This window comes from Juglans regia, chromosome 16 (assembly GCF_001411555.2).
Source record: "Juglans regia cultivar Chandler chromosome 16, Walnut 2.0, whole genome shotgun sequence".
Taxonomy (NCBI): domain Eukaryota; kingdom Viridiplantae; phylum Streptophyta; class Magnoliopsida; order Fagales; family Juglandaceae; genus Juglans; species Juglans regia.
Genome location: NC_049916.1, coordinates 16,263,031 through 16,323,978, shown reverse-complemented (window position 1 = coordinate 16,323,978; position 60,948 = coordinate 16,263,031). Strand labels below are relative to the sequence as shown.

At 37.2% G+C, this 60,948-nt stretch overlaps 3 protein-coding genes across 6 annotated transcripts; all 3 read left to right on the top strand.

The window, feature by feature from the left end:
* The first annotated feature begins 8,168 nt into the window (after window positions 1-8,168).
* On the top strand, window positions 8,169-26,977 carry LOC108991510 (coilin-like). Of its 4 annotated transcripts, none has more exons than XM_035686432.1 (13): window positions 8,169-8,554; window positions 9,184-9,248; window positions 9,377-9,598; window positions 10,788-11,021; window positions 11,151-11,220; window positions 17,941-18,018; window positions 18,226-18,385; window positions 23,217-23,248; window positions 24,805-25,002; window positions 25,283-25,354; window positions 25,434-25,559; window positions 26,179-26,251; window positions 26,433-26,977. In XM_035686432.1, the coding sequence occupies exons 1-13, from the start codon at window positions 8,366-8,368 to the stop codon at window positions 26,567-26,569; spliced, it is 1,656 nt and encodes a 551-aa protein (XP_035542325.1). In that variant the 5' UTR covers window positions 8,169-8,365; the 3' UTR covers window positions 26,570-26,977. The 4 variants fall into 4 exon arrangements, with proteins under 4 accessions (XP_035542325.1, XP_035542324.1, XP_035542323.1 ...); XM_035686431.1 differs by having other exon boundaries at window positions 23,208-23,248; XM_035686430.1 differs by having other exon boundaries at window positions 18,214-18,385.
* Window positions 26,978-27,157: 180 nt separating this feature from the next.
* Window positions 27,158-28,303, top strand: LOC108991507 (NDR1/HIN1-like protein 26). Its single transcript, XM_018965775.2, has one exon. It carries the CDS (start codon window positions 27,221-27,223, stop codon window positions 28,076-28,078), a length of 858 nt encoding a protein of 285 aa, XP_018821320.1. The 5' UTR covers window positions 27,158-27,220; the 3' UTR covers window positions 28,079-28,303.
* Window positions 28,304-58,019: 29,716 nt separating this feature from the next.
* LOC108991514 (cytochrome P450 71B10-like) lies at window positions 58,020-60,440 on the top strand. The gene is made up of 2 exons (XM_018965790.2): window positions 58,020-58,994; window positions 59,705-60,440. The coding sequence occupies exons 1-2, from the start codon at window positions 58,083-58,085 to the stop codon at window positions 60,317-60,319; spliced, it is 1,527 nt and encodes a 508-aa protein (XP_018821335.1). The 5' UTR covers window positions 58,020-58,082; the 3' UTR covers window positions 60,320-60,440.
* The last annotated feature ends 508 nt before the right edge of the window (window positions 60,441-60,948 follow it).

Below are 60,948 nucleotides of genomic sequence, written 5' to 3'. Positions count from 1 at the left end.
ACTTTTGGATTGAATATTGCTAGTTTTAGTTTTTGGTATGGCAGTGGGAATTTGATATTATTCTTTTGATTATATGCTGAGTACTGACAGTTTTGTATTTGCTCTATGTTAACCAAAGTGACATGTATTGTGAGCTGGTTTTAAGTTCGAAAATGGTATGTATAGTGGGTTAGTTTTAAGTTTCAAAATGACGTATATTGTGGACTGGTTTGTATATGGTTATGTTAGCCAAAATAACATGTATTACTTGTGTATGATTATGTTATAAGTACTGGAATTAGTTGTTATTATTTGGTTTATTTCTCTAATTTATGTGCTAGTTTGGATTGTTATTAATTGTGTATGCTTTTTTGTTTATGTGTTGGTTTGGATTGTTATTATTTGCTTGAATTGGTGCAACAAGTGGTGCTAAGGTGTGAAAATGTTGTGAAATCTTGGATATAAATCATTGGCTTCAATTGGTGCAATGAGTGGTGCCACGTGTGTGAAAATATTTAAAAATATTTGGATTGTTATAATCTATTGGGAAGATTTTTTATGTTGAATAGTTTTTTAATTGTTATTATTTTAAGTTGAAATTTGTGTATGTTGTGATTGTTGGGTAGAAGAAGGGTTGACAAAATGTGTTTGTTAGATTAAAAATTATAGATATAATTGTTAGATAATTAGGTTGACAAAAAAGATAGTTGAAAAATAATAATTTAATTAAAAATTAAATTATTAATTAACATATGGTCAGTATAATTACAAAATATAAAAAAAAATATTATTATTATTTTGGCTAATAGATGGATAATCCAATGTGTGGTTATATTTTGAATGGTAAAGATAAAAGACAAAACATGTGATTTAAGTCAAATTTTACCTTTGCCCATACCATTGCTAATGCTCTAATACAAAGATCAGAAAAATGGACCGAACAATAAAATTGAAAGTTCTAGTTTCGGTGATGAATCGATCCAGTATCGATTCTCCAATTCTTAAAAATCGGTGAATACCAATTCGATTATAAAATATGTTCAAAACATGACCAAACCAGACCGATTACACCCATAAATATAAGTAACTAATTATTAATGCTAATTTATAAAATTTTATTATATTTTAATAATGGAGTTTATTTTATTTGAAAAGAAAAGTTAATTAAGAGACTTGTTAATAAGATGGAATTTGTTTAAAAAATAAATGAACGAATCACAAACATAAAATATGACTCTTGATTGATAAAATATATCTCAAATCCTTTTTAGATAAAAGTTAAATAAAAGTAAATAAATAGTCTTATGATGTGATTCCACATTTACACATATTCAAAACAACGTATTACTTTTTTAATGCAAAAAGAGTTGGCAGAAATATACCTTATTTGTTCTATCGTACATTGTGTATTTTTAATTAAATCATTGACATGAATCTTGAGGACCTTAATTAGGATTGTATTTTTTTTTTCTTCCACCGCTTGAGGGATTGTAACTCCCACACAATTCAATATTTCTTACATGTCTTAAGGCTTAATATTTTAAGCAGTTAAGACTTGAAGATTTGTTGCGATAACAACATGCAAGGCATTAGACATGCACAATACCAAATCTTATCACAACTATTTTTGCCAAATCAAGTGGCTCAACATGTTCGAGATGTAATATTAGAACCAACATGTTTGAATGTAACAACAATGGAATAAAATAAATCAATGTGACTTGTAAACTGAGGAAAAAAGAAGAAGACAATAAGTGTGGTTGATTGGTATCCCGTTAAGAACTTAAACTAGATTATCAATAAGTCCCATAAGCTATTCCTAAAGCTAGATAAGTTCAACATAACAAAAGAATGAAGAGCCATTTATGTTGACATGACATCTCCTGTGTTCTCCATTAAAGACACTACAACAAAAATGGTATTTTAGGATTTTTTTTAAACAAAATAAAAATCATCCTAAAAAATAATTGTTAGGGATGAAATTTAAATTTTGTTTCTAAATACTGACGATAGTCGTTTGTTGTTCAAACAATAAATATTATGTTCAAACGAGTTATTTAGGAATGAAAAATGTCATTGTTAATAGATTTTTTGTTCAAATGGGTAAATAAAATGTTCGATCATGAAATGAATAAACGTTCAAATGGATATTAGTTACGATCGAATGAAAAAATGGGTGGATAAGTTACTAATTTAAGCGGGAAATCGACTTACCCTTTCAACGATTTATATAATTGTTCGAACGTCAAGCAAATTGTTTTTTTATAGAATTGAAAATGGAACCACTATACTTTGAATACTATATATTTCTTTTGTTTGAACGCTTTAAACTGAGAACTTGTTCAAACGGAAAAAATATAGTTCGAACAGAAAATATGGCGAAATCAATGATTTTTTTGCGAGAGTGGAAAATCCATTTGAATTGGATTATATTTTATTTATTTATTTTAATGTCAAAATAATACCTAAATCAATTAGGGATAAATATTTAATTTATATTAAAAATAGCAGCTAGAGACTATATAAAATTAAGATTGATAAATAATTTAGAGAAGGAAAAGAATGACGTAAAAAAGCTCAGTTGTTATTAAAAAATAAGAACATATAAATGAGAAAGAATGGATAATTAATAATATTTAAGCAACGAATCATAATTAAATTAATTTTTAAAAAAATATTTATTGTCCGTATAAAAAGTTATGAAAGTGCAAATAAAATGTATACACTAAGCCCCCAAGTCACAGACCATCGACTCGACTCCTATTATGCGTGCCTCGATCTATATTAGTCGAGTTATGATTGTCTGCACATCTTGACCTAACTCTGTGTTAACATTTCATATCTCTATATGCACTGCATCCATCACCTCTACTGTCTGTACGCGGATCTCTACAAGCACTATATCTACAATCTCCTCATGAATAATAGTGCATGTTCCCCCTATGTAGAGGCTTCATCTGATACCTCATGGTCTGTCGGGTGTACATCTCTAGGAATGTCGACTGTCTCAATAATGGGAGCATGAGACTTCATGTTGGAGTGTCCCTTGCTGCGTGACAAGGCAGAGGAGTTGATCGACCCAATTAGCTCTCGGACACGTTTAACAACATTTGCCTAGACCCCTGTTGCTAGCAAAAATCGAGTGATCAGAATTCCAAATAACAATATATTTGTCATAATATAGTTCATATTTGATTGAATCCTAGTAAATATATAACTCGCTAGGTCGATAGGCTCTTTACAAGCAATGTGTATCATAAACTATGCCGCATGCCAACGTCAGTCTTGTGCTGCCAATTATCAATGTTATTGGCAATGATTAAATTCTTTATCTTGAAAACTCAAGATTTATCAGCTTGTTTGATACTTTTGGTTCTATAATAGAGATGAACATCTAGATTCATAGTCAACTATCGAACCTCATGATCAGTCAGGCCATCTAGTCCATCTACATTACTACTCTCATCCTCAATCGTCACCCCATCACCCCATTACCTGTAGTTGTAGACTCCTTAAAAACTACGTTTGGATATGTAATGGGCAGTTGAGGGATACCAAAAAATGAATTAAAGAAAAAAGATGTTAATTAGTAACAGGAAACATGCTAACAATATGTGACTCAATAATCAAGAAGTAAAGTGACTCATTGGTATGAGGCACAGACAATCTCACAAGTGTCAGCATTCTTTGAATGCGCGATCCCCTCGAAAGTCGAACCCCCTATTTTAGGGGGCACATCCCCCCGAACTGCTTACCAGAAGACGTACTTGAAGGCTTATTTGACTGCCTGGGAAGCATCAAGTAGGGATGAAAGTACTTTGAATTGTGAGAGTGTTCGTACCCCATACCCATGAGGCACTTTACTAATTTTGAAGTCAATTCACAAGCTATTATCATAAGTGACCATTGAGACTTCAAGTGACATCCTTCATCAGTAGAATCTACTGATGGAATGTTCGTACCGAAATCATCATCGCATGTTGTGGTAATCTCTGATATATTGCGCTATGAAGACAAGAATGCAATGGTTGTCCTAAGAAGTTGTTGGATTCATAAGGGCTAGTGACGCTTGGGTACCAACTATGATGAGTAGACGATCGTGCTTACAATGAGAGAGCTACAATAGGAATAGCTTATGAAGACAGACGCAAGGGATCGTCCCTCCCAACAAATATTCTAAAAGTCTCCAAACTAACTTGACACTCTAGTAACACTATTATCTCTAGAACTTCTTCGTGGGAGGGTTGACTTGCCTTGCCACACTTCCTACCCCTACAAGTCACGAATCACTTGAATTTTTCAAAAATAATACAAGTAGTAGTAGTTATAAAATAATTATTAGTAGAAACTTCAACAAAATCATTATACGAAATAAAACAATGATATATACAATCTTGCATTATTAATATAATCACTAATTATTTTATGTGTACATCGTTTAATCGAACCATAATTTGTTCGCTCGAAATTTCAAATATTCACTTAGCATTCGAATGGGACACAAGTGGCGGAAGACAATGTTCGAATGCATGTTTGAAAGTATAATCTGACCGCCTGTTCGAACGGTTACCTAAGCGTTTGATGAGTAAGTAACCACCGTTCTTATAGTCGTAGTACTTGGTTAGTAGTTTTTATCCCATATAATTTACCACTATGGAAGTGTATGAATGATCCATATATCATGTTGAGTCTGCTTATTCTTGGTTTGAGATCACCTAGAAATGAGATTTTACGTACATTTATAGCCATTGATTGTCTAGTTGAAAGACTTATGAGAAAATGGGTTCCATACATTTGATGCATCAACAAGCGAGTCATTTAAGATGCATATTGCAATGTTATGGGCAATAAATTATTTTTCTGCATGTATAAACATATTAGGTTGAAGTAGTAACGGGAAAATGACATGTCTAACTTGTAACAAACACACTCAATATGAACGACTTACGTATGAGAGGGAATTATGCTTCATAGATGACATGAAAATACTATAATGTTTGATAACACAGTTGAATGGGGGCATCCTCCACCATATTTGTCAGGACATGATGTAGTTGCACAATTGCTGGGGTCAGCCCGCCCCTGCCCTCGCTAAGGGTCTTCTTATTAGGGACCTCAGTCTAGTCCCTAAACACTATGTTGTCCTCGCCTTGGTTTTCCTTATGATGACCGAATGCCTTAGCCTTCTTGCTTGATCTTTGATCAATAATGGCATGTATGATGTCAATAATGGGTTCCTAGGTTGATGAAGGTATGATGTTTAGTGGTGGTATTGATGATGATGATGAGTTCGAGTTATCTAAGGGGTGATTTGGTGTGTTTGATGCAATGTGGAATGGCTTGAAGGTTGCCCTTGATGTTGGGACCACTTAGATGATGTTTAGGGTTGGTATGATGAATATAGGCTATGGTTTGGATGGTGGCTAAGGGGAATTACAAATTTGGTAGGAGTTGACTTAGGATTGAAGTGTATGATGAGATACTAGAGTTTGGAAGGATGTGGATGACTGAGGTTAGGACTCCTAGATTGATGGAGTCTATTTGGGAAAGATAAGAATTCGGTTAAGGTAAAAAATATGAAGATGAATGGTGTTTAAATGAGTTTAAGATTGTTCCTTGTATTTAGGGATTTAGAAATAGAAGATAAGATTTGGATATGATAAGATGATGATAGTCTTTGATTGACTTGAGTGATTCTAGGGAATGAGAGATTTGAGGGATTGAGTGATTTTAGGGAAGTTCTTAGAATTAAAGGGTTGGTTAGGGTAAGATAAGGAAGATAGCATTTGAATATGGCAAGGGGATGGAAGTCTTTAGTTGACTTGAAAGATTCTAGAAATGAAGAGATTTTAGGGACTGAGTGGTTTGAGTGATAGAGTGATTTTAGAGATTGGATTTAGAGGATGGGATGAAGAGTCCTAAAAGGTAGGAACTACCTTGTTGGACTCTAGGGTTTCGGCTAGGGTTTAGTTGGGTGAAGGGATGCTAGGGTTATGATTCCTAAAGTGTAGGAATTGCAAAGGAAGGCTAGGGTTTTCAATTAAGGTAAGAGATGGGTATGGAATGATGGAGACAATGAGAATTTCGACTAGGACTAATGTGGATGAGGGAAGATTAATTTTGGTATGTGAAGCTTATGAGAAATATGGCATTGGAAAGATGGTAAGCGTGATATGTGTTTGTGAGATGAGAAAATGCAAGATAATGTATGATAATGAGAATATTTATGAACATGTAGGAATTTGTATGAATAAAGGATGAATGAACTTAACAAAGGAATATGAAAACTCTCTTTTTGGTTTATATGGATATTTTGAGAAACTAAAGAAAATGAAGAATATGGCTTAGGATATGTTTGACATGCGAGGACATGCAAAGAAAATATATGAACAAGTAGAAAAGATAAGAACAATGTATTTTTGGATTTTTGAATATAGAATGGAAAACATAAACAAGAGATTGATAAAATGAATCAACACATATTCACGAATTGCAAGGTGATGAAACATAAAATCTATAAAAAGAAAGATAAGTGATTCAACACATATTCACGAATTGTAAGGTGATGAATTAAAGATAGATACATGGACAACACCTATTCACTAATTGCAATGTGTTAATCATCTCTTTGAGATTCAGGAATTTCACCCAAAAGAGCCCAAGTGCAAAAGCACTGAAAGTGTTCTTCAAGAACACACTAAACCATTCTATAAAGGAAAAATGTCAAATGATCAAAAGATGTAAACTAAGATGCTAAAGGTTCTATTTATGGAGGTTACAAAGTGGAAACCTTAATAGGTCCATTAATAAATAAAATAAGTAAATAATTAAATAAATAAGTGATAGTGGCGTGAGGCCCTTGGTGGCCTAAGCTAGCCCATGACATGGGCCATGGGCATGCTGTGCATGTGGCTGGCATGGCCCAGGCATAGGCCTGGGCTTGGAGCTGCCTGATGGCATGGCTGCTGGGCTTGCCTGCTGCTATTGTAGGTGTGTTGTCTTGGCCCAAGTAGGTGGCCCGGGCGAGGGTTGCTGTTGCTGGGTGACCTGGGCTAGGCACATGGGGCTGCTGCCCTGCTGGCATGGCTGTGCATGTTGGGCGTGCGCGCGCAGGGCATGTCCTGACATGGCCTTGGCATGTTGATGGCCAAGCCATGTGCTGCTGGTGCGCGCAGAGGCATGTCACTAGCCTCACCCTGGCTGTCAAGGCCATGGCCCCCTACTGCGTGCTACTGAGCGTCATGGACATGTCATGGTAGGGGCCATGGCATGCTTGCTGGGGTGTCCTGGTCGTGCCATGGTAGGGGCTATGGCATGACTGCGGGACTGTCAGGTGGGTCCTGCCATGGCATATTTGTGGGCTAGTCCTGGGCGTGCCATGGTAGGGGCCATGGCATGCCTGTGGGCATGCTGATGTTGCTACGCAGGCTGATGGGCACTGGGGCTGCCTGCTGGCCATGCTGATGGGCGTTGGGCTGCACTTGGGCGCTTTGATGGGTGCTGGGCTTCTACTGGGCGTGCCATGACATGTCAGTGACAGTGTCAGGGCATGGCTTATGGGGTTGTCAGGGTATGTCGTGGGGCCGTCAGGGTATGTCGTGGGGCTGTCAGGGTATATCAGCTTATGTCAACGACAGCGCCGAGGCAAGGCCTGTGGGGCTATCAAGGTATGTTAGCGACAGTGTCAATGAGTTGTCATGGCATGTCAGCGGCTGTGTCAAGGGGATGAGCCATGACACGATCAAGAGGGAAAACGTGTGCCATTTTCTAATTGACTCGTACCATTCTTGCAATCTTCCTAAGGCATATACTAGACCCTTAGGGAAGTCCTCCAAAGTTGGGCTTGCCCCCGAAAGTGGTCGGCTCTCGGCTACCCATGCATGCTTAGAACCTTGTCCTAGGACGATTTTTGTTGGGATCTTGACACTTCCATGCAGGGCAGGGTAGCGGGGGGCAGGCCCTGTTGCTCACCCCTAGATTAATCTATATAATAGGTTCCGTTTGGATAGTAAAAGTATTTCATCTCATTATTACAATATTTTTAAATTTTTACATAAAATATAATAATTAATTTAATATTTTAAAATTTTAAAATAATAATAATATTAAAAAATAATATTTTAATAATGTTTTGTTTAATATTTAACTTTTTGTCTAAAACCGTCGCAACCTATCACACAAGAGACGATCCCATACCCGAATTGCCACCCAAAGTGAGTTGCTATGTGGTTTCAAGCAGTGCATGAAACGGAAACCACTGCGGGTTTAAGAAACCGAGGAGGGCCTGGCTGGCCTGCACTGCAGCAGTACACTACACTGCTCTCAAATCTGCTCCCTTACTATTTCAATTTTCACTTGCTCGCTTGATCGCTCTCGGTGTGCTTCGATGGAGAGCTTGAGGGTTCGTTTGGATTTCGAGCCCCGGAACGTTATGAACAAATCACAGTTGAAGGAGGGACTCAGGCGAAGTTGGCTTCTCCTCAAACCGGAAATGAAGACCATATCCGACCTCGCCGCTTATCTCCTCCGTGCATTCGACCTCCACGACTCTTGCCCAAGTGGCCTCATCCTCTCCGTAAGACAAACTCTCTCTCTCTCTCTCTCTCTCTCTCTCTCTCTCTCTACTTTCTTTGTGCCCTAATTTCCAGCTCAAAACAATGTCATGCCGCTAATTTTAATTTTTTCTTCTCGAAAATTGCATTATGAAAATATTTTTATTGGGACAAAGTTCAGGAAGCCCAGAAAGGATGAAAAAGTTTAAGGATTTCTCTTTTGGTGTCGTTTAGTCATGAAATTTTAATTGTTGATTTTCTATCTAAAAATTGGAAATGCTGCACCCTGACTGAGTCTCACTTACGAGATTTTATTGTTTGGTATCATTTTTTGTGTTTGGCCGTTTTTTTCTTTCCCTTAATTTTCTCGTTAACCAGTCAAAGCACTGCGATAATAATACTTTGTAGCTATTGTCAGTTTTTGTTTAACTAGTGGGGCAATTAATATCATGAAAAAAGTGCTTGCTATTACTTGCGTTATTTGTGCTATACTGCTTTACCTGTGCATCATTGAAACAATACAATGCTAAACATGAACATGTTCAATACTGGAACTCCGTTTTTGTTATTGCTTTTAGTCGCCTTTTCTGCCTCTAATGCTCTTTCCGTTCTTTGATACTCTCAATTTACACTATCGTGATCTTTCTTCCAGATGGATGGCTTTGTATTACCGTCTTTTGAGTCAACATGCATTTTGAAGGATAGAGATATCGTCTGGTCAGTCTATGACTGGAACCTTTTGCTTTTTGTTTTTTTTTTTTCCCTTTATTTTTGTCTTAACATTTACTGATGTCCTTGCGTAAGGTGTTAGTCTTACTTTGGGTTTTTTCCTTTCTCCTAAACAGTGTGAAAAGGAAGGGGGATACAGTAGTGAATACTATCCAGGCAGGTGAAGGGTTTGCCTCTCTTGAGGTAGAAGAAAATGTGGAGAAGCGACCTGTGCTTAAAGGTGTGAAACTTTTGTCAAATGAGGAATTTGAAAAGGAACAATTTGAAAATGATGCCAGTGTACGCGAATACATGGTTTCCAGGAAAAGAAAGGCCTCCAAGAAACTTCAGAGCTCAAAGTATATTTGGCATCCCATTTGTGAATTAATCATTATCATTATCTTGCTGCCTGTGCTGTGGATTAAAATAACCACAGCAGAAAAAAAAAAAAAAAGATAGTATAGTTGGCATCCCATCTGTGAATTAATCATTATCTTGCTGCCTGCGCTGTGGTTTAAAATAACCCTGATATGACACTTCCTTCAAGATATTGGCTGGTTTTTTTTTTCTTGTTTTGTTTTTCGTTTCGTTTTGTTTTTTCTGGCTATGCTTGAATTAAAACTTTTTCAGAAATTCTTAGAAAGTTTTTTTACATGCAATATACGTCTTTTAAATGCCAAAAACAATTTTCATTTCTCAGAGTCTGTTTCCATCAAGTGTACACACACTTGTACAAAACTTTTTTTTTTCTTTTTTTTTTTTCTAAATTCCAATAAAACACAGGACATAAAATTCTTTTCTCAAGTATTTTCAGTGCTCCACTACCATTAAAAACCTCAGTAAAAACATATATAAAAAATTTTCAAAAATACAAATATTTTTCCACTGGCGCCATCAGTTTCACACTTTCACTGAACTCCCAAAAAAATAAAACATTTAAAAAAATTTCTCAGTGATTTCAGAAAATTTCTTGAAAATCTGCAATCCAATCATAAGCCTATTCGTTCATCCGTTTGAATGACATGTGGTTATTGTAACAGCGTAATAGACATCAATCTTGGTAGTGACACATTCAGTATTAAGTATAAATGTGTTAACAATGTAATTTATAATCTCATCTGATTTGCAGAAATCCACTGGGAGCAATGTTATGAAGATGGGTTTAGATGTTGGTTTTTATCTGATCTTATGTGCTTTATCATGGACTCAATTAAAAGCATGAGTATGATCTTATATATTGCATCGATTTGTTCAATAAAAATAGTTTTGCTCTGACTGTTCCCTCTCACAGATTGTTTGGACGGTGAAATTTTTTTTCTTATGGTTTTGAAAGTTACGAGTATCCTTTTATTTCCTTCCTGAGTATGTGGTTCTTTTAATTTTTCCAAAAGTTCCATCCTTTATGTTTAAGGTATTCATTTCTTGCTGGTCCTGTTTGCACATGGTTTTTGGGATATTCATTATTTTTTGATAAGTAGTGAAGGTTTTTTGAGATATTCATAAGCAATGTCCAGGTTTGTATCTCAATATTTTATTTCTAAATCACAGGAGGAAGAAAAATAAGGTTGCTACTACTGTAAAATGTCCAGTTCTTGCTGAAGTTGATCAGAAAGATGTCCATGCAGAGGAGAATCAAAGCCTTCATCATCGTGTAGTCCTCCCAAAAAAGAGTCTCAAACAGAATAAGTTATCGAAATTACCTGGTGAGCAGGATAAATTGAGTGCCCTCGAAAGTGATGATAGAAGTAATGACACTACCAAATCTGCACCTAGTGCAAAGAGGTATTTTGTATTAATGACAAATTAAGTGTGATGGAATGCAAAAAGGAAGAAAATCCTAGATTTTATTGCCATACCTGCATATAGTTGCTTCAATTAATCTCTCATGCTCTCTCCTGCATATCTGCTTAGATTTTGCCAGCTTCAAGAAAACGGCGGAAGAAGTGTAGAAGTATCCTGTAAGCCTGGTGAATCCAAAAAGGTGGCTGAAGAACATTGTTTGCTATGTAGTTTGCTTCCAATTATCTTTAATATTTTTTTATATATGTGGGTAACTTTTGCATGTAGCAGTAATTAGGTCAATTTTTTCACGTGCAAATCATACTTTTGCCGTAGTTACATAGTTGGAGGTGGCAATGAGAATGAGTCAACAAAAGGAGGGATAGGAATAATCAAAGGGTATATAGACGTAATTAGACTTCTTAAACCTGCCCCATTGATGGTTAGGCAAGGTAGGAAAACACGAGTAAGCCGTTAAGTTTCCATCCCTAATAAAAAACTATACATTCTATGTCTAATTCAAGAGGAATGTTGGTTGCATTTTGTTTATTTATTTTGCTGCCAATTTAGTAGGGATTTGTTTGATCTGATCAGAAATTTCTACCTCACAAAGCTTTTATACTATCCTTCAAGTGAAAATTATCTTTGCTTTTGTTCTTAGTCATTTTCTCTATGGAATGTAGTTTGCTGCTAGTACGTGTCTTCCTCTTTGGGATGTGATATTCATACTGGATGTTTGGTGATTCCCAATTATATTATAATTGTACAGTGATAAAGTCAAACTTTTATAAGATTACTTAACAAAATAAGAAGAAATACAAAAATATGTAGCAGCACCATAGTAGAAATCCATTTTAGCCATTGCAATCCATCTCCTGTAGTTAAGGATATGGGCCATTCATGTCTAATCCATGAGCCCAAAACTTTTTTTTTTGATAGGTAAACAAGAATTATTATTTCAATAAAGGCCACAAAGTGCCAGTTACAAATGCCTTTATGCCTTATCTACGTAGGCACGTTAGAAACTAAGAAATCATGAAAGTTCATGCCATTGAAGTCTACAGCAATAGCCCAAGTACAAAGAGTCCTAAAAAAGAAAACTTTAAGCTCCGCCAAAGATCTCTCTTTGTCTTCAAATGTTCGCTCATTGCGTTCCTTCCACAAGCACCACATGATACAATTCAGAATCATTTTCCAAACCGCTTTGATCTGTTGCACACCTCTAATAGAGGTCCAGCTTGCCAACATTTCCGCCACAGATTCTGGCATCACCCACGCTAGATCCATTCTATTCAGCACCTCATACCAGAGAGACCTGGCAACCTCACAATGTAAAAGTAGATGATTCACCGACTCACCCTCACTTTTACACATGCAGCACCAATCTATAATGATTATCTTCCTCTTTCTCAGATTATCTGTAGTGAGAATCTTACCTAAGGATGCTGTCCATACAAAAAAGGAAGCTTTGGGTGGAGTCTTGTTCTTCCAAAGCCTTCTCCAAGGAAATTGTGACTCAGGTTCTTGTGTGAGAACCTTATAAAAGGATCTAACTGTGAATACCCCTCTCCCCACTGGAGTCCACCACAACCCATCTTCCTGCTGGATATTCGGACGACAAGAATACAACAGACTATACAAGTCTACAAAACTCTCCACCTCCCAGTCTTGTGCTGCCCGGATGAAGTTGATATTCTAGTGTGTACTCCCATCCACCCTTCCCATAAGCTCTGCCACTGTAGCATCTTTATCACTTGCAATTAGGAAAAGTAGAGGAAACAAATCTTGAAGGGCGTTGTTACCACACCAAACATCCTTCCAAAATCTGATCCTGGACCCTGTACCCAGCTGAAGCCGAGTATGATGATGAAATGCCTCCCACCCTCTTCTTATATGTTTCCATAGCCCCACTCTATTGGTGCCTCTAACTTCTCTAGTACACCAACCCTCCCCTAATCCACCATACTTTATCTCGATCACTACTTTCCATAAGGCATCCGGTTCTTTAGTATAACGCCACAACCATTTCCCAAGCAGCGCCCGATTGAACAATCTCAAGTTTTTGATACCCAATCCGCCACTAGAAATAGGACGGCAGACTTTTTCCCACTTGACTAAATGAAATTTAAATTCCTCTCCTAAACCACCCCACAGAAAATCTCTTTGTAGCTTCTCAATTCTACTAGCCACACTAGCCGGTATAGGGAATAAGGATAAGAAGTATGTGGGTAGGTTAGAAAGTGTACTCTTAATCAACGTGATCCGGCCCCCTTTTGACAAGTACATTCTCTTCCAACCTGCCAATCTCCTTTCTATTTTTTCAATCACCGTATCCCATATCGAGCAAGTCCTCGAGTTTATACCCAACGGTAATCCCAGGTACATCATAGGAAGAGACGCTATCTTACAACCCAATATCCCTGCTAACTCTTGGACATTCTGGACTTCCCCAATCGGCACCACCTCGGATTTATCATAGTTCACTTTTAAGCCAGATACAGCTTCGAAACAAAGAAGCAACGCCTTCACAGCCCGCAACTGATCAGAATTGGCCTCACACATAATAAGCGTATCGTCTGCAAACAACAAATGAGAGATAGTAGTAATACCCCTACTCAAGGATCCAACTTGAAAACCACTTACAAAACCATTATTTACCAAAGCCGAGATCATCCTGCTTAGTGCCTCCATCACAAGGACAAAAAGTAGGGGAGAAAGCGGATCCCCTTGTCTCAAGCCCCGAGAGCTCGCAAAAAAACCTTCTGGGCTGCCATTGATCAATACAGAGAATCTTGCTGTGGAAATATACCAGCTAATCCATGACCTCCACCTCTCCCCAAAACCACACCTATCCAGTAGATATAGAAGAAAATCCCAATTAACATGATCATATGCCTTCTCCATATCTAACTTACACAAAATTCCTGAACTCCGATCCTTCAATTTACTGTCTAAACATTCATTAGCAATAAGAACTGCATCAAGAATCTGTCTACCCTTTACAAAAGCATTTTGAGGCTTGGTAACAATCTTCCCCAACACCACACTCAACCGATTAGCTAGTACTTTAGAAATAATCTTATAAACTCCATTCACTAGACTAATAGGCCGATAATCCGCAATCTCACTTGCCCCCACCTTTTTAGGTATTAAAGCAAGGAGAGTGGTGTTAAGGCTTTTCTCAAATTTTTCAACCGAGTACAACTCCTGAAACACCTTCATAAGATCATCTTTTATCACCTCCCAACAATCTTGGAAAAACCCCATAGAGAAACCATCTGGTCCTGGGGCCTTGTCTTTCACCATCTTCCTTACCACCTCATACACCTCGACCTCCTCAAAAACCCTCTCCATCCTAGCTACATCCCCCCTCTCAATGGTGTCAAAAACCAACCCATCAAGAGTAGGCCTCCATCCCACTGGCTCGGTAAGGAGCTTCTCAAAGACATCAGTAACATGATCTTTGATAACTTCCTCATCCCTACACTCCATCCCCTCAATTTTCAAAACCTCTATATTATTGTTTCTTCTATGCGAGTTTGCAATGCTATGGAAAAACTTCGTACTCCGATCCCCTTCCCTTAACCATAATGCTCTTGACTTTTGACGCCAAGACATTTCTTCTTGCAAAATAATTCTCTCAAGATCTGCGACCAACACAGTTCTTTGTAATTGTTCCTCCTCAGAAAGTGGCCTCACCTCTTGAAGTCTATCTAACTCCTGAATCTCCAACCACTTGATATTCTTGTTCTCCCTTATGTCTCCAAACGACTGTTTATTCCACTCCTTCAGGTCTCTCTTTAATGCCTTCAGCTTGTTCGCAAAAATGAAACTAGGCGTTCCATTGAACTGATAAGAAATCCACCATTGTTTAACCCTCTCCACAAAACCCTCTGATTTCAGCCACATGTTCTCGAACTTGAAGTATCGTCTCCCACTATGAATACCTCCACAGTCTAGTAAAATAAGCCAATGATCATAATTTAAACGTACCAACCGCTTTTGACACACCTCAGGAAAATGACTTTCCCACTTAGGGGAAATAAGAAAGCGATCCAAGCGAGACCAAGTCTGGTTGTTTGACCATGTGGCATGGCCCCCTGCGAGAGGAAGGTCTATCAAATTCAAGTCAAAAATACACTCTGAGAACGCCACACTTGCAGGCCTCACTCTTATTCTTCTGAAGCTTTCACTTGGAAATCTCACAACATTGAAATCACCCCCAATACACCACGGAAGATCCCACTAACTATGTACCCCTGCTAGTTCATCCCACAAAAAACCTCTGTCAGCATCTAGATTTGGACCATAGACACCTGCAAAAGCCCATAAGAAATTATCGAACACACTTTTAAAGGAGCACGTTACCGTATATATCCCTATATATTCCTCCACTTTTTCCACCACCCTCCTATCCCACATTACCACAATTCCTCCTGATGCCCTTATAGAGGCCAAGTAAACCCAATCCACATGAGTCCCACTCCATAAACTTCGCACCATCTTTCTATCAATCATTTTTAGCTTCGTCTCCTGTAAACACACAATGTCTGCTTTCCACTCACGAAGCAAGTGTCGAACCCGGTGGCGCTTATCTACCTCGTTAAGCCCACGCACATTCCAAGACACAATCTTAGGCTTCATTTGGGAACAGCCAGCCCCTTCCCTTTTACCCTATTCCTACTGGAACTTCCCTCTGAATTAATCGACCACGCCAATTTTTTCAGTTCCCGATTCTTCTTCGAATCCCCTTTCCTTTTTTGTTGATGTCCAGCTTCCATAGCCGCTAACAATGCTATGAACTGCTCTTCATACCCTTCACAATTAATCCCCACGTAATGTTGAATCTCTTTCACCTTATTAATGACCTAGTCTGAGGCTTGAGTTGGATAGCAGTAGTTTAATGGAGTAGGATTACCCCTCCTATCAATCTGAAAATTCTGGAACTTTTCACCCACCGGAATCCCTTCCAACCCCACCTGATCACACGCTTGAGAGAAGAAAAAATCATCCTCCACCGAATTCAGAATCTGGTCGCACGACTCAGGGAGAAACAACTCGTTCTCCACCGAGTGCATAAGATCAACCGAATCATCCTCCTCCTCAGCCACCTCAAAATCATCATACCCTTTGACAGAAACGTTCGCCGGAGCAAGGCCTTCATCCCCTCCAACCATTGGCGTCGTTTGAGCTTCCTTTAGGGGAGAGAAACGCGATCCGAACTTCACCAGCGCATTTTGTGCACAACACGACGGCGGATCATCAACGGCGACCCCCATCTCCTCTGTCGGCGCCGTCTGTGCCACCTTCACCTGATCTTCCGTCGCCGGCACACTTTCCGGCACAAAATTGAGGCTCTGAAACTCGACAGGTTTGGTGCTCACGGGTTTGGGGCTCACGAAAACTCGTGAACCTTCCGTGGACTTTGGGTTTGCCCCGAACCCAGATCCATCGCATGGGCCTGCCGGCCCAGGCCCAGCCCCATCACTTGGGTCGCGCTCGACGAGGCCTTCTCCCTGGCCTTAGATGGCCCAGCCCCATCAGGTTGGCTTAAGCCCGACGAAACCTTAGAACTTGCCTTAGGAAACCCACCCTTCTGCCTCCACAAGCCCCGGCCCTTACCCACTTGAAACCCATCACCCGTAGCCTTCCCTTTGCCTTTTAAATTCGCCATTTCATCCCTTTCCTTAAACAGAACGACAGCCTCTAATACTTCGGACATGTCCTTCTGCAGCATGCGTAACTGCCCTTGCACCTCCTGCAACGTCCTACGTACGTCCCATACCTCCTGACATGTCGCACAACTACTACCATGTGAGTTGCTCATCACGCCATACTGCTTCGACAGAGCTTCACGTCGCCCACCTCCCCTGACAAAGCCCCTCCCATCACTGTCTCCCTTCCTCACCACTTTCGGCAACGTCGAAGCGAGCACCTCCTTGTACGTCCTAGCTTGGTGTCTCATCCCCCCCTTGACAGCATCCCACTGTCCTCCACCCCGAAGCACCTTTCTCGGCTCAAGCTGCACCTCCCGCATCTTCCTCCACCCCCAACCATTCTCCCCTTCTGGAATGCACAAGACATTTCTTCTCCCCCCCGGTTATACTCAACAACTTCAATATATCTATCTCGATGATTAGAGCATCGCTGGGCAGTAATACTACAGTATCCTTCTCTAGTTGCTGAATAAACCTCCTTTCTTCCACCTTCCATACTCTCCTCTAACACCTTCCCAAGCCACTGCACTGAAGATGGGCCAAACAGAACCACATGTTCTGACTTCCAGTTTCTTTCGATAACTCTCAGCATGCCACCCCCAGCCTTAGACAAGATAAAACATTTAGATTCAATCACCACCTCTACAGGATAAACCATCCTTAAAACACCCCAATAACTCAAAAACCAGTTTTCATGGCACCATCACTCCAGTCTGAACAGAACACTCTAAACTGGACTACATACTAATCACCACAAGGAAACACCACCATTAACGGCCCAAAAACTCTAGAAACAAGAATATGTAAACCAAACAAAGGAAAGTGTACGGAGAGAATTTAGGAGAGAGTTACATGAATTGCCCATAAACCTTGTTTACTAATAAACCTTGTTTATTCTTGGAGTATTCTTGGAGTAATAAACCTTGTTTACTAATAAAAAAAAACAATATGATGCAAGACTAATCAGAAAGAACTCTTAAACAATATGAGCCCAAAACTGTGCCGCTATACCCAATGCAAGGAACCATACGATGCCAGGAACTTGGAATTTTAACACTTACCTTTTGGTAGGCTTTATATTACAACGATCTTAAATCAGTTAACTCATGATGCGCCGTTTGCGCCTTTTAGTGAAGTCTTATTACGTATCAAAAAGGTCAAATCTAAGCTCTAACTCTTGCAAAACCTTCTTTTGTTTTGGTCAGTTCCCTAGTAGAAGTGCTCGGCGTAAAAAGGCAAAAAGGCTGTGGTTGAGGGAACAAGTCAATATTGAGAAGAAAAAGGTACATTGGTTGTAGAAATAGTGATTACATGTACAAAGTTGTTTTTTATGATTTGTGCAAGTTTGGGCATGTTTTGATCTGCATGGAAAGCCAATAAATGCAGTGATTCAAGGGTTGGAATCATTAGCCAGTATTGGATATTTGTATTATATAATTCATTCGTAACTTCTTTGTATATCATAATTGATTGTATAGCTACTTCATCAGGGGCAAATGCTCACAAAGGACAATGAGCAATCACCTGTCAAGGATAATCAGAAAGTCTTTGAAGAACTTCAAGAACCGGATGAAAATGATGATGAAGAGGATGAGGTTGTCCCAGTTGTAATTAGACCAGGACACATTCGATTTGAGCGTCTTGGTAAAGGTCTGTGTGTGTGTGTGTATCTTTGTCAGCTGAGGTGGATAGCTGTATGTTTCTGGCATTTCATTTCAGAGTGACTTTATTTAATTTTTGATAAGTAATAGATAAATTTTATAAATAAGAATGGAATAGGCATAGCTCGTGTACACAAGAAGTATACAAAATAACACCTAAATACATTCTACGAACGGTAAATTAAAGACAAAAAGTCATGCACATTGTTCCCATTTAGTACAATAGCTGAAAACCAAAGCAGTACCCAAGCATTATCAACCCTTCTAAAGATGTCATCCCACGGTGCCCTTGCCACCTCATAGTGCAATAAGAGATGATCCACTGATTCTCCACTTTTTTTACACATATAGCACCAATTCATCATAACACATCCCCGCTTCCTCAAATTATCCGTGGTTAAAATCTTCCCAAGAGCAACAGTCCATACAAAGAAAGTTACTTTAGAAGGTACACGAGACCTCCAAACATTATTCCAAGGGAAGGGAGTGTTAGTTTGTGATGCCAATATTTTGTAATAAACCCCGACTATACATTTCTTACTATCATTGAGCCTCCATTGCATTCTATCTCGTTGTGCTGTGAGGTGTCCCTTGGAGTATATCAATCTGAAAAAATCTGCCACCGTGGACAATTCCCAATCATGAAAGTCCCTATTAAAAATGATATGCCATTGGTAAGAGCCGTGAGAAGATACCCGTACATCCGCAAGCATCCCTATTAGTAGCAATACGATAGAGGGTTGGGAAAACTCTATCTAGAGCTCAATCTCCGCACTACACATTATATGCCAAAACCTGATTCTAGTACCCTCTTCGGCCACAAAACGTATATGTTTTTCAAAGCATGGCCATTCCTTCCTTATAAATTTCCATAATCCCACACCATAACCCCCCTCACTCCATTGAAGCACCAACCCCGGCCAAAAAAAAAAAAAAGCACTTATGTGTTTAGCGTCAATAATCTCCTTCCACAACGACGCCCCCTCCAAGTGGTATCTTCATAACCATTTCCCCAATAAAATTGTATTGAATGTTCTCAAATTGCATACTCCCAAGCCCCATTTGAGACTAGGGAGCATACAGTAGGCCAATTAACAAGATGGTATTTCTTTTCCTCCCCCATCCCCTCCCCATAAGCACGCTTGGAAGAGTTTCCCAATCTTATTCGTCACCCCTGCCGGCAAAGGAAGCAAAGATAAGAAATAGGTGAGGAGATTAGTTAGGGTACTCTTTATTAAAGTGAGACGACCTCCTTTCGATAAATACACCATTTTCCAACCCGCCAACCTCTTCTCTACCTTCTCCACTATCCCATCTCAAATAGCTCTAGCTTTAAACCTTGCACCCAACAGAAGGCCCAAATATTTCATAGGCAACAAAAACACCTTACAATCCAGAAGGCTTGCTAAGCTATTGATGTTAGGCACCACGTCCACCGCAACCATCTCAGGCTTACCAAGATTCACCTTAAGTCCTGACACTGTTTCAAAACATAATAACAGTGCTCGAAGCGATTGAATCTGGCTATAATTCGCTTCACAAAAAAGTAATGTATCATTTGCAAATAGAAGATGTGAGATGATAATAGTCGTTAGTGCCATTACCCACCTGGAACCCAGATAGGAACCCTCCTCCAACCGCAACCTTCACCATCCGACCAAGTGCCTCCATAACTATGACAAACAAAAGAGGATATAAGGGATCTCCTTGCCTCAAACCATGAGAACTGTAAAAAAAACCAACAGGAGTGCCGTTGACTAGTACTGAGAAGCAGGCAGTGGAGACACAATGTCGAATCCATGAGATCCACCTGTTGCCAAAGCCACACCTCTCGAGCAAATATAATAGAAACTTCAAATTCACATGATCATAAGCCTTTTCCATGTCAAGCTTGCAAAGGATGCCTGGAACTCCCTCTCACATTTTGTGATCCAAACACTCATTTGCAATAAGAACCGAGTCAAGGATTTGTCTCCCACGAATAAATGCGTTTTGAGACTTGGAAATAATTTGTTCTAAAACAGGACTTAATTGACTAGCAAGAACCTTTGAGATGATCTTGTATACCCCCCTCACTAGGCTTATAGGACGAAAATCCTCAATTGTCATAGTCCCATGTTTCTTTGGAATGAGAGCAATGAACGTCGCATTAAGGCATTTTTCAAACTTTTTAAAAGAGTGAAATTCATGGAAAACCTGCAACATATATCCTTTCACAATGTCCCAACATTTTTGAAAAAATCCCATCGAAAAACCATCCGGATCTGGCGCTTTGTCCTTGGCCATACCGGTAATGACCTTATAAATTTCATTTTCGTCAAAAGGTCTCTCCAAGTAGCTTGCACTCTGTGAATCAATTACCTCAAACAACAAATCATCAAGCTTCGGCCTCCAGAAGGTTTTCGTAATATTGCACAATATGATTTTCGAACTCGGAGGGAGAAGAAATCACTTGAGTATCTGTGTGAAGTGCCTCGATAGCATTGCTATGCCGATGTGAATTAACCACTTTATGAAAAAACTTCATACATTTATCACCTTCTTTTAGCCAAAGGGCCCTGAATTTTTGTCTCCATGAAGTCTCCTCCGCCAACAATACCCTCTCCAAATTAGTCACAACCGAACTCTTCCTCAATAATACCTCCTCCGAGGTGTCTCCCATCAATACCTTCGAACTGATACGATGCCACCAAGCACGCACACTCTTTTCAAAACCGTCAGTTGCTAGCCACATATTTTCAAATTTGAAGTACCGGCAACCCCCATGAATGCCTCTACAATCTAGCAGAATAGGGAAGCGATCGGAGCTAACTCAAGGCAACCTCTTTTGACATAACTCCGGATAATGAGCCTCCCATGAAGGAGAGACAAACAGAGAGACTTTATGTAACACCCTTCCAGTAGGTTAGGAGTGTTATGTACTTTTGTAACTGTGCACGGTAAAGAGACCCAACATAATAAAAATACCCAATTTATCGAAAATAAATTCCCAAAAAAATAAAAATAAGAATATTATCTCATAGCAAGAAAATGTAAAACTGATCTTTTTGTGGAAAAAAATACACTTATTAACCAAGTCTGAAGGTCCCTTAACACATGATCTATGCCTTGCCGTAAACTTGTCAACTCTTCTTTACCTGAATATTTTAGAAATAAAAAACAAAAAAAAAACTAAAATGAATCAAATAGTTAATAAGTAGTACATTATACAGTAAACATAGAGTTTTCTTGAAAAGCGTGCATACATAATACTTATATTTATACTAATATAAACATGTAACATGTAGTTTGCGTAACTCATTAAACTTGTCTTTCCCTTTCTTTCATGGCCAGCATACCTTAACCCCCCTGGTGTGCAGGGATGTACACCAGTTCCACTGCCTGTGGCCATAAGGAGAACTACTTAACTTATCATAACATACTATGGTGGATCACACTTAGATCCGTGGCTTGCACATCCACCCATAACTTTATTGGTACCATGCATCTCTTGTGGCCATTCATAAAGCTTCTTTCATAACTTGTCTTTTATCTTTCTTATCATGAAGCATGTAGAACACATAATGATATAGCTCATCGTAATCATAAATGAAAACATATCATGATGCATGTAAAAACATAATAACATGACATTCAAAAATCACTTTTATCATAACTGTGTAAAATGGGGCTTTCAATGATACATACATAATATTTTAAAAACATCCTTTACCATACACGCAGGGGTATGATTATGCTACTTACCTCTTTGCTTCTAGCGGTAACAAATGCTTCAATAATCACCTGCTTGAAGTTGCTGAAAAAGGGGTTGGGCTTGATAGGGTGAGGCTGGCTTTTAAATCTCCTGGAATTGCAGCAACTTACCTAGGGTTTTCTTTAAAAAATAAAGCAAGGACCTCAAGAAAACAAGGCTGATTGATATTTGCAGCAGCTATCTAGGGTTAGGGATTGGTCTTCTTGAAGGGATTGGTTTTCTTGAAGAACACACATGGGATTGCTATAAAAACTTTCCTGACTCACTGCTTTTTCTAGTTTTCAGGTCATACAGTCCTTTTAATGAGACCTGGAACACCTACTAATAGGGCTATACGAATTTAACCCAGTTTGTTTAGAAAAGGGGTTCTAAGAATCCTAATGGCTTGGTGTTCTAGGGGAAATATGTTGCTATTCTTTGGATCCATGTAGGGTCGTTTGGAAACATTTTCCATCTCATCTTATCTCATCCCATCTCGTCTAATTACTAGAGTCATTCCCCAAGCATCCCCTAGAGTCATAAATGGGGCTGATGCCTACTTCAGATCTGGAACAGCTCAAATCCTATCTCAAAAGAGTCCTAGCAGGCTGTAACAGACTCCTATTGGTGCAAGAATTCTTCTATAACTACCTAAGTGTGGACAGCTTTCATCTAGAGTTTTTCTTGGCACCTAATCTAGTTCTAACTTATCCAAAAAGTGCTGGTTTCTAATTATCACGAACTTAATGGTCAAAAATCAAATGGGCTTTTGCTAGAAAATACTTGGGCTTATCCACCCATATATGGGCCTAATGGGTCAAACCTACTCCATTTTGAATCTAGGTCCATAATTTCATATCCAATCTATCTCCTCAGTAATAGATCCTCAAATAATACATACGGGATGGGCCCAATAAAATAATCTTCCTTCTAGCTTTAACAAAATTGGGCCCATGGTCCAAACTTATAAAGCCTATAAACTTTGGGTCTGGATGTTACACTTTAAATGTCACATCCTACTGCAATAGTAAATAAAGGCCAGGTTAATGCAAAGCATCTGATATTGTTTCTGTTCTAGTGGATGCAGATCAGGCTGTCAAGAAAAATGAAAGTCCAATGGTATGTCCTATTGTATCAAATTTTATACTGCTTGTCATTTCTACTGCTGCCCTGCCTTTTGATATGCTTTCTTGTTAAGTCCCCGTTAAAATTAAATTATTCCATCTCTTCATGGTTCATTTTTTTTTTTTTTTGTAGATATGCCTTGGCATTATTTTATTGTTTTTGTTTTTTTTTGGGGGATGGGGGTGCTGGAGGGGGAGAATTTTTTGTTCTATGGTCAGAGATAATTTTACTTGCAAAGCTGCAACTTCAAATTTCAAATTCCAAACTGTATGGGTGAGAGCCATAGGGGTGCGACATTACCAAAATCATATATGTTATTTAGTTAAGCTATGTCCTGAATTATTTTAATTTGAAATTTCCTGAAAACATTTTGGGTGAAGTTATGCCTATATACAAGGACAACTCCAAAGATACTTATATTTGGAATGAAATAGGTTATTACAAGATAAACCTATTTCAAGATGGTCCAAGAATGCATATGAATGCATACTCAAGTTCACATTGGTATGATGCCTTAAAGTGGCATTCTGGTTTTTGTCTTCATCCCCCAGCACAACGAGTGGTTTTTTTTATTGACATTACAGTGCCTGTAAGATATACAAAGACCCAGAAATTCATAAAAACATGATGGTTGTAAGGCAACGTGGACTTTGCTTCTTTTTGAAGGAGTGGCAAAGTTACATAGATGATTTCACGAAGTTAGACAATTACATGGATAGGGTCATTTAGGAGTGGTTTGGATTTAGATATGAGTTGAGATGATTTGTGAATAGTAGAATAAAAGTGAATTGTTTATTATATTTTGTGTGAGAATTTAGAAAAGTTGTTTTGGGATTTGAAAAAGTTGAATTGTTTATTATATATTGTGTGAGAATTTGAGAAAGTTGTAATGATGAGATGAGATGAGTTGAGGTGGGTTTTGAATTCAAACGAGGCAGTCAATGTTTTGTTCTAAGGCATACAAGAACTGCATTATAATATATATTGAAAATTTTCTATGGTCTGTTTCTTTCCTAATAAAGTGACAGGAACCAGTCAGAAATTACTTCATGTCTTGAGTTCTTGACCTTTTGTCTTTATATTCACGAAGTCCCATCTCATCCCATCTCATCTCAACATCCAACCACCATTCAAAAACAAACACTTTTCAATTTCAAATTTATCATCTAATCATTATAATTTCCCAAACTCCCAACCAAAACACAAAAAATAATTCAACTTTTTCAAATTCCAAAATAAAAATAATATTAAAAAAGTACATTTTAATAATATTTTAACTTTATAATATTTTTATTTAACTTTTTCTCTCTCCTTTCGCAAAATCCCATAAAATATATTTAACTCAAATCATTTCACTACTATTCACAAACTATCTCGCTACTATTCATATATTTCTCATCTCATCTCATTTGTATAACCAAACGAGGCCTAATTATTCACGTAGTGTTTCTGACTCCTATATTGCAGAGTTCGATCTAATATTTGAATTATTAATGACATATAATTGTTACTTATAAAAAAAAATATAATTGTCTCGGATCATTCTTCAGGAGAGCTTGCGGTGGAATGGAATAACTAGCAAAAAGAAGGGTCAAAAATGGGGTATCGAGAAAGTTGCTTCTTACAAAAGGAATGATCTTGTGAGTTTAAATAAAAAGATTTCTGAAATGCAAGCTGCTGGAGAAGCAACAACTGCAAACAATCCTATGGATTTGGATAAGCTTAAGCCATATACTAGCTCGCCTAAGGTTTGTTTCTTCTGTACTTCAATTGTATTTGCTTGCATGGGTCTTTTTTGAGAGAGAGAGAGAGACAGAGAGGGCGGGCAGGGGAGAAGTTGAGTGGGAGGGATAGGGAATGAGTAGGGTGGTGACAGTGTGCTTTCTATTTTTAGATCCCTTTATTGATTAAGCTTCCCTTAGATATGTGGGTTTTTTCTGTGGAAAACATATTATTGTGCCTCATCCTACCTTGAAGTTTCTTTCTCTTTTTATGGATAAGAAGCATTGTGTTTTTAGTATATTGCAGGAAGGTGATGTAGTTGCATATCGTTTGATTGAGTTATCATCGTCATGGACCCCTGAGGTTTCTTCCTTGCGAGTACGACTCTTTCTGCTATTGAATAACTGTTGTAAGTCAATTTGAACATGGATCTAATCTGTCATTCTTTCACCTGCAGGTAGGAAAAATATCACGCTATATCCCTGAATCCAATAGGATTATGCTGGTAACAGTTCCAGAATATCCAATCGATTTCGAGAAGATAACAGATACATCCCTTTATGGGGAAAATGGGTCTTTAAAGGTGCTCAGGCTATTCAGTTTTATGTTAGTTTAATTGTGCCCCCCTTCATTTTTGACAAGCATGAATGTGAATTACGAATTTACGTGTTCAGGTGACTTGAACCCCAACAGGCACAAATGGCAATTACAAATCTTCTATATTTCATGAATTTAGAAAGATAAGCTTCATTTTAAGCAGTAGGTTGGAGGATGACAGACTTAAACCATTCTCATTTTGTAGGTCATTAAATTGATTGAGGCTAATGCTTTTTGTAGGCTTCAATCTACTGTTATAGCCATTCAACTTGGGTTGATCTGGCCTTGAGTTGATGTTGAAAAATCAGAAGTTCTGGTTATAACTACTTCTCTATTACACTGTTTAGCAGTGGAATCGCTCAGCTGATTGGTTATCTCCTAGTCTTTACATTTTTTATACAATATTTAGACTTGACCAGTACAATGTTCTGGTAATTATCCAAGGCTTTACTTTTTTTGTTTTTTTTTGTTTTGTACTTGTATATATGGCTCAATTTTGGTTCTTGGGATTCTTGGTTCGGTAACATAACTGAAGAATTTTAATTAAGCAAGAAAATGGTGATTATTCTTGTTTGCAAAAGCTGACAATTGAAGTTCTTCTACAGATAAGTTATTCAATGCTTATTGATGTCCGCATCGTGAAGCATGGCAACTTGGGTACAACAAAAACAGTCACTGGTGAGTATAATGAAGTTTTCTTGGGTAATCGAACCCCTGTATCAGGTGTCAGGGTCAGCAATAACAACAAAGAGACCCCTGGCCGAACCCCTACCCTTGCTCTGGGTACCTCCTGTAGGTTGTTATCATACCATTTAGGTACTTGCACGGAAAGCTCTCATTTTGGTTTGTATCTTTGCAGGAAATGGAGAAATAGATGCATGGGATGAAATCAGTCAGGCTTTAAATGCAAAGAAGGCTCAGCTCTCTCAGGAGGGTGGTTGGAGTAAGGAAGAGACTTCGGGCAAAATGGACAATGAGAAATGCTGCTGGCATTAGGACACACACATATGCTGTTTCCTGTCAATGAGATTCAGCAATTTTGGTAGAAAGTAAAAAAAAGAATATCGTGATTAGTTTTGTGTATTTATGGGCTATGGATGGCTAAGGGCTTTGATATAAAAGTGTTCAGTTTTACCGTTAGTCGGAGAGAACTTTGTGGAAACTTCTTTTGCAATGGTCTCCACCTTTCTCAGAGTTAGCCCAGTCAATTGAGTGCGACGATGGTATTGATCTAGAGCGTGTACAAAACAAAAGTGGATAAGGCAGAAGGTTAGTGGATTTTGATGGTGTTGTTATTTTTGTTTTCAAAGCGATTGTAAATATATTTGCATGTGAGATCTTGGTTTCAAGCAGCAGCTTTACACCGTATTCTCTCAATTAAATGTCCAAGCAATTAAATAGTAGTAAAATATTCTCTTTTCTCACTACCTCTAGAAAAGAAAAGGTTTCAGCTCTAGTTTCTAAGATAACTTTGTCTCCGATACTTGGCTTGGTGTCTGATTCTTTGCCTATACACGAATAATCCTTTAAGTTCTCATGAAGTTATCCTCTCCTTCCCCATTCATTAGCGTCCAATAACAACAAATCAATAATTTCTTGTTTTTCTTGTCTTGCTCCATTCATTGCCCATCACGTATCCACACAACCATGTATCGTCAGCAGCGACCTGAAAGCAACCCTCATTTTCCCGGACCCCATCTGCCTTATGACCAAAATTCCCAGCCTCAAGGCAAACGTACCAAAATTCCACACAAGTTAGACCCACAAGATCAAGAAAAACGTCCGTTACCCCGTCAGAATGTGCAAGACCAATCCTCCCAGCCATTTGGTTCACCGCCATTAGATCTGCAGAATCAGGATCATCGGCAAACCCAGCCACATGGTCGACAGCAACAGGGTGATCATTCACAAGGCCCTCGGATACCACGTGACCGCCGAACCAATCCATTAACATGGCTTGGTGCAGTCTTTTGTGCAATTCTCTGGGTTGTCATAATTGTAGGAGGCCTCATTGTCTTGATAATCTACCTTGTTTTTCGTCCACGAAGCCCTGGTTTTGATATTTCTAGTGTCACATTAAATGCAGCCTATCTTGACATGGGCCATCTGCTCAATGCTGATGTTACTCTGCTGGTGAACTTCACAAATCCGAACAAGAAAGTACGTATCGACTATAGTTACATGTATATCAATCTATACTATGAAACTACACTTATTTCTACCCAATATATTGAACCCTTCTCTGCGGCAAAGGCCGAGTCCAAGTTTGCATATATTCATATGGTGACTAGTCAGGTCCGGCTTCCAAAGGCAGAAAGTTTAAGGCTTCAAAAGCAGATTGAAAGCAATGGGATCATGCTTCAAGTCAAGGGAATTTTTAGAGCACGATCTAATTTGGGAAGCATCTTAAGGTACTCTTATTGGTTGCATGGTGAATGCACTATTCTTACTGCTGGTCCTCCTGATGGGGTTTTGATCAAAAGAAAATGCAAAACAAAACATTAATCGAGGATGCATATTGGATTGATGGGACGCAAACCCAAGTCAGGGCACTCTCGATCGAGTTGATAAGCAGTGTGTGTTATTCTCCATTGTTTTCCCTCTTTTGATCACTAATATTAAGATTTGATATTTTTGTAAAATTTTCGTGCACCTAATATCTTTTCATCAATTGGGTTGCGGCCTGGTATTAAGCTTTCTATTACCTCATTTATCCTAAAATCTTCTGTCTACCCATCTTCCCAATAATCACTTGATTAATATGGACATATCAACAGTTAATGCTACTTTAGGGATCTCTAAATCTGTATTTTCCTTGCATTCCCCATCTGATATTTCCAACAATCTTAGTATCTAGTCGATCAAACTTAAATGCTAATATTCATTTCAAGGCTTAATACGATTGGAGTTTTTAAATTCTAGGTAATATTGTACATTTTGATGGGGATAATTGCTAGGTCTACAAAGAGAAAAATAAAAAACAAATACCTTACAAACTGATCACTTGATATGGTATGTTAGATCTACTTTATAACTAACGAACCAAATTTTTTGTAATTTATTTTGTGCATCAAGCATTTTCCCTTGTTGAGGGGTCCCTCTATGCGAGCGAACCCATGTGAGACAATAAAAAATAAAGATGATAATTGTGTGTTTTCTCCAACAGAAAAGGTCTTTTTTTTTTTTTGGCTGAAAAAAGAAAGAACAATAGATATGTGCAGTGATAAGAGAGGTATTGTGAGAGAGAAAATAAAATGGACTTTTTTTTTATCTTCTTCTTTTTTTCTCATTACTTCCGTCAGAGTTTGAAGGATCATTTATGGTCCAATTTTGATGAAATTTCAAAATTTTTTTCTTAATGATGATATCTACTTATTAACTGAAGTTGATTGTTGAAGTTAGGGGTGACAGTACCTGCTTGGGCAGGGTGACCATCCGCATCCGCCTGCCAGATGGACGGATTGACGCAGCCATCATCCGACCACCCCATTTGACAACAAATTTTTCACAAAAATTCAAATAACTCGCATATAAATAAAAACATTGCACAAATCCAAAACAAATGTCAACAATGTTATAAATCACATAAATCTTCATAGATCTTCAGATTTGTGCACAGACCGACAGGCCATGGTTGTGGCCACGCCCATGGGTCATAAAACTCACAGACCCAAGCTGTGGATCTTTAACTTACAAACCCATGGTTACAGCCGTGGAGACCCACGACCAAGCCGTAGTCTTATCATCGTAGAGTGTGGCTTGGTTGTGAGTCATGACCTACAACAACGGAGAGAGAAGTCGGCTTAGAGGAGGAGGAAAAAAATAGAAGATGGAGGAGAAGAGAAAGGAGAGAGAGAAGAGAGGATGGTGAATGGCCATTGAGGCGTGAGAGGAAGGGGGACAAGAGAAGAAAGGAGGAGAGAAGAGGCAAGGAAGGGAGGACGGCGGTGAAGGAGAGAAATGAGAGGTGAGAGAAAAATTATGTGGCGCCTTGGCCCTCACGAAAGACTAGGGTGAGGTTTCGTGGTGCCAATGATACTTGTCAATTGGTCAACACCCTAGTGGAAATTTAGACGTGTAGTAATCCCGAGGAAAGTACACGTGTAAGATATTTGGTTTATGATGATGTAGTGGAATGTAAACAGAACACGTTATGAGGACAACGTTAGCAAACATGTACCAGAATACTAAACTTCATGAAAAGGGGCTCCTCACCCTTCATTAACCTCAAAGCCTTGCATCATCCAGAGTATATAAAGTTAGTCACCATAAGTGACCGACTGATTACAAATGAGCACTAGGCTCATTGCTGTATATATCCTATGAAAGGCATAGGGTAGCTACGATGAGTATTGGAGGTAAGGAGGGTCCTAGTCTCTTTAATCAGGACTTGCGGGAATGGCACTTCTTCCTCAAGCCTTATGCTAGGGTCTATACTTGCATTAAAATCTTTGGTCCCAAGAACAAAACCATAGGTAGGTTAGGGGGGCTATGACAAGGTTGCTAATGAGAGAGAATGCTAACTAGGGGTGCTACCAGCATGGTGCAGGGTGAGGGCACCCCCTCCCTGTCCCCCGCCCTGGTAGCTGGAGGTGGGGTTGAAACCGCACCTTGCCCCTTCCCCTGCTCAATCCAGTGATTCACTAGGTCTAAAAGTTTTTTTAGACGCAAATTATAATATAATATAATTATAAATTTTATTAAAAAAAAAAACATAAACTCATTAGAGTTGTATTTTGAATTGTCTTGGCCTCCTAGACCAACCTTTATATAAGAGGCCAAGGCAATACAATAGTCATTCTTAAACAATGTGAGACTTAATAGTAAGTTTCACATTACTTAAGAATGACTATTGTATTGCCTTGGCCTCCTATATAAAAGTTAGCCTAGGAGGCCAATGCAATCCATTAACTTGAATTCAGGTTTTTAACAAATTGTATATATTTATATAAATATAAAAGATAATATTTTTTATTATAAATTTGGGAGGGTGTGGGGAGGGGTCCCGCTGGGGTCAGCTCGCCCCTAACCCCCTAGGGGTTCTTCACGCTGGGTGGGGGCCCCCGCCCCCGCATTTGCGGTGCAGGGTAGCTCGCTCGCCCATGCAAGGGCGGGGTAGTGGGGGGGTGGGTCCCTGCTGCCCACCCCTAATGCTAACGAAGATGCTATGAAAACATTTTATGCAATACTGGAAGAACACGTATATGCATGGAGATGTATCACTCTCACTCTTTCAGCTATGTGCATCCTAAAAAATCTACTAAGGAATCACGCTCTCAGTGAAAACATACACACACACACACACACACACACACACACACACACATAGAGACATGACGAGGAATCACCCTTTTTAGGACATTGCCTTCTCTTTACACAAAATAGATAAAAACACAATAATAATATTATGGTGAGGAGTTACCTGTGTCCATATAGTAGAAAACCTGTATAAATCAGTATTCGGCCTATTTCAGCCAAGTAATATTCTTTCCACCACACGGTTGCTTGTCACACAGATATTTGCTCATAGGCTTTGCACATAGGCATTCATTCGCCACACAGGCTTTTACTTGCTCATAGGCACATAGTTGCTCATAGGCACAAACATCGAAACTTGTTTTCCTTGGGATGCTGCTCTACTTGGGTACAACCAACTCGAAGACACCAGCATGTGATATGTCGGGGGATTCCACATCCCGACTATCAGGAGAGGCCAAGTACAACATTGTTTCGCCCCACTCCCCACGAGACCTTCTCCTTCTCATGTGATGTATGTGGTAACACTTCACGGAATGATCCCAAAAAATTATCCCTCCCATAGCATGAATAAAGACTCACGCTGACTACACATACACACACACACATACACATTGATATCCAGGGTTCTTTACCCGGTCTCATCAATGGGTATAGAAAAAAATTAAAACATTAAAAACATTTAAAGTATCAGAAATTAGTGAGTAAATATAGCTAGAAACATAGTACTTGAAATGTTTATTTATGCTTGTAGAATGGGGGAGAAGTTACAGAAATAATGCAATTAGGAGAAGCTACCCTTCCTCCATCCACCCCGCCCCTGCATCGGCGGGGCGGATCCCCTGTCCACCCGCTTGCATCTGGCCCCCTAGCGGGTGCAGGGGCTAGCTGGGCCTAGCCCGACCCGCATTTCCCTTAACTCGCACATATATTTATATATTAGATATAAAACCTATATATAAAAAAACGATGTCATTTTGGTGTATACAAAATGATGTTGTTTTGTTTATGGTCCTAAAACTACCCCCCGAGCTCCTTCAAACCCTCAAACTCTCATTCTCAAATGCCTCTTATCTCTGTCTCACTCTCTCTTAGATCTAACCTCTCTCTCACTCTCTGTCCATCGCACACCGTCATCGTTGCCGCCTAAAGCTAGCTTCGTCATCGTCAAGTATGTATCCCATCGATCCCGAGTCTATCCTTTTTGTTTTTTGTTTTTAGTTTTGTTAAGTTATGGAGGATGGGATTGAATTGAGGAGTTGGAGGATGAGATTGTGAATTATGTGATGTGGAGATTTGTTTGTTTGTTGTGTGTGAATTTTATTGAGAACTTTGTTTGAAAATATTATGTAATGTGATCACACAGATCTTCACAGATCCTAAGTAATTTAAGGGTTTCAATCCGAAATCTCATTTTGTTTTGGGGTTTCGATATCGAAACTCTATTTTTGGGGCTATTTTTGTATGGTTTTAATTGTTGTGTGATTTTTACACCATTTTAGATTTTTGTGAGTGAATGAGAATGGATAGTCAGTCAGACTTCCAACTCTCCTATCCCAACCCCTACACTTGACCCTACCCCTACACCTACCCATACCCATACCTTGACCCTTGCCACTACCACTAACCCTACCCCTGCCCCAATGCCCCCACCAAGCTAAGTGTGACTATTATGGTAAAGTGCATGGATGTCACTATAGGAGATATAACACATCCCAATTAAAGGTCTACTTAGAAGAACAATGCAAAAAAAAAATCCAATATTAAAATCTTTATATGAGAAGAGCCAATCTAGACTAGAGATTATACTTAAAATAAATGGCAGAAAGTAATGGGGGAGTTGAAGGGATTTACAAAGTATGATCCGAAAGAGTATAGAAGACACCTAGCTCGTATGGTCATCATAGACAAGCTACTATTTCAGTTTGAGGGGAAATGGTTCCAAACATATTCCAAACACATTTTATTGATTGTGATTGAAAACTAGATGAAAAAATTATAAAATCTTGTCAAGTTTCCTACCACAAGGGTGAGACCATTGGGAAGGCCTTGGAGGCCGCAATAAAGGAGTGGGGGTTGGAGCAAGTTGTGACAGTTATAGCTGACAATGTCTCTTCTAACGATGACACATTGAGGAATATTAAGACCAAACTCAGAGAGACAAATAAGTCAATCATGGGTGATGAGTGTTTGCATGTGAGATGCGCTGCACATATTCTAAATCTAATTGTCAGTGATGATTTGAAAGATCTTGATGATTCGGTTGCATGGGTTAGAAATGCTGTCAGATTTATGAGATCTTCATTTGTTAGATTTGAGAAATTCAAAGTTGCTGTGAGGGCTTTGGGTATAACATGCAAGAAGCACATTTGTCAAGATGGCCTTTGCGTTAATGGGCGAGGAAGATATTCAATATGTCAAACATTTTAAGGATGATGGTGGATTGGGCAAGCCTACTAATGATGATTGGGAGGTTGTTGGGACTTTTGTAGACATTTTGAGGCATTTCTATGAGTTCACAACGAGGCTTTCCAATTCTTTGTACCCTACATCTAATGCTTTCTTTCAATAAATATGTAAGGTGAAAGAAAAATTAGATGACATGTGAGGGAGTGACCGAACTAGGTTGCGGGAGATGTTGAGCATGAGAGTTAAGTATGACAAGTATTGGGGAGATTTGAATAGGATGAATATTTTCCTATATGTGGATATTGTTCTTGATCCCTAGTACAAGGTTGATGGCATGGTGTATGGCTTGTGTCACGTCTCGACCCTGGAGGTCCAGAGAGTTAACTCATGTCACTTGATAATCAAATTCAACAATGCTAATAAATTTTTCAAATCCAATATATATATTTCCAAAGGCTCCAATACCAGGTTCTCAATACCATAAACCAGATAAAAGAGATCAACATCTCCACATGTCTCAATTAACATAATAAAATGAATTAGGGTTTATATAAGTCTCCATAATCACCTAAACATACTGAAATACGTTTACTAAAAAATAAGTCCACCAATAGCACTAGTACTCTGAGGTACTCCACTACTATCCTCAACTAATCATGCCAATATGCTCTATTACTGATACTCAATTGAACCATCAAAGCCATTTGAAATATTGTGAAGATAAATGAGTGAGTTATCAACAACTCAGTAAGCAGTATACTAGTATGTAAATATAAGTATTTACCATGTTCAGAATGCAGAACAAAACATTTACTTTCATTTTTATAGAATCATAACATGTAACAAAATATCAGAGCGAATCTTTTAGAAAACTTTCTTATTCAAAAATTCTTTGGCATCTCAAAATCTGAAACATCATCTTCATATCATATCAAAGCATCACACCGAGATAGATACCATGTTTAACCCCTGTGGTAGGGTTATAAACCACCATTATACATGTGGCGGGGTCATATGTCACTATTATACCCATGGCAGGGCCGTATGCCACTATTATATCCATGGCGGGGACGTATACCATTATTATACTCGTGGCATGGTTGTATACCATGTTTAACTCCCATGGTAGGGTTATAAACCACTATTATACCCGTGACGGGGCCATATACCACTATTATACCCGTGGCAGGGCCTTAACGGAAGCAATATCGGAACTAGATTATAATCAGATACAGTATCAGAAATTCATGCCAAGGTTTTTAGATGCTACATCATATCAAAGTAGAGTACTGGACATATTCAAATCATTTCACATATTCAAAAATAGATTTAGAACATTTTCGCATCACATGCACAAACTTTCATAAATTTCATATTCGCTCTTTTTGCATAGCTGAGAAAGCAGAATGCTAAAAATACTTCATTCTTATACAGATTTCATGAGTATGCAGAACACTTATATGAGGTAGTTTTCAGGTTTCCTTTTAAAACAAACATGCATATTTTCAAATCAACTTCAGTCATTTTCTTTAATGCAAATACTAGTATAGGAACCTCGCTTACCTCAACTTTTGCAGCGTGCTATCTTAGTCTTTTGTGTTCGACCTCTAAATATTTCACCACCTAAAACAGGAAAATATTCATTGAGTTTTTAATAATAAAAACCATCATAGCTAACTCTATCAACTATTTCCATATAAGAACAAGTTAACCAAAAACATGTCATGTAACTCAACTCTCGCAACCATACTTTTGTTGTAACAGCCTACTAGAAATTCATTGGTGGAATTTCTATTGACTTTAGAAATCTCGTGAAAACCCCATAAGTTTTTATGAATTGACCAATTGCATAAGTTTTAGTCTGTCAACATAGTCAGTGTTATCACTCACTATAGTGCTAGGAATATGAGTTTTATTTATTTGAGATAGTTAGAAGTGTCAGAATGCGTTATGGTCTACGTCATTAGACTCAGTTGATTATTTAAGATTTTATGGCACAACAATTTTATTCTCATATTTTCGGACGAAACGCCTATTTGAAACTATGAAATTATTTTTAGGGGCACTTCGAGATTGAATTTCGGTAAAATATTTTCACTGTAGGTTAATATGAATATTTAGGAATTTTTAGTGTTAAGTTTATGATTCACTTTTTTGGAGTGAATAGTAATCTCGATAAGCGCACAAATTGCAGTGTTTCAAAATAACAGTGTGGAATATCCAAATTAGATTAGAGAAATTTTATTTGGACACTTGGCAAGATCTTAGCCACACTTAGTGAATAATATTAGACACTTGGCACCGTGAGGAACGTTTGTTGGATTTGAAGGAATCAAGGTGTGAGATTATGCCACTTAAGCAAAACTTTGTTTCATCTGCTCAACCAAATTGTGCCAGATCAAAGAGGGCTTCAATCCTAGTAAAACCCTAAATGGTGGAAATATAATTGAAAGCCCAAAAAAATTGTTGAAATCAGAACCCTAAACGGTTTCCCCAAAACCCTAAAGTTGGCCTCTAAACATTTTCTAATCCAATTTCTAGCATTGTGTTTAATCACTTGATTAAATCACTTCCACATGCTATTAATCCTTCAAATTTGTGTTAGAACATCATTATCCAACCTTGTTAACCTTGAAAAATTGATTGGGCCAAGTGATATTGGATTTGGGCTTGATAGTAACCCAAACCCTCTTTAAACCCCAAAATTTAGGCCCATTCGGTTTAGGCCCACTAAGGCCCATGAAATTGACTACATTAGTATTGCTTCATGGCTAAATTTTGTACCCCCACTTGGCTGGCCAGATATTTACAAGAAGGGCCTAGAAGGTTCTTGAAATACAAAGCTAAAGAGCCACCTCACTCTTTCACTCTTACACTCTACCTTGAGAAAAGATCTTGGACTGATTTTTATGAGAAGAAAAGGGCAACACTCAAGCTTCCTTTCAGTCCTATCACTTTCCATAGATTGTGTAAGAGGCTCTCCAGCCCACTTCCCACGAAAAGCAACTCTCCTTTACACTTTTCCTTCGTAGAATAAAAAAGACACTCTTGGACAGTTTTTCGTACTTCTTTTGAATGCCTGTTTTGAAGCTTTTATAACTGTTTTCTCACAAAGTTTCCTTCATTAAAATTGTTGCTTTTGGAGTCTAGTTTATGTGGATATCTTATTCATTCCCTTTGGAGATTATTTGATTGGTCAAAAGTTTTCTAGACCCCCGAAAGGTCATTTTGGGCGATAAGCTGGAGAGTGTGTTATATTTTGGAGTTTTTGACCAAGCTAATGAATAGATCTTGGTCCGAAATTTTTATGGAGTACTGTTAACATGTGTATATGATTATTGGTTGAAGATTTGTTGCATGATTAAAAGTTTTGGTGAAATATTTTCTTAGGTCTAGAAACTTAGAAACTGGAAGAGGAAAAACAATTTCTGTTTTGAGAAAGTGTAAATCTTTTATGGTTTAATCTTATTCCAGAGGCTTTGATATTTTTATCGGAAGATCCTAAGCCTCTTATATACATGGTAGAATGTTATTTTGAAAATATTTGATGTTAGTTTCGAAGATATGAAATTTTATGAGATATTCGGTTTGGCCAAAGTGATGATCTTCTTGGCTAAATTTATGTTTTGGTTGATGTTTAACTATGTGATCTTGAGTTTGATGCTTGGATCTGTTTTAGAACATCTTTTTAAACCATGTGATGTTTTGGTTTGAAGATCACATCTTTATAAGTCATGGATCAAGAGGTTAATCAAAACAAGTTAGAAAATAAAATCTGTTTTGAACTTAGAAGAGAAACCAAAAAGTTCAAGTATGGTTTTAGTGATTTTGATGACTTTTGTTCATGATTCAAAACATGATATTCTTAGGAATATGTGATGAGTATAGTAGAAGAAAAATTTTGGTTTAATCATTGAGTTTTGAAATTTGAAAGAATTACAACAAAAAAAAAATAAAGGAAATGGCCTATGTAAGTTTCGGTCCTATAGAGTTTTAATGGTTGTGTTTAGTTTTAAATTTTTCTGAATTGATATTTGAGCTTAGGACAAAATTTACATAAGGTATGTAAATTTTAGTGATTTTTGGAGTTAGGATGCAAAATCCTTAAGTTAGGGGCAAAATGGTCATTTTCCCACATGTAGATGGTAAAATGGTAATTTTACTCTAAGTTAATATTTCTCCATATTCCTAATTGTTAGTGATTAAGTTTTAATTTTTAGAAATCACTACTTTCAGTTTCTCGTGATCGCACTTGAGTTTTGTCTCAAAGTGCGAAGATCGAGGTAAGTTAGCTTTTAACTTACTATCAGTTTAATGTGTATGAGTGATACGTAAAGGAACTAAAGTGTATGTATGCATGTTATCATATGTGCTATGCCAAATCATTACATATTTATCTGTTACACAGAATTTATTCTGTCATGATTTATTCATTTGTTACACAAGATATTCTGTCACGTATTGTTATACATTGCAAGTATGTCATGTTAAGTTAAGTATGCCATATGTTACATGTATTTCATGTCACGTAATATTCACTGTCACATGTTACGCCTTGTTAAGAAATGTTGTCTGTTACATGGTACGCCTTGTTACGAAATATTGCCTGTTATATGTATGCCATGTTATGAAATGTTCTCTGTTACATTTATGTTTCAAAGTATGTCATGTTTATCGTCTTACGTTCATGTAACATTACGCTATGTCAGGACTTCTGTCTTTTATGTCACGTTCATGTCACATCACGTTACGAAATCTCATGTCTGCCAGTTAAGTTATTCATGTCAATCATGACCCTAAGCTCTAGGATAGGGTAATATCCTAGTGAAACTCCTTTGTTCACGTTGGAGTGTCTAAATAGGTGTGAAATTCCCTGGGTTGACGAAGTACAGTCAACAGGTTGCGAATGAGGTTTAATTAGCTGGTCATCGGAGTGCGCCAGACACTAATGCCGATGGTGCCACACATTATGTTACGTGTGTCCATAACAAGTGTGGCACAAACAAATAAGTCATGGGGCCACAACAATTGTGGAGCATGAAGTATGGGGCCACAACAACTGTGGAGCATACATTACGTGAGACACAGCAATTGTGACACGTAGAATACGTGGGGCCACAACAACTGTGGAGTACGTATCAACGCACTCACAGCTGGTATAGAAACCTGTGATGTAATGCGGTAATCGGCAGGGACACACGGCTCAAGGGGACCTGTGTAGCACCCATATGGTCACTTTAATGATTAAGTCTATTGAATAAGATTCCAAGTTCATGTATTTCACGTTCAAGTCATGTTTCACATTATGTTATGTTTAAGTTTATGTTCACGCAATCATGGTAATCCCATGAGACAAGAATATGTTTCAAGTTCATGTTATGTTATGTTCACGTTTACGTTATGTTCCAAGTTCACATTAATATTATATCATGCTCAGGTCTATGTTATGTTTCAAGTTCACGTTCATGCTATGTTTCAAGTCCATGTTATGTTTCAAGTCACGTTCATGCTAAGCTTCAGTTTAAGTTTAAGTTATGCCAGTTATGTTATGTTGTATCTCAAGTTATGCTATGATTACTTATGATTTGATTATGTATTCATGCTTTTACTACCATGCATGCATCATTAACCTGTGTGGAAGTTTCCTGTTAACTTGCTGAGATTTGTAATCAAATCTCACTGTGGTAGTCTCAACTACCATTCCCCCCGAATGGTAGATCTTGTTACAGGATCTGAAGGAGAAATGAGAATCGACCAACTGGAAACAATCGACTAAGCGATGGTGCGACGTAGATGGTAGTACAGTAGTTACCTCAGGTTACTACTTGTATTTGGAGTTCAATCTCCAGCACTCTTTTGATCACAACCATATGGACTATTATTGTGATCTTAGTTGTTTAGTATGTTGTTAAGTATGAAGTATGAAGTATGTTTTAAGTATTTGAGATATTTCAGTTTGGTGCATAGTATTTCTATAGAAAAAAAGAAAAAAATTTATTATTCGCTGCTAATATTGCATAATGCTAGATGCATGTTAGGAACATTGCATCTTATATGTCATGAACGGGGGCAAGTAACTTTGTGTTGCATATCTCGACGCTTCAAATGTCCGTCCAATCCCAAGCGGAATTTGGGGGTGTCACATTTGTCAAGTGTATATTCATACTTCTTAGTTAATCGACTTATTCCCAAAGTCAAATACTCAAGGACAAGCATATTAACCCAAATCAACCAACCCAATACCTCTTACCAGTTCCCAAAAGTAACTTATCAATCCGTTTTAAACAACATCAAACTCAAAATATCAACATGAACAAACCTCTTAACACAGCCCACATATAGCTCAAAAAACCCACTAATAACTCCGGACAACCACATAACTCCATATCCCGCATAACCTACCACAACTACTAACTCATCCAATCTTACGCCAAAAGACTTTTCACAAATCAAGAGACCCTTCACAACAGCGACTCAACCAGAAATAACCCAATTCACTATTTCTAATAGGCCAAAGAGACAACATAACCTCCAAAATATGCCATATATATAAAATGTGTAGTTAACAAAAAATTTACGTTGCTAGTCCTCTGTTCGTGGCAAGAAGGTGTTGTTATAGTTCTAAGAAAGGTATGCACTGCATGAGTGAGAAACTCCGGGGGTTAGTGAGGGAATATTGTATGATAAAGGGAAAATAAATAAATCAAGAAGGGCAACGAATTACAATTTGAGACAGCAAAGGGGCTTACCAACGTTTGAGTTCGTGTACAAAGGAAAGGGAAGAATATAAGGGTGTTGGTAGCAACTGCTTACACACAAACAGAAAGGTGTCACACGACTCTACAATTGGTAAAGTAGAAATAATTAAATAAAATATTTAAAGTAAATAAAAGTAAAATCAAATATCACTATTTCAGGTAATACGATGAACACAGAGGGTGAGACCTGAATCTTAATGAGGGAGTGAATGAAGAGTGGCTTACCGGCGTGGAGAATGCTCGACGACGGTGCTAACCATGGTGGGTGGCACTGCTCGATGGGGAAAAAAAATTTGCGGAAAAGATTATGAGTGAGGGTCGGAGTGTATGTGCGAGTGAAATCTGAGAGTGAGTGAGAGTCTCAGTGTGTGCGTGAGTGAGAGTGAGATCAGAGAGTTAGGATGAGAGGGAGAGAGGGAGAGAGGGAGAGAGAGAGATCCAAAACTTAAAGAGAAAAAGTGAATGACAAGTGGGCTTACTGGCGTGGAGGGCATCTGACAACGGTTATGACCGTGGTGTGTGGCATTGCTCGACGGGGTAGGCAAATCGGCGTTGATGAGGCCCACTTGCGATGGCGCCTTGATGGTGATGGTGCGTGACATGGAGGAATGGTGAAGTTGCCCAATGAGGAAGAGATTTGTGAGGATGGAAAACAAACCGCAAGAGAAGAGAATAGGTAGTAGTGAGAGAGATCTAAGTAAAGGGAGGAAAGGAAAGAAAAATCAAAATCAAAACCGTAAGGACGTGGGGAAGATGGAAATTGGGGTGGAGGGATTTTCGGGATGAAGAAATTGAAGGGGAAGAAAAGAAACCAAAACCGTCGTGCAGAAGAAACTGAAATGGGGGAGAAAACTTACCTAAACGGCTTCATTTCATCTTGAAGGGCTGGGTTTCCATCTGGTCTGGGCTTGGGTTTTGGGCCCAGGTATTACAGCTTGGGATTGGCGCAAGGGATGACATGAGTGAATCATATTGCAGCAAGAGTTAGGGAAACCTTTGATAGATTGCTTAATGAGTTTTCCATGCTAATATTCTGGCACCTACACCTACCCTCGTCTCCTTCTAGAGCCGGGGTTGGAAAAATGCATAGGTTGGAGTGAGTAGAGAGGTTGGAGCAGGACCCCCTAGTTCGTCATCCTATAGAGGCCCAGTTGGAGTTGGATAGATACTTGACATCGGATTTACACCCATTTACGCAGAGGTTTGATATCTTATTTTGGTGGAAAACCAATGCCATGAAGTATTTTATCCTTGGAGACATAGGCTATAGCCCTAAGTATTTTGGCCATCCCTATTAGTACCATAACCTTAGAGTCGGCCTTTAGCACCAGAGGGCGCATATTTGATCTATTCCTGAGTTCATTGTCTACTAACACTATGGAGGAGACATTGATTTCACTTAGGATTGGATCAAAGGGATCCGAATTTCTATTACAAATGTGAAAAACTTTGAGGAGGTCAATGAGGAGGAGGGTGGTGATCAGCCTGTATTTGGTAACCACTTTTAATCCATTGAATTTCTTTTGTTATTTTAATTTACTTATATTCATTTAACTGCTTCTAATTTCACATATAATTGTTGTAGCGATACATGACGTTATGTCTACATTGGTTGCAATATGACTTCGTGTGTATTGGACCCACCATTGACATTTTCCATTGGTTTGTATAATTTGTCCATTTATTATTTTTGTATTTATATAATATCTGGTAATTCTAATTGTTTTTCTTGTATTTTTTTACCTTTTATAGTCTCACTATCATATGCCAATCCTAATCCCAATGATCTCATTCTTATTTTGATCACAATCTCATATTCGTTAGTACTTTTTGTATTTGTATTTTTTACATACCTACTGCATGTTTGTAATTCTAATTTATTTTTTTATTAATGTTTCAGGTTTTATGATCTCAGTCTTACAGCACAACTCACTGACTTTCCCACCACCGTGATCACTGGCCACCCCAAATTCAAATGTCAAAGTCAACTCGAAAATTGAAATGATATTCCTAGATCAATTGTAATCTTTCTACAATTTGTTACTTATTTTTGTTATTATTATTCATTTAAATTATGTGAAAATTTGTAATGCTTTTAGATTAATTTATATTATCCTAATAGCTTATTTAGAATTATTAGTTGCAACTTTGTAGTATACAAATTCTTAATTTGCATTATTATAATACCATAAATTATTATTAATTTTTGTATTATTTTTTTCAGTTAGCTTTTAAAAATTTATGGCCCAAAATAGCCCAGAAACAAGTTTTGAGCCATTTTTCGACGTAGAAATATGTTTATGCCCACTTTTGGGCCTAGAAATATGTTTTGGGACTAGTGGACAGTAGGCCCATTTTGGCAGGGCCCCCGGGGGGGAGGGGGAGGGATGGTGGGGCCGATAGATGAGGGGTTAGCCTCGCTCTCCGTGTGTGGGGTCGGGTGCTGGGAGTCAAAACCCCACCCCCCACCCTCGCGGGTAGCGGGGTGCGGGATGGGGTCCCCCCGCTAGAGGGGTGCGAGTAGCACCCCTAAATGCAATGCCTCTTACACATAACATTCACCATACATTACACAACACTGTCTTAAAATGTAACCTTCCTAGCTCGGGAGTTATCTCTTTGCCTCTCTGCTTCTTGCTTTTTGCAGCAGTCTTCTTCTCGAGTTTATTTGTGAATAAAGTCTCAAAAGCAAGATCTTGTCCCACGTATACGTCCTTTAATTAGAGTGGGATTGTCAGATATCCTTTCTGACGTATCTTAGACTCCAAGTATGCTTAGATAGAAGTCCATAATCTTTGTCTTGTCACACTATGGGATGACAAAGATAGGTGACCGGGGTATGGTCTGCACACATTACAATCTGCCAACTCCTCAATCCTTTCTTGAATGAGGGTTCTCCATGTGGCATTGGGCCATACTTCTGAGTCTTGACGACATGACTTGTCACACCTTCACCTTTCATTATAGAGCCACTTGTACAGTGCTGACACTTTTATGAGCCCTTATGTGTTATCTCAAAAAGTTCCCATGTCTGGTTTTGTCAGACTTTGATTGTTGCTCCTCTTTGGTGAGTGATCATTTCTTGCCTTGGGCGGGTAGCTCATATGTCACCTGAGCTCATCAATCCCTTCAACTCCTCGTTCTCACCTCCATGGTAGGTGACTTTTCTTGTAGCTAGCCATGGTGTTTACCCTCATCTCTACCTCGCTCTAGGACATGTCAGCCGACTTCCTACAAGGTGCTTGCTTGCCCAGATGTTGGATCAGCTACACTTTGCATCTCCCACTGCTGATTCCTTAGACCATTTGAGTGCTTTTCATCTTTGACTTTCCTTCAACTCTATGAATAGTTTGTCCCCTTTCGCGTTCAGCAGGACCCTCACATCTTCCCCTCCTTATAAAGAATTTTGTCCTTGGAAGTCAGTGAGGGCTCTTCCTTGTCTGTTCCTCTCAAGGGAGGCGAGTTCAGATGGGGGACCTGTCGATGCCTTTGGTAGCCTTCAATTGAAAATGGGGCTTTCCCTCAATCGCGTCAGCATATTGGACTTCATCATTTGGGGTCAAAACATGAGATGGCTCCTCATGTCTCCTCTGTCTTCTTCTTCAACCCAGTCCACATGTAGTGGTATCTTGTATCCTAGTGCTCAGGCCAGGTTCAGGATGTTGGTAAATCTTCACCCTTGCCCACATCTTGCTTGTCACATTCTGGAACCATTCTCTTCCCTTCGCTTTGCGTTGAACTTGTGTTGACGTGATCCAACATTTCAGATATTAGATCCCTGACCCTTCGAGCACTCTCCTCATCTCGGTTGCGTTATCAGTCATTGTTCGACCTATCTCCTTTCTTTCTCACAACTTTCCACTATGAATCATTGTATGACTTTGGGAGGCATGGCTACCTTCCTCGTAGTTCTTTTCTATCACACCATTTCATCTTCCCAAGGCTGCAGATTTGAGTTGAGAGTTTAAGGAGTATGATGACCTATTTATAGCCGCATCCTTCCCCAAGCATTGTCCATCTTACCCTTTCCTCATGCATTACAACTCATAATTGGGCTCGAATAAATGTGGGAATTGCTCCCATGTGACCCACTCACTTTTTCATGTAAACTCCTTGTTTCTCGCATTTCCCCATTGCACATTTATCAAGGCTACGACCTTAGACCTCAATCTCTTCTCTTTCTTATCTATGGTACGTATGAGCTTCTCTTCATACGTAAGATTTGGTTGTAATTACACCAGATTTGGTTCTCGAAACTCCTCCTAATGATAAAAGGTCAAACATGCTTTGAATACTTTCATATTCTGTAGGCAACTAAATTCGTTACGCCACTAGGCCAACCCTTTCTATTACTTGGTAACGTCTAATATATGTTGGGCTCAACTTCCCCTTTACCCCAAACCTCTTAACACCCTTCATTGGGGATACCTTGAGGTATATCCAATCGCTTTACTCAAAGGTTAATTCTCTCCTCTTAGTATCAGCGTAACTTTTCTCCCTAGTTTGGGTGGTATCCATTAGTGTCCGTAAAGCTTGACTTTTTTTGTCATCTCTCTCGGGTTTGAGTTACCAAGTCTCTCCTACTTCATCCCAACAAATAGGTGACCTACACTTTCGTCAATAAAGTACCTCATAAGGGGCGATCTAGACAGTTGCCTGGCAATTATTATTATACGCAAATTCAATAACTGGGACGTGCTGCTCCCAAGGTCCCTTAAAATCTAATACACACGCCCTTAGCATGTCATCTAAGGTTTGGATGGTCCTTTCTAATTATCCATCTGTCTGAGGGTGGTATGCACTGCTGAATTTCAGTTTGTTTCTTGTCCATCGTCCTTTGTAAGAGCATTGGCATTGGCCTAGCCAAATGGAAGTTGCTCATCAAATTATAGCTAAAAGTGTTAAGAGCATTGGCAATGGACTAGCCAAATACCAGTGCAAGTCTAAACTTTAGCTAGATGTGAGAAAAAGTCTCTACATTGGACTAGCCAATGGTCCAAAGCTTAAGACTTGATGAATAGTAAATCTTAAGTCTTCTCCAAATATGGCTAGCTACTATTCACAATGGAAAACAATATTTAATTATTTCATCACTTCCCTCTCTCTTTGAATGGTAAAACATGTATGTCATGCACATTATTTCTACTGATTGATAGAGTAGACACATTATTTCTATAAAGCATGAAGATCTAAGAAATATATAAATTGTATTTGTAAAAAATAAAAATAAAAATAAAAATAAAAAATATAATATTATATTATTATTTTAAATTTATAATGGCTAGTCCAATGTGGACTCACCTAGTCAAAAATTGATATTATAGCTAAAAATTAAAATTCTAGCCAAATTTTAGACTTGGCAATGGTTGCCAATGCTCTAAAATTGACCTACAATGGACTAGCCGAAGCTCAATGCTTGAACTTTGAGCTACAATAATTCCATCTAATTTTCTAAATTTGGCTAGTTACTATAGCATGACCAAATATTATTTTATTGTGTAAAATTGGCTCCAACGTACTGTAGCTTGGCTAATACTGAAAGTTGCAGACTTTGGAATGTTGATACTGAAATGTTGTTAATTAAAATACTTTCTTTATAAATTGTTTTTTAATCAAAGTCATTTCATTATAAATTGTTTTTTAATTAAAATCCTTTCCTTATTGTTTTTTAATTAATCCTATTTTATGTCTGGTTCCTTCTCAATCCTCTTGATCCACTGGACCATTGGGTCCATCTGCATCTACAACTTCTATTATTTTGAGTGAAATGATAATGGGTCCACAAGAGGTGAGATTTACTTGAAATCTCAGTAAGTTAGACAACCAACGTGCAGAAAGATAGACTATGCATGAAGAATGATAAACATGAAATGCATGCAAATGCAGAAAAGTTTTATTTGTCTCTCATTCAGATTTCTAAAAAAAAAAAAATAGATTTTTTATGCATATTTTTTTACAGAGAACATAATTTCACTTTCATCATAAAAAATTAGTATTTTCTTATAAAAATCATGGAATTAACGTTATGTATGGTATCGTCACAGTTCCCCATATGCACTATGAGTACTTGCCGGTGACCGTAGTACAACTCATATTGAAACTACGTTGTATATAGATTCGTTCTCAATGCATTGGTAATATAACATAACATCGTAAAAATCATAACATGTACACCCACCAACATTTGGTATTGTAGCGTATGACATCGCTCCGAAGTTCTTTAAAAAGAACCCATTCGAAATCTGTTGACTATTCTTTATCAACCCAGGGGTTACCACTCCATATTTAATCACTCTAGAGTGAATATGGGAGTTCCACTAGGATACTTCCCCATCCTAGCCTTTGGGGTTGTGATAAAATAATTTTCATGCAAAGGCTTTTGAAAAAAAGTGATTTTTCATGATATGCATATCAGTGGCACAAAAATGATATTTGAATGCAAACAATGATATGATAGTTCATGCAAAAATTATAGTTATAATAATGACATTTATCAATAATTCATAAATAATCGATCAATGTGTAAGTTAGAGACCAACTTACAGATTACTGGAGCTGTAAGCGAAGAGGTACTGGCTGTGAAATAAATTATGCTAAGTTAGAATCTAACTAACTTAAGGAAAATAAATAGTGACATGAAAAGGGAAATTATGAAAATGCCCTTAGACGTCTAAATGATGCATGCTATCTAAACCATTGAAACTTCGATAACCTATCTCATGAAATGCATGGCGTGCACTCTATTTAATGCCTAAATAAACTCTCTAATAATCCTTATGAATGCATGCGAAGCAAAAATCCTCAAAGAAACATGCACACTAAAATCCTCAATGACATGCTAAAAACTTATTTTGAGCAAGTTCATCCCAACACTTAGTCATGCCTAAAAGAAATTCAAAAATGCTAACTAAACCTCAATGATGCATGGTATGGTCCTATCATTGACAAGCTAATTATCATGCATTCTTGTTATCCCAATCAGAAGGCTTTCTAAATGCTCACATTTCAAGCCTAAGTAAAATAAGTTAATTTCCTCAAATGAAGCATGATTAAAAGTCGAATCATTCATGCTTTGATGATCAAAATAAGATAGAACTTAAAACCAGTCATGGCATGCTTTTCATCTTAATCTAAACCTTTATAAATAATCCTATGATCAAACTATACCATAATTAATCATGCCATAGCTAATTCCTAAAAACGAAATACACTTAATCTTAACCCTATCCTAAATATGCAACTCGGCTACAAAGGATCCTCATGCTTAAAAATAACTACTAACACCTTAAACCAAAAAAAAAAAGAAAAAGGAAACTAAGATCAAGAGAGGGAATACTCACAAAGATTGGAGTCCTTGAAGCTTCCCACTCAAACTCTAAGAACACACAAGAACACTTAGAGAGAAGAGAGGAAGTGAAGTGAAGTAAGGAAGAAGTGAGGTGAAGAGGGGTTTATATAGCCCAAGAAGTGAAGGCAGCGTTGGGCATGGCTGCTTCCTCATTGGGCGGTTTGGGTGGTGGCTCATGATGCCTCTCAAGTTTAGCTTCTCCATGTAGGTTAGCATGATGGTGTCTATGTGGCGCCCCCGACCCCCATGTACAAGAACACGGGAATTGAGACACCCGGATTGTGACAACACGGTCACGGATCCCAACGATAGTGCCAAGTGTGTGTACATGCAACAATGTACAAAACAACGCAGGGGATAATTTAAGTCAACTAAGTACTAGAATTGTTAACACAATTTAAATGTCAGTAAAAGAGGTTTTAAAAGAGTTATACAGTTATCCCAAATAAAATATAATACAAGTCCCAAAATAAAATGAGTGATCCCAAATCACTCATCGGGCGGAGCCGAATCCTCAGGCTCACCCTCAGCTTCATCTGCATTATAAAAAATGGTACCGCAGGTAAGTATAAACCAAACAACCACAAGATTATTAATGCATTAATGCTACCAACATGCATGCATATGATGAATATGCATTATTCTCAAAACATCACTTTTCCCGAAAATGATCATTTTCCAACACATGCCAAAATCCCATTTTGGCCCAAACATATTCGTAAAACATTTTCCCAGAAAATGATTCACACAAAATCCATATCCAACACGCTATTTTTTCAGAAAATAGTCCATTAATCCATTATTACCATATGCACCATGATCTCCCCTAGGGACCCCGCACATCCTGGCTTCGTAGCGATGCCCAGTTTCGCGCCTAGCGCGTTCATGGCCAAGTATCCTCTACGCAATGAGCGATGCCCAGTTCCGTGCCCAGAGTGTTCGTGGCCAAGCATCCTCTAGCCCTCGTCAGCAGAGGGGTCACGGAGTCAGCACAAGACCATCTCGTCCGATCCCATTGTCGCCCAGCGACAATCCAGGGGACGTCACTCAGTATATTCCGCTCCCGAGTGACCCGAGGAGCTCCACCGAGATAATGCCCCATCTCGGCTTGGGGTCATGATACACACTTTCACCTAGAAATCCTTTCACATGAAAATCCAGTTTTCTATAAACACATGAACATAAATGCAATTACACGAAAACCCAGTTTCCTTTACAAACATGATCATGCGTGCAAATATGCCATGTACATGAAACATCTCAATAACTAACATCCAACAACACTCAACACAGCCTAAACACACAAACAACTTCATCCACCAATCCATCCGACCCCTTACTCCTCGAACTCAGTTCGGCAAAACCAACCAAATCACAGAGAAATGAGTTAGTGTAAAAATACATTTAAATCACGAAATTTCTTTGAGAAAATATTTACAGTGCTATTTTATAATTTTTGAAGGATCACGGAGGTACAAGAGGTGTCGACACAGCAACAGGACAGTGCAAAATGCACTGTGGCCGTTGGTCTCAAAAACTCACTTTTGAATGGGTACAAACGAAGACTCGAGATTGATAGAGAATGACTTAGGGATGTCGGTGAAGCTAGTGGTGGTGGTGGTTGGCCGTGGGCGGCGGCGTGGGCGGCGGTTGAAGACCAAAAAGCCCAAAACGGAAATGGAGTTGGATGTACTTCACCGGTGGCGAATTGGAGCTGGGAATGGGTGCATTGGGTTGCTAAGAGGTCGAGGATGAAGTGGTCGAAGATAACACCGCGGCTTCAAGCTGTGCGTGGAGGAGAACGACGACGAGATAGGGGCTGGGATTGAAGGGGAATGGTCGCCGGCCGGTGAGGAAGCTAATGGGAGGGGCGGTGTCGGACACGGCTCCGCGCGGCTGTGGCTGGGTGGAGAAGAAGAAAACGCACGGGGAAGAGGTAGCGGACGCAGCGCGCGGGAGAAGAGAGAGAGAGGAGAAAAGAAATGGGAAAGAAAGTAAAAGAAAAGAAAGAAAAAGAGGAAAAGAAAAATAGAGGGAAATAAATGAGGTCCAATTCTCACATCTTGGGTTACAAAAATGATCAAATGAAAATAATTTTAAAACAAAAAATTAAATAAAATAATTCAAATGTAGTGATTTGAATGAAAATAAAATAATTAAACCCAACAATAAATTAATTAAAAATAAGGAGAAATTAAATGCATAACAATAATTAATATTAAGAAAGTACATCAAAATAATTTTCACAAAATAAAAATCATAAAAATAAACCAACTAAATATCCAACAACTTTAGAACAAGAGAATAAATTTTGAATTAATATAAGTAATCCTTCAATAAAAATACGTTAAAATACGGGGTGTTATAGTCTAGGTTGTAAGAGAATCAACCAAAAGGAAAGAGAGAGAGAGAGTTTCCTTGTGGTGGTGGAGAGAGAAAATGTGGTGTAATTAATACTAAGGTTTAAGCTCTTAATGACCGGCGGTTAGGGTTAGGGCAATGGTTAGCAATTTTTGTCTTATTCTCTTATCTTACTCCCTCAGTTTCTAGTGACTAGGTAAAGTGTAATCAAGTGCCCTCTATGGTGGCTCAAACGGTGGTGATTGGACAGTTGAGAGGTGGCCTAAATAGAACAAAAATAAAATAAAATAAAAAAGGGTTGACCTAAATTCCCAAGGGCAAAATCGACATTTTAAAAATATTTAGGGTTTCATCTAGGGTTTTTCCACAATCAACAGTAAGGATTTTTCATAGAAAATTCATGGAACTAAAGACATAATCATCCTTGAAAATAATCTGGGCTAAGGGTATTTTGGTCCATTGAACACAAAATACATATAGTTGCCAAATGAAACGGTTTTAGGATTTGACATGTCACCTTACAAAATGACTTGTATTAAGGCTCAATAAAAATGCAAGTATGACTAATGAATGCTCGAAATGGATGATCAAAGAAGGAAAATTTGAATCAAAGCTTGAAGAAAGAAATCAAACTAAGCTTGTATAACGAAAGTCAGTATTCTTCTAAAATCTAGGGTTAACCTAATGGGGTAAGGAAGTGGGGTGTTAGACACAATGTTTTAAATATCGTACCATACCGGCTGGTACGGCTGGTATATGCCGTACCGGCCACTGGTCCGGTGCAGGTATTATATATATTTCGTACTGGCCAAAATACCGATCGTACTGGCCGATGCCGAATTTCGGCCTTTAATTTTTTCTTCTTTTTTTATTCATTTTTTCAAACTATAAGCTCATTTTTTGACTCCCAATTCAGATTAGGCTATTTGTAATTTTTATATATGTATTTATATATAATTTATTCATATATAAACTATTATTTTGGAATATAATTTATATATATATAATTTACTCATATATCGACTATCCTGAAATAGTACACGAAACGGTACCAGTATGGTATTCAAAACATTGGTTACACATGTTGTGTTATAATTTATATTATAGATTTAGATTATCTTTAGTATTTGGACTTTGGTAGCTTAGTTTGGCTAAAAAACTAACAATGGGGTATAAAAATTGAGGAGAACGTGTTATAGAAAAGAGATATAAGAAGGCCCAAAAATAAGTTAAGAAAAGGCCCAATCCGACTGTTAGATTTGGCCCAACTCCAAAATGAATCCGACTCCAACAACTCCTACCAGAGTTGGAGTGGCCCTCTGATCGGAGTCAGAGTCGAAATTTAAAATGATCTCTATCTCTAATCAAATTCGGAGGTTGGAGATGAAGAATCTGATTTTGTTGTAGTCGGGATCCAGTAATAGTCATTCAGGCTTGCAAATGACAAGACACTGCTTATATAAATATATACAGATATCTATATAAATATATATTGTATATATTTTCGACCCAAAGAGGATTAGAAGGGTTAACAAGTAAAAATAGATGTTAGCTAACATTTGTCATTAAAAGGATTGTCAAAACAACTTTGCTACATACAACCGGCATTTGCAATTGTGATGCAACCGACTGACATAGTTGGGACCCACTTTTTTTTTTTTTTTTTTTTTTCCGTCTTTCTTTCTTCCTCTCTCTTTCTTTCCCTTTCATTTTTCTGTTCAATGAAAAACTTAGAAACTGTTACTTCAAAAAAGGCATTTCCATCCTTCAGAAAAGCCTAGACCCTCTGCATAGAGGCGAAAGGACCCCCTCCCAGTCCATTGCAGAGTTAGAAAAAAGAAAGCGGCAGAGAGAGAGAGAGATGAGGTTGCTAACTCACAACATGCTGTCGTTGAACATCAAGGGCGTCGCCAACGGCTTCCCTCTCCGTATCGAGGTGGTGGAGAAGAAGGTGGACTTAAACGCCGACTTCCTTTGGGACATTTTTTTCTGGGAGGCTTCCGAAAACAGTCTTCATTGAGCTTAATCCCTTTTCTTACTTTATACCGATCTGTTGCATAAGATTTCTCTTATTTCACAATTAGTTAACGACAAATGAAATACTGAGTTGCTAAGCACCAACAAGGTTTAATTATTTTTTATTTAGTTTGGGTTCGTGGAGAAGACGAAGGTCGTTTTGTTACTGTTCATCACTTCGCGTTGAATTATAGGCTTCATTTCTTTTTTTAAAAGGAAGAATTCCCCTTTTTGGTATGTTAATAGTACAAATATCCTTTGGTTGACATTTAGATGGATAAGGCTTTGATAATCAAAGATGCCATTGAATATATCCAAGAGCTCCAGGAACAAGAAAGAAGAGTCCAAGCCGAGATAACGGAGCTTGAATAAGGGAAATTGAAGCAAAATCCAAAACCCAACTCCTCACCATCTCAGAAAGAGGAGAACAAACCCTCCAAAGTAAACACCTCTGATCTGGAAGAAAAATGAACCTTTATTCTGGAAGACGAGCTGGAAGCCGAAGGAACCTCTCTGTGCTGGAAGATGAAGTGGGTACGTCTGTGCTTAGGGAAGATGAAGGAACAAATGTGCTTATTTGATTTTGAGATGAAGGAATGGTTAGGGAAGATAAAGACGTTAAGACGAAGTGTGGAAATGAGAATGAACGGTTTTGAGATTCGAAGAAATGAAACTGTGCGTTTTATTTAATGCCACATAGGACGCGGTTATGCCGTGGTGTCTTCTCTCGGTTGCTTCTAGCATTTTTCTTGTCCAAAAGATAAGAAAGAAAGAAAGAAAAATTTTAAATTATTTATGAGAACTCTCAAATCTGTAATCTTAATATAATTGATGTCATTTTTTTTATTTTTAGAGAAAGAAAGAAAAAGAAATTTTAAATTATTTATGAGGATTCGAAAGTAAGATATCAAATCTGAAATTTCAGTACAACTGACGTCATTTTTTTTGGAAAGAAAGAAAGAAGAATTTTAAATTATTTACGAGGATTCTAAGATAAGATCTCAAATCTGAAATTCCGTACAACTGATGTCATTTTTTCGAAAGGAAGAAAGAAAGAAGAATTTTAAATTATTTATGAGGATTCTAAGATAAGATCTCGAATCTTAAATCCCAGTGCAACCTCAGTTATTTCCAAAAAAAAATTATTAATTGGATCGAATGTGACAAATTAATATGTCAGAACCTAGATATATACAGTAAATGTAGTGGGACCATGCTTATCTATATACCTGCAATAATGACCGATGATATATATATATATATATTTATTGGAGGAGATCAGACTTTGATTATTATTATTTTATTTAAATTGTCAATTGGATTTATATTGTTCGAGTCGTATAATTCAAGCACGCACTTAGATATAGTTTATTTTCATAATTATTTTTATTTAATTATTACAATTTTTTTAAATATTCACATAAAATAAAACAAAAAATTTAATTTTTTTAAATCTAAAAAAAAATAATATTAAAAAATATATTCTAATAATATTTTATTCAAATTTCAACTTTTATCTTAACTTATCTCATCTCATCTGTAAAAAGAAATGAGACCTCAGAGTGTTCACACCCGTCTCCCTTTGTTAGGTTGTTGAACCAAACTCAATTCATCTCGATCTATTTCAAATTAATTATTGATGAAATACATTACTTTTTCAATTTCCTATAAAAAAATTAAATTCATCTCAACCTATTTAATATATTTCAACTTAAAAAGTTAAGCTTATCTCAATTTAAAAATATTAAACCTATCTCAATAAGACTTATAAAATATTATTATTAATAACTCAACTTAATTTATCTTATCATCCAAATGCTGTAAAAATTTAGCTAAAATCTAGTCAAAAACCACATTTTCTGTATTTAACCAGCATCTTCAAAACATGTACATCTCACTCTCTATTCTTCTCTATTATATTAAAGTATTCTTTTTATAATATTCCATTAGTCTTTTAAAATATTCTTTCTATTTTTTTTATCCTACTAAAATATTATTTATTTATTTATTTCTAATTTACATTTTTAAAACTTTATTTTTTAACTATTTAATTTCCAAAAATTCATCAAAAACAAATGGTCATATTTTAAAATACCTGTTTGTTTTCAGTGATAATATTTCAAATTCATCTTTCACCAGTCTTCATAATTTAAAAAACTTGCTCTCGCAATAAAAAAGGAATAAACTCATCCCTATCTTACATAACACACATAATTTTTATTTTTTTATTTTATTTTTGTTTTATTATTGCTTAAATAAATAATTTCTTTTACTTATTATCCATACACCAAATATTTAATAAGAGGAAAAAATAAAAACATTATGTGTAGTGTGTGATATAGTGGTCGTGAGTATAATTTTTCTAAATAAAAATTTGCTCTCAACCAGTCATATCCCTATAAATCTTATTTTATGTTTGTATAAATAAGACCAATTCTTCTCTCATAAAATAATTTATGTATTAGTAAAAATGATTTTATTTAATATTATTAAAGATATAAAATATAACCTGCCTCACATTAACAAAATAATAAAATTTATTTTTATGATATCGTCTCTAATTTTTAAGAAAGAGCAGGAATAACTAATATATCTAAATATATAATTGAATTCAGAATTAAAAAAAAGAAAAGAAAAAAGAAAAGAGACTTGCTTCAGTAATAACTCCCCACTTACTATCCCTGAAATTTTAAAAGTTAATTTGGGGAGTCAGATGTAACCAACTTTTCTTTCACTTTTCATCTTTCTTTACTAAAATTTGACTAACGAACCATCACGGGGATACCAATGTGAATGTTCTTAGGTCTTGTTTACTTGTTAGATTCAAATAAGATCAATTTAATTCAGTCTAATTTTAACATGTATCTAATATATAAACACTCAATTCTTAAATTATTAAACTTATTTCAACTCAAAATCTCTTTATACGTAGAACCCACAATATTTTTCAATTCAACACTTATTTATACGCAGGATCCACAACCTTTTTCAACTTTTCATAAATATAAATAAACTTATCTTAACATCCAAACACATTTAAAACTCATCTTACTATCCTTTTACCATCTTTTTACTACTCGTTTTATTTTTTAATTTTTTTTTACTTAATGGCTAAGAAAGTGACTATTAGTAAAGTTGTATATTTTTAAAATTTTTCTTTAATGATTAAGAATGTTAAAAAAATACTTAAAAAAATAATAAAAAATAAAAAATTTTAAATACACTAAGAATAGTAAAGGGGTGGTAAAAGGGTAATAACCCTATCATTACCCTACTTACTATATATTCATCGGTCTAAGGTCAGCTCAATCAAGGCTTAAGATAAGAGCTAAATGAATATCAACAAAAACACATACAATAGTTAGTGTATAATTAAATAATTAAGAAAAAGTAAAATTTTGTAGTATTTATGTTCAACATAATAGTTTATTATATTATTATATTAAAATAAATTAATAAAAAATAGTATTTCTAGATTTTCCTATTTCTTTAAAATCTTTTTATCCTTTTTATAAAGTTTCTTCCGTGAGAGCCTTCTAATATTATTTTCTAAATAATTAGAATATCAATATTACTTCTTTAAGGATTTAACGATTTTTATTTCATAATAAAGACCATTAGTAATTGAGAAACGCTGCGGGATGGTTGGGCTGTTAAAAGTGGAAGAGCAGCCCTCTATTGAGACGGTGACACGTAGGAAAAAACACAACAAAATAGTTAGATCTCACCGCACAGAATCACCACACGCAAGAGGCAAAAATCGTTGTTCTCCGAGCTCTCTTCCTCTTTTTGTCTTCGTCTCTAAGCTTTCAAGCCCGTCTCTTTGCACCTCCACGAAGAAGGAATCTTCTGTGCTCAAATTGGATGATAATTGCGACGATGCGAAAGAGAAAAAAACGTGAGCATTTTAGATTTTTATTTTTGAACTTTTCTGTCCAGAGCTTGTAAAGCTGTGAACTAATATCTGATTTTTTATTTTTTTGGGAATGTTATGCAGGAATTCAACGATCTTTGTGGTTGAGAATCACAAAGAAGAAAAGTACGAGATAGATCTGCTGGTGATGAGCTTATAAATACCCATTTCTTCAACGAAATCTTCATCTGAAATTTAACCTTTTTTCTTTGGTTTGGTTTCGCAGGCTCCTCCTCTTGCCTGAGGAATTATAACTTAGGTTTGAAGAAGCCCACTTCAGGAAATATAACTTAGATCAGAGATCTTATTTTATTTTCAATCTTCTCTGGTGTTGCCCATTTAAGTAAATGTCGTTCTGTCGAACTGTGTGGCTATTGACTTCTTGTTTTTCAAGAAATATGGTGTCAAAAACACAACTGACTTTAGGAATTTCTATTTTTCCTGAGGAAACGTGATCGCTTTGATATTTCCAGATCAGGAGACATTGATTCATGAACTGCATTTTTGTTGTTTTCTCAAAGTATGTATCAAAAGAAGTGAATAATGGTGGAGGACGAGAATTTCGAAGAAGCCTCTAGTGATATTGATAGGGAAAAAGAGTCTTAGAAGGATTTTTGTGGTTGTTTTTGCATTCTAACCGTTGGTTTAAAATGCTTGCCTCTGAGATGCTTGAAGTTTTGTATTTGGGGTGGTGGTCGTTTGTGGAATAAGTCAAGGATTGGGTGGAGCTATTAATCGTGTAGACGGTGAAGGTCACGATTAGGGGGAAAGCGACGTTTCTGGAGTGTTTTCGTGCGAGTGGATGGAAAGGGGATGAGGGGCTAGACTGTGCGTGATCTCCTGATGTGCGGGACCACATGGGAGTTAAGTTGAGAAGCCTAATTGGCACTCACTCATTGGAGGGCCATCATTTGGATAATAATGGATGAATTGGTTAGAAGATTTTTTGTTTGGATCGTAAATTCATATTAATTCATTATTATAATTTTTTTAAATTTTAATATAAAATATAATAAATAATTTTTTTTTAAATTTTAAAATAATAATAATATTAAAAAATAATATTTTAATAATATTTTATAATCTAACGACAACTCAATTTATCAATCAAAGAGAACTCTCAGTAATTTTCTTTTTAAGAGGCCCCCAGTGGTGGGTGTGGTCTCAAGTCATTGTCTGAGAAGTAATAATGCAGTCGAATTGAGCCTGAGCCGCCTCTGAATTGGTCCTGCCAACACACCTCATGACTTGACCATAAAAGCAATTCACGTTGAATTATACTGCAAAGAGTCGTCTTGAAGACCAATGGGACTTTTTTTAGTAATTTTTTTTTCATATTTTTAAACATTTTTTTAAAAAAATACTTTATGAAAGCAATATAAGTTGAATTATAATGCAATTAGCCGTGCACGAGCTTCCGCCAAGATTAGTTGGTCTTTTTTTTAATTTTTTTATTCAGTTTTTTGAAATCTTTAAATATTTTTTTTAAAAAAATTTAAAACATCATTAAAAAATACTTTTTTAATTATTAAGTTAAAAAGAAAAATTTTCCAGAATCCATGATTAACTTTTCTCTTATGCAAAACGATAAATGTGGTTTGATGATTCAAGAGTAGAATTTGAACGCTAAAGAGTAGTATATCAAATTATCTATTATTTTAATATTGACTATGTAAAATATATCACATGGGATAAAAAGAATGTTTCAAACAATTAAGAAGAGAACAATAGATGTACGTAACTGATCATTGACCATGAATTTGAGCAAAAACTACAGCTCACACATGCTTATGCATGTGTGCAACTTGGCAGTGTGTGGCTGAGACAGATCAGATAGAAGTAAATTACTAAAAGATCCACCCATCTAAAATCCCATCGTTCTACACTCTTCTTAAAATACGTGAATCTAGTCATAATTTGAGCGTGAATCTAGGATGAGATCATAAAATACGTAGTTTGGAATGTTTTCATCTAGACTCACGTTTTTCAAAAAATATTAATACTATAAATATAAATATCTATATTCTGTTTTAAAGATAGCCCATATAACTTGCACATGACTGTAAATATTATATTTCAAAAAAGTCATACACGAAAGGCTGCAAGTTATGAAATATATACCCCAATTAGGGGTATTACGGCACTAGCTAATGTGAACAAAAAGGGCACATTTTTTCTCGGAGAAATAGTTATAGTAATGAAGGTACAAATGTCACGCCATTATTTAAAAAAAAAAAAAAAAATATAGAAAGTATATAAAAAAAAAGTTTTTTTTTTTTAATAATAGATTCTACTATTTTTCAAAATAACTGTATAATACTTGCGTACATCACGACTGAATGTAATATTACTCTTTTGCTCACTTTCCTTATATATATTCAACTCAGGGGTGAAGAACAATTTCAGAGCTAGGTAGCTCGGTTGAACACAAAAGATCAAGCTTCAACAATGAATCTTTATGCCATACTCGTGTGGATTGCTCTTCTGATATGTCTTCCTCTGCTGCTGCTCATGAAAAAGAAGCATGCAGCTCAAAGGCAAAACAAGCAGCTGCATCCACCACCAAGCCCTCCAAAGCTTCCCATTATAGGTAACTTGCATCAACTTGGTGAATTGCGTCACCAATCTCTCCGGAGACTCTCCAAAAAGTATGGCCCTGTTATGCTGATTCATCTCGGCCGGATCCCAAATATTGTCGTATCTTCCGCTGAGGCTGCCCGAGAGGTCTTAAAAGTTCATGATCTTGACTGTTGCAGCAGACCGCCCTTAGACACCACCAGAAGACTCACATACAATTATCGAGACATAGCTTTTGGACCTTATGGCCAATATTGGAGAGAGATAAGGAAAATATGTGTTCTTGAGGTTTTTAGTGTGAAGAGGGTGCAGTCATATCGATCCATTAGGGTAGAAGAAGTGGATATGCTTATCAAGTCAATATGGAAATCTTCTTCTTCGGCAACTTTTGTTGATCTGTCTGAGAAGCTGTTTGGTCTCACTGCAAATGTGACTTTTAGAATTGCTTTTGGTAAGAGTTTCCGTGGGAGTGATTTAGATAATGAAAGGTTTCAAGAAGTTGTTCATGATGCTGAAGCCATGATGGGAAGCTTCAATGCATCTGAGTACGTTCCATACGTGGGGTGGATTGTGGACAGGCTCTCTGGTAGACTTGAAAAGCTGGAAAGGATTTTCCATGAGTTGGATGATTTTTTCCAACAGGTGATTGATCTTCATCTCGAGCCCGACAGAACAAAACCAGAGCATGAAGACATTATTGATGTGCTGTTGAAAATAGAGAGGGAGCAAACCGAGGCTGATGCTACTCACTTCTCTAAAGAAAACATTAAGGCAGTCCTCTTGGTAATTGGTCTTGATTGGTTTAGCCTTTTTTTTTCAGTTCGTTTTTTTTTTTTCAAGTTCAATTCAACCATTTTTCAAGTAAAAAAAATTCTATTTCAACTTTTTATTCAATGATTTACTTAGATTTAAGTGAAAAGTAAAAAGCACAAAAATAAAAATTTAAAAACAAATTAAATCCTAAAAATATTCTATTTAAACAATTGCTAAGCTCTAGTAAAAAATATTAACAATTTTTACTAGTATTCATTACTTTTTTACAACTGCTCATAGATTATCTGAGATTATATCAACATTTAAATATAGTCTGAAGAAAATATTAGGGAATATTTAGAGAATGAGATGAGATAAAAATTTTACGAATAGTGATAAGATGGTTGAATAATAGTATTAATATAGTTTGAATTAAGTATTTTTTAGGTTTTAAAAAATGAGAGAAAAAAAGTTAATAAAAAATATTATAAAATTATTAGAATATAATTTTTTATATTATTTTTATTTTGAAATTTGAAAAAATTTTAATAGTTTTTTTTTTTTTTTCTTTATTTGTTTGAAAGTTTGGAAAAATTGTTTAAATTCCTCTTTAACCAAATAAACCCACTTCCTATCTCTTCCCCCATGGCTATTAATTCCATTATCTCGTATTCAAGGTTTATATTTACGAATTAATTGAGGTTTTCATCTGCTAAATGCAATATTTTTTCTGTCATCAGAATCTCTTCTTAGGTGGAGTCGACACTGGTGCAATTACCATGATATGGGCAATGGCAGAGCTTGTTAGGAGCCCAAAAGTGATGAAGAGAGCACAAGATGAAGTCAGAAAAATCGCTGGAAACAAAGGAAGAGTCACTGAAATTGACACGGATCACCTTCCTTACCTCAAGATGATAATGAAAGAAACTTTTAGGTTGCACCCTCCAGCCCCTCTGCTTCTCCCAAGACAAGCCATGGTACCCTTCAAGCTCAACGGTCATGACATTAACCCTCAATCAGTCATACAAGTCAACGCTTGGGCAATAGGACGAGATCCCCAATACTGGAAGAACCCAGAAGAGTTCATCCCAGAAAGGTTCCTCGATAGTTCCGTTGATTATAAAGGGCAAAACTTTGAGTTCTTGCCATTCGGAGCTGGCCGAAGAGGTTGTCCTGGGATATATATGGCAACATCAACCATTGAGCTTGCACTGGCGAATCTCTTGTATTGTTTCGATTGGAAATTGCCACCAGGGATGAAGGAGGAAGATATTAACATGGAAGAGTCGCTTGGTCTTAGCCTTACTACCAGCAAGAAAACAGCTCTTAATCTTGTGCCAGTCAAGTTGTTTTAGTGGCAAGTTGGCAATCAGATGATGACATGAACTCGAAAGCAATCATGAATATCTTCTCGGGAATATCTACTTTCCTGTAATATATACTGCAGCGAAATAAATGGCGGTTAATTAGTCTATACATGTTTGTTTGCGGAGATAATTGATTACTTCTCTTTCATGTAATATATCTTATATGATCCTGACACGTGGAGAAATAAAATTTTCATAAGTTTTTCTTAAATATATTTAGTATTTTTCATCTTGTATATACCCCCATATACATTGCCAAATCTCCATACCAGGCCACTAGCATGGAAAATTGATTCTCTCAATCAATTTAATGTTTTGAATAATCGAGCAGGGGCTAGTAGCCAGTTTTGATGAGATTCGAGTTGTGTGTGTTACCTAGTTGGGTTTGAAGTAGAAAGAGACAGTCACACATTCCCGCACATGATATTGATAGTCAACATTGATATGCTTACTACGCACATGAAAAGTTATGTACGTAACTTCTGTTAATAGTCATGGCTAGATTGGACATATATATTGCCACAAAATAGAGTTGTTGGAGACCAGAATAACACCACACGTGGTCACGGAAAATAGAGAGCCAAATGAGTTCAGCAGAGGTGTGAGTCATAGCAAGA

Bases quoted from the DNA above. Each gene is read 5' to 3' on its own strand.
- LOC108991510 (XM_018965781.2), top strand. From the start codon at position 8,366: ATGGAGAGCTTGAGGGTTCGTTTGGATTTCGAGCCCCGGAACGTTATG. The intron at 8,555-9,183 runs GTAAGACAAACT...TCTTTCTTCCAG, and splicing joins CAAGTGGCCTCATCCTCTCC to ATGGATGGCTTTGTATTACC. The intron at 26,252-26,432 runs GTGAGTATAATG...GTATCTTTGCAG, and splicing joins TACAACAAAAACAGTCACTG to GAAATGGAGAAATAGATGCA.
- LOC108991507 (XM_018965775.2), top strand. From the start codon at position 27,221: ATGTATCGTCAGCAGCGACCTGAAAGCAACCCTCATTTTCCCGGACCC.
- LOC108991514 (XM_018965790.2), top strand. From the start codon at position 58,083: ATGAATCTTTATGCCATACTCGTGTGGATTGCTCTTCTGATATGTCTT. The intron at 58,995-59,704 runs GTAATTGGTCTT...TTCTGTCATCAG, and splicing joins ACATTAAGGCAGTCCTCTTG to AATCTCTTCTTAGGTGGAGT.